Source organism: Anser cygnoides, chromosome 3 (assembly GCF_040182565.1).
Source record: "Anser cygnoides isolate HZ-2024a breed goose chromosome 3, Taihu_goose_T2T_genome, whole genome shotgun sequence".
In the NCBI taxonomy this organism is placed as follows: domain Eukaryota; kingdom Metazoa; phylum Chordata; class Aves; order Anseriformes; family Anatidae; genus Anser; species Anser cygnoides.
In genome coordinates this window covers 44038105-44107950 of record NC_089875.1, presented here as the reverse complement: position 1 = coordinate 44107950, position 69846 = coordinate 44038105, and the positions used below count along the sequence as shown (strand labels likewise).

Here is a 69846-nt window from a genome sequence, read left to right as displayed (position 1 = left end):
CCTCATTTTGTGGGTGGGTCCGGTGGATTCGCTCACTCTGTCTCGGTTTGCGATGAGCACAAACTTTCATCTTTGCCCTCTCCTATAAACTCACTGTCATTTACTTAGCTATGTAAAGCATGAATTACAGGAAAATGAAACACGTACACACACTATCATTCTTTTTTTTTTTTTTTTTTTCAGTGTCCCTCTCACGTGAATGAGAGTTAAAGCAGATGCACACACAGAATTCCCTGCTCTAATTCCTCCATTTTTAGGTCTGGTTGTGTCATCCACGGCCCACCATGAAGAGCAACCTTGCTCTGGGAGATATGCTGGATTTGCTTTACCTTCTGGGGCAAGACCATCAGGACTGGTGGCTTATTCACACATACGCACCTCATCCATTTCCCAACATGTCCTGCAACAAAGAAGAAGCAAGAGCTGCCGAGACGGGCAGCTGGCTACAGGAGGGCTCCATCCCCTCACAGTGCTGGTGACCCCATCCCAACAAGGCTCCTGCATGAGCTTCTCACATCACCACCCCGGTGTAGGTCCTCCTCCTAATGATCTTACCCTGTTGGCTCCTTTCCCTGGAGCTGTGTCCTTAATCATGGGAGCGTTTTGGTACTGAGGTCTAGGGCTGTAAGCAGGCAGATGTCCACCTCCAACAACCCAGCCCCTAGCAGAGCTGCCCTTGACTTAACGTGGAGAGTAGAGGGCTCTTTCCCCTTGTGCAATCCCTGTTAGCTCATTCCACCTGCATTATTAATCACAACCAAATAACCAGCACACCAGAAGTGGCTAGAGGGGATCAGACCCCCTAATTTTTTGGGGCTTGGGTTCGCTCATCCATGAAGCAGGGACTGTCTGTCCTAGGAGCATCCTCCTGGCCCCTTCCCCTGGGCGAGCTTGTGCTGTGCTGAGGGCCAGCACAAGGCTTAGGGGTGGTGGAAGCCCATCTCTGGGGACTTAAGTGGCACCAGCTAAATGCCTCCATAATAACCTCAGCGAAAAACCTTGAGACGGTTTAACCACATCTTAAGTGGCTCACAACCTGCTGGGCAGAGAAATGGGAAAACATAACCTACACTGCAACATGGGCAGTGCTAGAACTGTAATTCAAGGGTAGGTCAATAAAGCTACATCAGTTATGGGAACTTGAGAAAAATATTATGGGAACTCGAGAAAAATACATCGCCTCGCTGAAAAGCTTTGTTCACAGTGTCAGTATAGCTATGCAGGCAACTACATCCTGCTGTTGATACAGCTTATTCCAATCAAGAAACAGGTTTATATTATACCAGCAGGACAATTTGGATTTGTTTTGCCAGGGTGGGACTGCATTTTCAGTGGGGTAGCCCCGCAAACCCTTTTCACCACAGACAAGCAGAGAGCTGCTGGCTCTCACCTTGCGATGGTGAATAGACTTCACATATGCACTCACCCTTTGCTGTGAAGCCATACTGTGGGGAGAGGGACGGGAAAGAAGGGGGCTGTGAACCATTTCCAGCACCGAGCGCCCAGTCTGAGGTTAAAGACTCGCTCTTCTACAGCTGGCCGGATCTCGCTGCTCCCGGCTTCATGGGATGCTCTTTGGGGATGCTTGGAATCTGCTCCGCCTCGGCAGGAAGCCTGACCTGCTGCAGCCTCTATTTCTCACCCACAGGAGAACCTCAGGGGGAAGCTGGTGCCGTGGAGGTTCCCCTGCTCTTCACCCTCGCCCAAAAGCTTGTAGCCCCTGCAGCACCCTGCTTGGACAAAGAAGCAGGGTCTAGACACAGCTTAGGCACACCGTTAAAGCACTAGACCAGACACTGAAAAGAAAGAAAAAAAGAAAGAAAAAAAAAAAAAGAGCTCTGCTCTAGTCCCATCTTTGTCTGCCTCTGATTCCTATGAGATTTTGGGTTAATTCTCTACATCTTTGTCTTCCTCACCTGTGTAGTATGGGATAATATTTCCCTTTCTGGCAAGGCCATGGCCAGAGTTAATTAGCATTTGAAAAGTGCTTTGAAATGGAAGATGCAGTTGGAAAACTGAAGTATTATTACTGGAATTGAGTGAATGGCTCATGAGGCAGGGGAGCATTTCGCTTCTTTTTCCCTGTGGGTGGAATAGCCTGGAGAATACTGTGAATTCTTCAGATTTATTCATTATTCAAGCATCTAGTACATATCAGGTATCTAAAACAGACCTCACTTTGGATATTTATCCCATGAAATATTGGATTGCAAATACAAGGCACATTGTATAGGCAAATAAATCACCTGACATTGGGTCTCTTCTGCTACTGGCACCAACTCTCTTGGCATGATTGCCCAAGGACGGGCATTTAAAATCTATTTTCCATGATTCCTTGCACAGGATTTTGAAATGGACTCCAGCTTTGACAGTAAAACAAGCTCTTGCAAGAGTCTCCAGCAAGCAAAGTAAGGGCCCTGAGCAGGGCTGAAACAAGTACATAAAAAAATAAAAATAAAAATAAAAATAAAAATAAAAATAAAAATAAAAAAAAAAAAATAAAAATAAAAATAAAAATAAAAATAAAAATAAAAATAAAAAAAAATAAAAATAAAAATAAAAATAAAAATAAAAATAAAAATAAAAATAAAAATAAAAATAAAAATAAAAATAAAAATAAAAATAAAAATAAATCAGATGAGTGTGCTTTGTTTGCTTAGGCCACAGTTCTGCAGGATGTTTTAAAGTATTCACTTGCAGTCTTGTGATTAATGCTACTAAAGTGAGTGGAACTGTTCCTGGCCAGGGTCAGGCAGGCACTTAAATGCCCCGCTGAATACAGCTCCCAATTATTATTTCATCAGCCCAAGTGCTCTTGTGTTGTATTTCGGAGACTTCCTGAGCGTTATTGCACTGTCTTCTCCTGTACGCTCCAATGCCAACTGCTGCTGAGCTCCGGTTGGAAGCACACCACCCCTGTTACCTGTGAAACACACATTAGTCCACAAAAAATGTGTTTCACATTCCAAGAAACCTCCAGTAAATTAAAATTAAAAAAAAAAAAAGTTTTGGGTCACATTTTTAGAACAGTGCCAGGTTGTGGGGGGTGGTGGCACTTAGCTCCGTGTCTCCCATTAACTTTAGCTGGAATTGGCCATCTTCCCTGGGCACCACCTTTGAAAATCACCTCTGAAAGAGGTGCATTTTGGAAACAGCACTGCCAAATTCCTGTGTAGATATGCAGGTTGGGGTTGATTCAGAGCTGATGTATCCTGAGCTTGGCTCATTTTGACTCCATTGAGTTGGGTGGTGCTACCCCAATTGACTCCTGCATGTACACAGGCAAACCATGTATATATTGAATGAATAAGGATGTGATGCAAGTATTTAGCAGATCACACTAGGATGGGAGAATTCAGGTTAAAGAGATCTATTAATACAAACTCAGGGGTCACTTCCCTCTGGCTGAGTCTCTGATAAACAGTCACTGGTCAGTCTTCACTGGACAACTGGGCTCCACCTCAGATAAGAGAGATGTTGAACATGGGATAATCAGAAGACATATAGACGATCTGCAGCTCTATCCTCCTCTGAGGCCTGCGGCACGGTCCCCACTGTAACCAGATGTGGATGAAATCCCCCGGCCGCAGCCTGCACCCTGCGCTTGTGCAGTGCCACGTGGGGAAGGTCGCAGGAGAGCCACTGCTGGTCCTGGGTGAGTATGGGCAAATGGCATCACCCCTCTGTGCCACAGCAACGGGGGTCTACAGAGCAAAGGGATAAAACCCTCACTTGCCTCAGGACAGATGCTTCTGAGCCATGTTATCATCCTCATATTTTGTGCTACAAAATATTCCTGCAGTACTCTCAAGGGAGTAGAGTGCTCTTAAATGCAGCACTAAAAACACACAATTTTTGGTCTAAGCAAGGGCTGGAGTTTCTTTAAACAGGCAAGACAATGTTAGTTGCTGTGAGTGGTGGTCTGCCTTCGTGAACGGCAGCCCTGGGAGGTGCTGGCCACAATAAGTCATCTGCACCAGCTCGCACCTGCTTGGAGCAGCTGGCAGAGCACAGGGACACCATGTGGCTCCCATCACAAGTGTCATCAGTGAAACCCCTCTTTTATTGCGCTTCCTGCTGCCTGATGTCAGCCCTGGGCCCCTCTCTGCTTCAGCTAACGATGCTGCAGTGCTGAGCCAAATGGAAAATACCGTGAACACCTAAGTAAAACTGTGTGAATGGCTGTGTCGAGGCAGCTCCATCCTTGTTCATGACAACATCTCATCTTCAGGACAACTTCCTCCTATTTCAGCCTCAGAGGCAAAGACAGATCATCTCAGTTTAAACCCATTGTACCTCTGTTCCTCTAACTCAGCTTGGGATGTACATGCCAGGGTGTATTTTCTCCCTTTTCCTTATGAAGCTCACTCACATGAGCAGTGACAGGAGCGCAGGCCTGTGTTATCCATAGGAGACCCAGCTGCTCGCTGTTAATGTTTAATGACAGCTCTGCAAGCTGGAGATATTCTCAGACTCTATTTCAGCTGGTCAGGTTTCATACAAACTGTTTTCACTAAACACTGTAAATCTACAGAGCATTAAGCTATTCAGTAACACCGGGCCAGATTCAGAGGAGACTAGAGAAAACTTGGTGCGACTTACCTCCTCCAAAAGCTTTCCTACATCCAGACTTAATATTTTTCACATATGCCAAGCTCACTGTCTGATGCCGTGGCGCTTGTGTGGTAACAAACGTGTATCCAACAACCTGCATCAGAGGGTCAGTGCTGAGCAGGACAAAGACACCCTCCCCGCTGCTCCCAGACAGGCTGCTATTCTGTCAGCATCGTCCGGTATGAGAAGCGGTGTCAGATGGTTTCCTAGAATAAATTAATGCGGCTCCATTATGTTAGGCCAACTGATATCAGCAGAGAATTCAGACAGCTAATTTTTAACCTTCTCCAATTTCTCTTTGGCTCATGAAACCATTTCCTGCCCTGGTCCCTCTGACAGTCCCCTGGTTCTCCTCCAAGCATCTATCCAGAAGGGAGGCAAAGCTAGATGTGATGTGGAAGAAGCTCGGAGTTTAAGATCATACAAGTATGATCTAAGGGACACTACATTGGTATTTCTTAAATGTTCAGCCATCCAGGAGAAATGGGAGGTCAGATCACCTGGGCTAGGAATTTGAACCTTTAGACCAAACTCTGCCTTCATTTAAATCTTGTTATAGCTATGAAAAGGTTGTTGCTTTGACTTCGGGACCAAGGCAGGCTTGTACAAAGATTTAGGGAACTCTGTGCACACAGCAGTGGATTTGCTACAAAGGAAATGCCAGCAGTGAACTTGGGCACCATGAGGGACTGGGCCAGTGCCTCTTTGGTTTAAACACTTTAAACACTTTCCTCCCTTTTACTTTCCCTCCTCAAAAAAGAACAATAACAAAAAAAACAAGCTAAACCAAACCAACAAACAAAAAACCAAACATATTTAAAGGCTGTTAAATGCCTGCTGAGGCGTACTCCATCCATAACTGGGGTGGGCTGAAAGCTGTCAATCTGAATATCACAGGAGGGAGGTCAGTGACAACCCCTGCCCTGACAGGCTCTCTGCAATCACAAGCACTCCCAGCCCCATGTTGCTCATAAAGCCAGGATCCTTGCTGTGCTACAGTGTAAACACCCCATCACTCCTCACCGTGACTCCCAGGCCCAGGGTTGTCCTCCTCACGTCCCCCTGCGGAGCTGTTTTTGGGGTGGGAAGAGGTCCTCCGCGTGTATAGGGCTGCACGTGTTTGGCTGAGTCCCCTGCTGCCAGATGTTTGCTTGTGCAAAACCACACACTGCAAGATTATGGGAATAAACTTCTCCTGCTGACTCGCCTGCAGACCGCTCATCCTGCTTACGCTGGAAATGCACAAGACAGCCTCATCCCTGCTTGTTTTAGAGAGCAGGAAGCAAACCGCGAAGGCTGATTTCCACCTACCCGGAGCCCCACTGTTCAAAAGCCTGGGGCTGTTTGGACACAGAGTTCATAGGTTCAAACCTGTGTTTAGTGCCAATTTTAGGTCACGGAAAGGGAGAGCGAGCCGGCACGGTGGAGAAGGCAGGGGCTGGCTGGGGTGGGCACTCAGAAGCTGGTGCTGTGCTCCTGCTTCTCTGCACGATGGTTTTATGGCCCAAAGTAGTGCCACTGCCAGCCTTCTTTTTCCTTCCCCTGATCCTGTTGAAAAGCACCCGAGGAAGTAGATGCTCTCAGTTAAAGCAAGGGGTGTTGTCAGTGACCACCGTAAGTAACCATAATGATCTGTAAGGCGGTGTGCAGCTCTGATGTGCAAATGGGATTCGGAGGAGCTTCGCTAACGGGATAACGCAGACAGCATTTACGTGGAGTTTCAAACTGATCGTAATGCTTCACTTGACAAATGTCTGGGTTTGAACTTTTCTAAGCCTGCAGGGCTTTAAGTAGAGAATGTCAGTCTCCTGCAGAATAAATCCTTAATATTTGGGCTTTTGCTTAGGAAGAGGAAAGAAAAAAAAGAAATCCAAGCAGAGAAGATGCCAAGAAGGATATCTGATTTCATTGCTTTCATCATACACCACCACGTACCATTTATTTTCTCTCAGAAGCCAGGGGCATATCTTCTCTAAATATTTACCTACTTTCTTTCTTTCTAAGGGCATGTCTGCACTGCAGTCACCACACTGATTTGTGTTGTAGGCATACTTGCCTTACTTTTGATCTAATACATCTAACATATCCAGGGTCTAATATCAGGCTAATAAAACCAAGGTCCAATGGTTATGGCCATGAGGTCAGGGCAGCCTGTAACAACCACTGGGAATACCTTGCAGCCCTTGCTCTGTGCTGCACTGCAGGCCTTGCAGTGAAAATGGGGACCAGCAGGCTTCACTAGGCATGGAAGTTGGTCTAGGGAAAATCTTTCAGCCACAGAGATCATTAATGCCTTTCTGAAATGGAGCCACGTCTGCTGTCTCTCTCTCTGCCTCCACATTCACCTGTCAACCCAGACAAGCAGTGGTTGTGCCGTCTCCATTCCAAGAGGCTTTCAAGCCCGGACTGAATCAAGCCCTGAGCAAGCTGGCCTGACCTCAAAGCTGTCCCTGCTTTGAGCAGGGGTTGGTCTAAAGCCTCCTGAGTTCCCTCCCAGACTGAATTGTCCTGTGAACCCACAGTCCCAGCCCAGAGATGCTCCTCTTCTTGAAGGGCTCGGTCCCAGCTCTGTCCCAGCAACAACTACAAGGCTTCATACTCTGAGCATTTTCTACCTCAGTATCACAAACTAAAGGTGTGAATATATCAAAGAGAAGTTGTTGTTTTTTTTCCCCCACCTCATTTTGTCAAAGGCAGGCAGTATTGATCTCTCTGTCTTACAACCAAAACTAAGGCACATTCAGGACTGTTGAGCAAGTAGCAAAAATTAAAGTCGATGGATTTTTGCAAGGAAAATAAGGATGGGTGGCCACAGGCTCAGAATGACTGTCTAGTTTAATCAGTACTGAGGGAGACCTTTGCCATGTTTCAATCATGTCAAAAAGAGATTTCTGATCAAAAGAATGCTTACAGAGTGTGACCACAAAAACTGGTGCACATGTGTCCTCGAAACTGCTGATCACCTTGGGAATCTTCTTGCTGCCCTGGACAAGAAATGATTTAAGATGCTTCTTTTTTTGACCCATATGTCTGTCTTCAGTTATATTTATCTTGCTGTGCATGATGCTATGCAGGGAGTCTGAACGCCTCATTCTTCCAGTGTATGTGGCACAACCTGCAAGCCACATAGAGGAACAAGGGCTGGGAAGACATAGGCTCAGTTCCCAATATTGGTACTGTCTTGCTTTGTGTGTGCTCACCTACATCAGTCTCTCTCAGCTCAGTAGAAAGTGGAAATAAGCAACAGCCTACAGGGATGTGAGGATCTGAACGTTTGCATCGCCTCCACTGGAAGGTGCAAGAGAAGCGCGAAGTATTCTGTGTGTTATAGCGGCCCCATCTCTTCACCTCCTCTTCCCCTGGGAGGACAGATCTAGCATTACCAAACTTCCTGCATAGTTATGTTTCCTCCATCCCCTGTAGCACTTTGGCTGTGCTCCCCTGCATTTTTTTCCATTTCAGCTGCCTCCTTTCTTTCTATAACATCTATCTCCATGCACAGACTCCAAATGCATCCTGAGCCAGCAGGCAGTGCAGCGTCCCTCTTCCCTGCCCTACATGCAGCACTCTTGCTGTTAGGCTCACCTTCAGAAATTTTGGGGAATACTTAGCACTTCACTGTCTAAACACCTCTTGGAGCTGCATGGCAGATGCCCAGCAGACAGGCTCAGCTCTCGGCAGTTCTGGTGCTGCTGGCAGTGCCACCCTCATAGCTCATTACCAACACCTCGCTCCCCAAAAGCAAGAGGGAGATGAAGATGAAGATCTCCGTGAGCCTCTAATTAACGTAAGGGAAGTATTTCCCATTTGCAGTGGTTCACCTGAAATTTAAGAACCTATTCACTAAGCTCTTTGTAAAATGGGACTTGGGTGCTCTTGGGAAATGTGCCTGCAGTCTCTTCCCAGACTTTGCAGTGGATTCATCTGAAATGTCTTTACATGTGAGTGACATCTACATGTGAGCCAGACACCCTGGGCTCAGTTTACAGAGATAAACAGGCATTTACAGGAAACAATTCGTCTTATCCTGTGGTAGATAGGATAGCCCAATAGCCCAGAGCAATCACAAATTGACTGCTTTCCTCCATAAATTTAATCTAGAAAAGCAGTTCAACCTCTGACATGTATTGAAGGATTCAGTTGCCTGCTGCTTTTTGAACTGCCCTACCTTATTTTAGACATTCACACAGGCAGGTAGGTATATACATGTATGTACAAGAGATAAATGCCCTTCTGACATGTCACCTGGACACCAAGCAAAGACTCCCAAAGTGCTCAAAAAGCACCATTTTTAGACAACTGCTTTCCCTCTCACACATACTCTGTATTTTCTCAGGGGATTCCAACCCTACAGAAGCACATGGAAAAGCCCTAGTTTGGCATCTTCATGCTCCTGGATAATTTTCCTTTCATTCTTCATCATGACTTTCTTGAGCAGGTTTGGAAAAAAGAAAAAAAAAAAAAAAAAAAACCACACACTCCAGTCTTTATTTTGCAATCTTCCCAGGTCTCTGGCAGTCTATTCCCTAAAGCTGCACACCCCCTCCCACTCACATACCTCTCTTTGCTCTTCCTTGTTCAGACACACAACTGGTTCCTGCCATTTTTTCAGTAGGTCCCGTTGCATCTGTGCACTGGTTGTTCAGTGAACATTGTATGAACACTTGAGCCTCAGCTGCAGCAGACATACTCCTCTTCTGGTCCCATCTAGGGGCTGCGAGATGCCATCCCACGACCACTGCTGTTAAAATTCCCACTAACTCACTTAGCCAGGGAAGTCCTGAGTTCCCTGTCCTGTTACCAACAAGAAGGCAGTTGCTGCTTTTGGGGTAGCTGGAATAATTCCCTTCCATCACACCTGAGTGTACATCCTGTATCATAATGGTCTGCGCTGCTATAGCTGAAAACAAATGATCTGGGCCACAGTGCTGCACAACAAATAGCTGAGTTTATTAAAAAGAAAATAAATCAAGGGAGTTCCATGGAAACTGCCAGAGTAAAGCATGGGGATATCATTCAGGTTCTGCAGATAACTACCCCAACCAGGAAATGTATGCAAGATGTCACGTTACAAGTGTTACATCATCAGGAAAAAATCTCAGTGGTGATCATAGCCCGAGGGGGATGTCAGTGTTCCCAGCTTCTGTGCAGAGAGTAGTCTTAGAGGAATTAACTCTTTCCTAGGTGACATGCACCACTAGATTTTACCAGTGTTTCATCCACTTTGTTTGCCTAAAATGAATCATCATTCTCCCACTTTCCATTTTTGTCTGTCATTCAAGTCACAAGTGATACGGCTTTGCAGGGACTGCTGTCTGCCACACCTGCTGTGTGGCTGAGGACTTTTTCTCCTCCACCTCACTAGTGGGTTTCTGTTGGAAGCTGGATGTTCATCTCACGCCACTCCCACAGAAGGCAATAAATGTTATCCACGAAACACACTGTTAAGGGATACTGTTAAGGGACCAGAGCCACAGGGATCGATGCGCTCTGCAGTCCCATGCCTGGGCAGAGCAGACCCCACGGCTCTTCCTGGAGAAGAAATCCCCCCTTGCCCTGGGGAAACAGAAGTGGATGTGCCTTTCCCCAAGTTTCCAGAGACTCCAGGCAATCTCCAGCCCCATTAAAATGTCCTTTCTAAGTCAGGGGAACAATGGATAGAATAAACTTCCTTCTCCTCATTGACATTTTGTACATAAAGAGTGCCAGGTGCCAGGACATCATCCGAGCTCTTATTTATACTAGACTGCTGTTCACCTGTGCCCTAGGCCAGGCTCACACAGGGCACAAGGAGTTTTCTGGTGCGACAGAAGTTCCTGTAACCTCCTCCCTCCCATTTGCATTTTTTTCTCATTTGTTTTGCATCCCCCTTGCTCTCTTGGCCAGGTAGGGCACGAATTGCTAAGCACCTTGTTTCATTTTATTCCTTTTTTCCCTAATGCGGAACTATGTGGCTGCATCTCTCTGCCTCTCCAGGCTCTCCAAGCTGTCTATCGCATGGGCAGCATGGTGCACCTCCCCACTTAGACACGCTACTGAGTCTCTTTTCTAGTTACCTTAAACCCATGGTCTAGGTACAGTAAGGCACCGTTTCCTGCTTCCCAGCTTGCCACTGGCATGACTTTTGCCCTTGTATTCACACTGAGAAGCCCAGTGAACTTGTGCATACTTGTTCTAGAGATCTTCACTTTTGTCTTGTCCCTCCCCTCTCTCTCTCTCTCCTCTTTCCCCTTTCTCTCTTTCTTTTTCATTTTCTTCTTTTTCTTTTTCTTTTTCTTTTTCTTTTTTTCTTTTTCTTTTTCTTTTTCTTTTTCTTTTTCTTTTTCTTTTTCTTTTTCTTTTTCTTTTTCTTTTTCTTTTTCTTTTTCTTTTTCTTTTTCTTTTCTTTTTCTTTTTCTTTTTCTTTTTCTTTTTCTTTTTCTTTTTCTTTTTCTTTTTCTTTTTCTTTTTCTTTTTCTTTTTCTTTTTCTTTTTCTTTTTCTTTTTCTTTTTCTTTTTCTTTTTCTTTTTCTTTTTCTTTTTCTTTTTCTTTTTCTTTTTCTTTTTCTTTTTCTTTTTCTTTTCTTTTTCTTTTTCTTTTTCTTTTTCTTTTTCTTTTTCTTTTCTTTTTCTTTTTCTTTTTCTTTTTCTTTTTCTTTTTCTTTTTCTTTTTCTTTTTTCTTTTTTCTTTTTCTTTCTTTCTTTTTCTTTCTTTTTCTTTTTCTTTCTTTCTTTTTCTTTCTTTCTTTCTTTCTTTCTTTCTTTCTTTCTTTCTTTCTTTCCTTCCTTCCTTCCTTCCTTCCTTCCTTCCTTCCTTCTTTCTTTCTTTCTTTCTTTCTTTCTTTCTTTCTTTCTTTCTTTCTTTCTCTTTCTTTCTTTCTTTCCTTCCTTCCTTCTTCCTTCTTTCTTTTTTTCTTTCTTTCTTTCTCTTTCTTTCTTTCTTTCTTTCTTTCTTTCTTTCTTTCTTTCTTTCTTTCTTTCTTTTTCTTTCTCTCTCTCTCTCTTTCTCTCTCTCTCTCTATTTCTTTCTTCCTCTCTTTCTCCTTTCCTTTCAAATTCAAGTGCTTTGTTCTCTTTAGTTCTGCACAACCTCTAAGTCTCCAAACAAGTGACTTTCCTCCAGAGGAACTAACGCCCCCCAGCACAAAGTACATACTGTGCTGCCCCTGAATGTCTCGATTCAGGAAGCTTTGAGCTCCCATTGTTTGCAGTTCACAGAGTTCACCTGCATTTTAGTCTCCTCATCTATTAAAGAAAACAAAGTGGAGAGGGGAGAGAAGGAGAAATACGGCTGTAAAAGCAGCAGTTGGTCAGAGAGCCCTCATGTTCCTGGTACCAGTTGTGGTCCAATCAATCAGCCTCAAACAGCCCACTGGAGAATAACTGCCCAGCTTACCCAAATTTATTTTCTTTAATAACTGAATCCTCCTGTGACCCTGTGGTTATTGCTGACACAAAGCAAGGCCTGCTCGAGCCTGATATCTGCTCCCTTGCTCCCTGCTGTGTGCCGAGCAATGGAGCCATCGTCCCCTTGTTTTTTGTGGACAGTAGCTTTAAATCAGTGCTGGCCACTTCTGTCTCAAGGTCCAGGACAGATTTTCCTACACAGGCCACTCTCTTTTGCGCATTTGCCCATGCTTGCCCATGGAGACTTCAGCTTTTTCTGTTTTCTCTTTTCTCAGTAAAATAGAGGCCAAAGTGCCTGGGGATGTCTGTTTATTGTTTGAGTACTTGGCTCTGCAAAGGCTATGAACACTGTTCAGGTGATGCAGGGACTGAACCACCACACAGGTACACAGCTACAGGGAGAAAAGTGTTGTAAAATCTCCATACTCATGGTGCCATTGCTCTCCAGGAGATTGGTGTGCCCCTAGCAGTAAGACATTGGGAGCACTGTCTATCCTCAGCTACATGCCTCGAAGCTGGACCAAGCTGGGGAACACCAGTGTCCCACAGCCCTGCCTCTATACAAAGCCACTGTGGGGGCACAATGGGGCCCCATTGCTTCTTTCCTCACCTCATCCAGATGCAGCTTGCCTTCCTGAGCCCAAACCCAAAGTGGTGCCTTGAAGGACAAAGAGGCATGGGGTGCTGCATCCCTGAGGCAGGACTGTGGCAGCCTCCTGACCACCCTGACACCCCTGGAAAAGTCCGGGCTTCCCTGCCACACTGCATGAACAAGTAACACTCTTGTGGTGGCCAGGGCAGTGTCCACCTTCACCTGATTGCAGCAAGAAGAAGAGATGCAGGAGATGCAGTGATAAGAGGAGCACCACCAGTGCGTGGGGTGCCAGAAACATCCAGGAGATCTTTTTGGAGGAGCATTCAGGACATAAGTGGACAGGAGGGTTGCACGCATCTCACTCACCTGGCAGGGCTGCCACTGCTGAAACCTCTGGGTCTGTCCATGGGATGTTCTACCCATGGGGACATCCTATCTTCCCATGGAACAATTAATGTACTTCCAGCTTAAAACCTGGCGCAGGCTGCAGATGAATGTGATTTTTAAGTCATTATCATGTATGCACTTGGATGTAATCCAAAATGTATAAACCTTCCTGGGGACATTAATTGGCTTTTTATTGCCTGTCCCTCAATATGGTGTGGGGCTTGGGGCTGTTGCTATTTGGCGTTTCATAGATTTGCTCAGTCCCCTAATCTCATGTGAAATTTTTCTGGCATGAGTTCTGCAAGTCAGAATGGCAAAAGTATAATTAATTCCCTGTGTGAAATGAAAACAGCCAATTTTCCACAGTGTCAGCTTGAACATCAGCAAGCCATAGAAGCAATATGCAAAAAGCAGATGAAATTTGCACACAGACAGCAAATCTACTGAATTTTTATGGGGCAGTGCTTCTTATGCCGCTGGATAAAAATGTCAATAGATATCTGAAGTGCTCTTCATTCCCTTTATATATTCAGCTGAAAGTATGAAACAGCCTATAATGACAGTCTCTGATCAGTATCTTAATACAAGGAATTTGTTGAGAATGTATGCCTGTGTGATGTTCTTTTCTAGACACTAACATTTTGCAGATAGGTCCTTCACAGATAGCATATAATGGAAACGATTTTCCTCTAACCAGGGGTAGAGAGTTAAAATAAGACATTTCTGAAACCCAGGACTATCTGTTCTACTCCCTAAGGCTTTCTTTCCCTGTAGTAGATTTGGTGTGCTTATGTCTTCCCTCCCACTTTGTGTTCATTTCCACCTTGCTCTTCAAGGGTTGGGGCCCCGAAGCATTAGAAATTAATTTGCACAATCTGCACCTGACTTAACAAATGCCAATAGCTGTAGCAGAGGCCTTCATTCCTCTTTGACTCCCCCCAAAACACACATGGCACTCAGCACAGTTTGGCTGGCTTCGAGACCTGCTTTTATGCCTGTAAACCAACAAAAATGTCCCTGTGGGCTAGTCTTGACCTTGAGCTGCAAGGCTGATGACTTGATTTGGAGCGGATGGGTCTCCAAATGAAAACCCAAGCTGTTTGCACACTATGGAAGCCACGGTGCATTGCTGCTCGTAATAGGCGGCGTTGAAAAGCATCTCTCAAGTCTCCATCCGGTTGTTTTGCTACAGGTGAGTTGCAACATAAAGAAGAGTTATGCTCAGATAGCGTCAAACAACTTGTTCCCATTAACTGGGCTCCGGCAAGTATCCAGAACAGATGTTGCAGATAAGTGTCTCACCTCTCTGAAACTCTCTTGACACTTCCTGTTACATTCTGGAACAGCGATGAAATTAAATATTAGCACTGCTGTTAAAAACTCCAGCATGTGCGAACAGTGAACTGAAATGCCCATCTTTTTTTTCTTTTTTTCCTTTTTAACTTCAATATTTAGGATAAATAATAGGTAGCACAGGTGTATGGTCTACATGGAAAAATGTGAATTCTTGGGAGCAACAACCACACTATATATTACAAGGACGATGTTGGTGTTTGTAATGCCATTCTCTGCAACAAAGTAATTTCAAAAGGAAACTTTCTAAAGAGGGCATGTGGTGATTAATTATTTTGCTTCCCTCTACACAAGCGTAGCCTTGTTATTGGGAATAACAGAGATAGAAATCCATCTTTATTCTTAAGTCATCTCTACTTAGCAATTCATACATCCCAGAAGCTTCCTTTCCATCATGAAGAATGCTTCTTGTGCCTCTCCAGACTGAACAATTCTCAGTGAAAGGCCACGATAGCTCTTTGTGTATGTAAAATGTAGCAGAAATATTAAAGCAGAGATCAAAGACAGCTCTATTCCTCAGATATTTTCCCTGACCCTTTAAACTGGTTAGGTGCAGAATGAATAATAAGGAGCAGACTCTGCCATCAATTACGTGGAGTTAAATCCAGAGCGGGCTGTTGTAAATCAAGTTACTTTAGAGTTACACAGCATAACTGGGAGCAGATTTGGGACCCGAGTCCGCAGGCCAAAGAACCAGACTGCAAGGAGAAAATCCCACCTCTCTCCTCCTCCATTTCACTCAAACTCCCAGGCTCTTCAAATAAGCAGGCCCATCTGCCTGCTTAGAAAAGCACACACAACTAAGGCCTTCCTAATCTGCCCAGCCAGTGCAATCCCCTCTTCAAGCACTGTTAAATGGATCACAAATAAATGAGATTTTTATTTAACGAATGTGGCAACACACAGCCCGAAAGGACCAAACAGCATCTAATTTTTATCAACAGCTATAAAAGGTGGAGGGAAAAGACTTGAATTGCCCGGGTGCAAATCTTACTGGAAGAGAAATAAAAGAAATGGAGCAAGTGCTGAGTCAAAGTTGTCTGGAAGCACATTTAGATAATAAATTCTGTCTCTTCTCTTTCTCTTCCCATTACATGATGCTTCTCCCCCTCACACCAGCCTAATGCCTTAATCTAGCTAAATATTTGTAAACTGGCACCACATGTGATCGAGACAATAGAGGGGGAATGAGCAAGGTGATTCAAACCATGATATACTTCTTATTACAGCAATAGCATTTCACAAGATTAAGGGGAATTTTCTAGGCAATGGAGACAAATCCAGCACCAGCTTTATTGAGAAAATGTCACAGATGCTTCACTCGTTAACATGTGGTAGCGCAAACAAAGGAGATTATCTGCTTTTCCAAATGAGCACCATCAATGCTGCTATTTCATTTATTACACATTTTCCCACTCACCCCTTCAAGTGTTCGCTTTTGAAAGGCAACGCGTGTTGGTTGCTGAGACCTGGGCAAGTCAATGGAATATTCTTTGAAGCAAAAATTCCAGCCTGGTGGCAGCACTTGGAGAAATTATCAATCCGTGACGCCGCTCTTGGGAGTAACACTGCCAACCAAGATGAGAAAAGGAGAAGGGAAAAAAAAAAAAAAGCAATCCCAAGTCCCTCCACTATGGGGATTTTATGGGTCAAGTGTCCTGAGAACCTCCACTCTGGTCCACCCACCGAGACAAAGCTATTTGTAAACACTAGATTGTGCTATCTTTTTGCCACCCTGATTGCTAATTAATCAGAAACAGAAGCGCCTGGGTGAGAAATACAAAGTGTCAGGGGAAAATGAATGGGAACCTGCCCAACAACTGCTGTCCCCAGTTCAGAAACACCCCTCTGAAGTCCTGAGGTTGCACTGCGAAGCACATGGGGGCTTGTGTTCAACCAGGACTCTAGAATCTAGCATTCCTGAATCCCAAGCACCTTTTTGTCCTGTTCATTTCAGAAATGACAACTCTCAACACTGCAAAGAGCCACAGGACAGTGCTGGGTTGCAGCCCTGCCCCTGCCCACCACCACTTCTATTCCTTTTGCTGCATCCCTCTCTGCTTCATGGCCTTCTGGGTCCAAAGCGTAGGTCAGCTTTCAAGCCCCATAAATGTTAAGACTCTCGACTGTACACTAAAGGGATGCAAGGGACCATGATATGTTGATTTGCTTTGAACTGTCACAGATCAATGAGGATCCGTGGCTGCTTCCTGGTCTGACAGGCCTGGTTCACACCAAAAAGTTTTACCAGCAAAAGCGGCCTCCAGTCAGAACAACCTGGTCCTAATTAGGGCTGATCTGTTGCACTTTAAAGGGCTTTAGTGACTGTTTTAACTAACCCTTCAGATGAAGAGCTCCAAAAATCTGGACTGGATCCCAAAAAATAACAGTGCTTATCAAGGCATCCTTCTGTCATCAGGCTTGCCAAATGCCTCCCATCCATCTCTCATCATTATTTTGCTGCTGCTGCTCCCAAAAGCACTGAATGTAAAAGTTGCTTCTTTGGATTCAGGAGCATAAAATGCCTGATAATCTCTACAGGTTGCGCCTCACATCCTTATGGTAAGCCCCTGATGTGACAAGAGGGAGTTTTGCCTATGTAAAAATGAGGTCAGAGTCCAACTGCTTTCTTCTTTTGCACTTTTCCTGCTAAAGGTAGCAGTTACAGTAATATATACTCCATTGCTTCCTAGCCTGGAGTAACAGTATATTAAGTGTCCCCTCTGCCTAAACCAAGCAGTTAACAGACATGTGTTGTTGAAAGCCTGGGATAACAACCTTCCAGAACAATAGGAATATTTTAAAATTACTTGGCCAAATCTGCTCTCTGCAACCCTATTACAAATGCCAGATTTTCACATATCCACTTTTTTTTTTCACATCCACATTTATTTTGGGAACATACTCAACATCATTTTGACAAAGTTCACTATGTTTCCATTCTAACTGGACAAACAATATATTCCGCACAAAATCTCGGTCTAGCGAGTCAAAATCAGAGGCTATACTTTAAAGCAGGACATGGAGGTCCATTTCTCAAAGCGCTTTGGCAGTAGAATAGCATTTCTCACTGCTGCTCTATCTCCCACTTCAGGCAGCTCACGTATTTTTTCCCTTCTAAGGTCAAATGTTGCAAATGTGACTGAAGATTTGTGCAATCAGGCTTAGAATAGTTATGAAAAGACCTGCTTTCTGCTGGGTAGGTGATGAGCAAATCCGTTGAAGAATCCCTGGTTAGCTATCCACCAAAGCGGCCAAAAACTTGTGTCACATCTGGACATCTTGACCTGGCATACTGGAGCCTTTATAGTACCCTGGTGTGATAGGAAAATTTCACTGTCCTTGTCCTCTAAATGGAGGGGGTGATGCAGAAAGCACTCACTTCACTTTCATCCGTGCTAAGATCACAGATTCATCATAGACAAGTTTCAATCAGGGGGATCCCTGGGCAGTTTCTCCTTCCCAGAGCTGTACCACTCACAACACAGACAATTCCTCCTATGTTCATTTGGAAGGTAAATATTACAATACAGAGTGAGATTATTGACCACACAAACAATATTGTCTGCTGGGAAACTACCAGCCTGGCTTCTCTGAAGGGAAATCCTACTGGAAATGTGCTGCAGTTGGAAAGGGTAAAGGTAAGCTCATGGGTATTGGGGGTCCCAGGGAGATAATACAGCTGGATTTCCAGAAAGCTTTTGACAAGGTTCCACACCAAAGCCTGTTGAAACAACACCCACAAATTGCTGGGCATGACCAGGAAGACTGCTGAAGAACAAAACACAGGGCTGAATTTTTGGCCATGGTTCTGCTCTGCATCCCTTACGAAGGGGATGATGGGGTTAGGAGGGACCCTGGGGGATGGCAGCTGAAATGGAGGAGGGGATGGAGGGACTGTCTATCAAGAGAGAGTGGAAAAGGCTGGGGCTTTTCAGCCGGGGAGGGAAAATGCAAACACAGCTGTGGTTTACAAAACAGAGAAGGTAGTTGATCAAGTCTCACTGTCACTTCCCTGGTCACCTAGCCACCTATTTATCTGTAAACTGCTATTCACCATAACCTACAGTGCCAGGACCAGGGGTCATACTGAAATGAATAGGAGCACAATTTAAAACAAGGAAAAGAAAGCATTTCTTTATGCAGTGGATTTTGAACTTCTGGGACTGGCTGTTCTGGTTGGCTGCAGTATCAGCAAAGAATTAGACAAAAACATAGTAACAGATTCAAAATAGGATACCGAAAGGACTAGGTAGGGATGTACCCACTAACATCCCTCCCACAGCTGCAGGATCGAGTCAGGTATTTGAAAGATAATCAATTTAAAAGGAAAAGGGAAAAAGGAAAAAGGAAAAAGGGAATGGGAAAGGGAAAGGGAAAGGGAAAGGGAAAAAAGGGAAAAAAAGGAAAAGGAAAAGGAAAAGGAAAAGAAAAAGAAAAAGAAAAAGAAAAAGAAAAAGAAAAAGAAAAAGAAAAAGAAAAAGAAAAAGAAAAAGAAAAAGAAAAAGAAAAAGAAAAAAAAAAGGAAAAAGGAATAAAGAAAAAGGTTTTTCCCATTACTTTGCATTTTCTGCTTGAATCCCTGTGTATCTTCTCGGGTGTCATCAACCCAGGTTTTGGCCTCCTTCTGCATTACCCAGACTAGATAAACATACGTGCTGCTGAAGCTGTTTTCAGGAACTCCTTCCTCCCTCTGTAATCTCTTATCTTCCAGAGGAGATTGTCAGGGGATACTTCAAAGCCCTTTGAAGATGGCCAGGGCCCTGCCTGCAGCAGAGCAGATGCAGCGCCCTCGCCCCGAGATGTCAGCAGCCGCTGTGCGTGCAGGCACGCGGTGCCGTCTTATCGCCCCTTTGGGCAACTGCAGCGAGCACCGGCACAGACTTTACCCCCTTGCTATCACCGTCCAATCTTCAGACTTTGCTCTGCAATATTATGCCCATTTTCCCATTTTTTCCCCCAAATTCACACACTTTGATTGTTGTAGATTATGAAAATGAGGAGAAAGAAAAAAGTTTTTTTTTTTTTCTTAGCTCAGAGGAATAGCGAAGCCTGAAGCCTGCTGAGCTTATAATTAAAACGTGGAAAGGCCATGACATAGCTCAAAAGATGCAAGAATGTGATACAGGGAGCACAAAAATGCTGAGTACCAGGCTTTGGGCAAAGCGTCGTTTTGAATTCAAAATAAACGAGAAGATTGCCTATAGAGAGGGGAATGCAGGGGGAGAGGCAGCCGTGGAAGGGGAGGACGAGTGGGGAGCTATTGTTCAAGTACTGCCTTCAGAGAAATCCTGATCAGAGCAAAGGAAAGCAGTGCAGCTGGCTCATGGTGCTGGTCCCTCTGCTGAATCGTCAAAGACCAGGTAACACAGATCTCCAAGTACATAGCTCTCACTCCATCAGCAACTTGAACAGGGAAACACAACCCATAAAAATCCCATTTCTACCTGAAACTGTTTTTTTTTTCCTGCCATTGCTAACAAGTAGCACTATTGCAGGGGCTGGCATCAGAGACACAGGTGAGGAGGCCCCCGGGGACCTACAAGACACTGGGGACATCCCACAGCGATAGGAAAACTAGCAGCTATCTGGACATGCTGCTTTACTCCGCACCACCATCTGTACCAACCCCATTAGGCCACTGGTACTAAAATTACCATCCCAAATAGAAGGATTTTAAAAAGGCATTTGGCCTTTTTGAAGGCCAAAGCATAGCGGCCAAGCTGGAACTTTACGCCTTTTTTTTTTTTTATATACCTCACTGATTTATTCTTCCTGTTAAAACAGAGTGGGGAAATAAATCAGCAGCACTGAAGAATACTCTGCCTCAGATGGTAAAATTCATTGAATTACACAAGTGTTTGCTCCCCGGTTTATACCATAGAGGGCTGCACTACATGGGTAATGAACAACCCTAACCGCATTACATCTTCCCTCTGGCTGCCAGCAATGGTGGGAGCTTAATCTTCAGAAGGTCCTGTTGGGTCCCGGGGCCCTGCTGTTGGCTTGAAACCCATCCTGCAAGAGCAAATGCAAAAACATTAAATACATTAGGACGGCAGTGCTGGATGATGCCAAAAGTCCACCTCATCCCATATCCTGTCCCTAACCCGCACAGATGCTTGGGGAAAGACTGTAAGAACTGAGCAAACACGGAGTGATTTTTCCCTGTAGTGTGCAGTGATATTTCCTCCCAGCTTCCAGCTATCCCCAGCTTTGGGACTTCCTAAAAAAAGGCTGTATTTTTGTACCTAACAGCCCTCACTGGGGCTGTTCATTTCCTCGTGCATTTCTCTAATTGGTTTTTTAATCTCCTTATGCCTGAAGTAGGTAAAAGCAGTTTCTATCACTCCGCATTGCCCAGGAGTCCCTTTGCCAGTTCTTCTGAGCTTTATAATGTCTTACTCTTTCCTAAATAGATGTTTTCCCTGCTCTCCCCACCCTGCTGTATAAAAGGGCAACCAACACTAAAGGCAGGAGCTGATGGAAGTCTCTTCTGTACAAACACGAGCACGTGGGTTGCCTCCCAGGGCTCAGTTGCAGGGGCACTTGCATGCTTAAGGTCCAACGTTTAGGCATAATGCATATGACAATATTAGGTCAGCTGCATGTGGTCATACAAGGCCACCTCCTGCAGCAGCCCCCCCTTCTCTGTGGTCAGTAACTGATGTCTAGGAAGAAAATAGAAAGCAAAGAGCATGGCCAGATTTCTTTGGAGATCCTCTCTCCCAGCTGAGTCTGAAGGCCCATTCTTCACTGTCCCAGCTAGGCAACCCCCAATCATACCTCAGAAATGTCCAATCCACAAAACACATGGGGAGAAAATGGTAAAGGTGGCATTTTTTTCCAAACAAGAACAAATAATTTTGTTCTAGAGCACTTTGACTTGGTATGAAAGAGCACAAAATCCTCTCCTGGGAACTTCCATCCATCAGAAAGCGGCAGCGATTTCAGTGTTTCTGGAAAAGCTCTCGTACAGCGGGCTTACTTCAGTGCGCTCTTATCAGCCACAGCTGCCACCTCATCCAGTAGCTCAAGCCGGGCAGCCGAAGCAGCCTTTTGATCACAGCAGCGTGCACATGTACAACGTTACCCTGGCGGCAAGGATGAGCTGAGCTGGCTTAGCCTCGTCCAAACGCAGGGATAGGTAAGACAGCAGCACTCGTAGCAGAAGAGCAACGTGGCACAGGTAGAAAAGGTGTTTTTGCACCGGGATGTGGCAGCGGTGGGCTCTGGGTGCTCAGTGGGTAGGGGCAGAGAGGATACTTAGTGCCAAGAGGAGGGAATGGGCTCTGCTCTTCCAAAATGCCCTCTCCAGCTCCCCAGGGTGTGCAGGGAGCAACACGAGTGGGAAATATTACACCAGTCTCAGTGTACCCAGCTCTCCCTGTCTCTGTGTTCCTCCTGCTCCACACCCCAGGTTTCGGGGTCCAGGAGCAAGGAGCCCGCCCGCGCCCTCCCGGCCTCCTCAGAGTGGGCAGCAGAGGCAGACGCATACACAGATGAGCATTTATTTCCAAATATCTCATTTATATCACTCTCACATGAAATATTTCTTTCAGAATATAGCCTACACGTAGAAAACAGAAGACAGTTTTTTTTTTTTCATAAGGCACATCAGATTATAGACTACATAGAGACATCTCCCCCTCAATCGCGCTTGTAAAACACAGGCAATTTTAAAAGTAATATTTCTAAAACCTAGACCCTGTGTAGCCCCGTGTAGAGCAGTATTCGTAAAGTTATTAGACCTCAGTTTACATACACCTAGTAAAGGGCTATAACAAGTTGTATATACATCACATTTTCAGAAACAGTCACAGCTGGCTACATTTAAAAGTAATGCTACTCCAGACTATGAAACAGGCTGCTTATAAAATATAACCTACTGCTTCCAGTACGGCATGATACAAAGCAGTATGACCTTGCAGAAAAAATTGTGTTATTTTTGCAAATGGGAGTTGTTCAGATTTTAGCCTGTCTCCTTCTAAACCCCACATTTTTGATCAACTGAGACCATTTTACAGAGAAGTAAAGCACCCAAGAGAAGTCTGGCTTTGCATTTTTCTCCAAGATGACGGTATGACTGTGTATCTGAAATCCTGTCAATGCATTAGAATAAGAAATATAAAGGCTCAGATGTTAACTTCATGACCAGTAAACATTAAACCATTACGAACCAGATGCAACAAAGCTAAATGCATCCAGCTTCTGTGCTATGGAAACTGCTTTTGCAGGCTGTTCCAGTGCAGAAGCCAACACGTTTTTATTGAATCAGGCCCTATGTAAAGATTTCCATTCCATTTTCAAGTTCTCAGCCATGGAACGTTATCCATTCTGCGCTCATTTTGCTGTAGTGGAAGGAAAAAAACACCGTCTGTGGAGCTTATGCCAATACACCCCAGAATCCATTTACATAGTGTCATTTTATTTAATGGGCCAGTAGGTAAACTGTGGTCAGCTTTATCAATTTAGATGGCTTCCACAGTTCCTCTTGATATCATGCATTGATTCATTTACAATGAAAAAAGGTTCCGGCTTTCTGCAACTGCTGTTCAGTTTAAGACTATGAAAAGGTCACTTTAAGGCTACGGCCAAAGGAAAAAAAATAGAATATAATCTGATCTTGAGATACCTAGGAAAGAAAAAAAAAAAAAAGTAGTCAGGGCCATAAAAAGACAGACAGACAGCACAGACTAAATGTCCTCTGCAGAATAAGTTAAAATACCAATTCTTGCAGAGAGTCACGTTACCCCTCCAGTCTCTCAAACCCACAGGAGCTGGAATTAGGCTTAGTCTAGTAGGAATCGGATTTAGTCAGATGGAAGATCATACTCAGTTCTCCATTATGTTGATCACCCAGCTACATTTTAGGCAAGTTTCAGTTTAACTTGTTGGACTGATGTGGGAAAATGTTATCAGCTAAATTTCCAGGGTGGCCTTAGCCAATTTCCCCAGCATGAGCTTGGACAAGATTCAACGACAAACAACTGTTGCCTTTAGAAGGGAAACATTAACTTGGTTGAAAGCAGCATGGTGAAGAGGACACAGCAGCCTCAGTTTCCAGATTCCAGTTTGTTATCATCTTGATTTGCCTGATCTGTTATTTGTTTATCAGCCTTAAAGGTAAGGAGGGGCATTAGGAAATAATTGGCTGTAGACTTGAAAACAAATGCAGTTGGTGGTGGTGCTGCACAGATATTTGATACTTCTCTTTAAAATAATAATAATAAAAAAAAAACACAACAGCATTTACATTCCTTTCAGCTGAAACGGATGAACTGCCACCACGTCTGCATAAATAGAGGAGCCCGCTACTACCCAGAGCGGTGGCTGAGGCTCGGTAACGCTTCCGCCTGACTTCCTGGGAAGGAGAGGGGGACAAGGACAGAAACGACTTTCAAGTCAGGAGGTGACAAATGAGATGTCAGTGCCGTAATGTATCGGGTTCCCTCGCAGCACGCTGAAGGTGTATTTGTGACCTTTCCAGCCGTGGCATTTGCGTATAGATGACACCTCTTGCATACCCTTTTTAAAGCAATCCCTAAGAGTGTTGGTTTGGGAAGACACGGAGAAGAGAGGAGTGGGTTTTTAAAGCTAAAAACATCCATTAGGAGGCACAGTGTTATCTTTCCCTTTGACCGTCTGGGCTCCACACTTCCACAGTCACTCACACGTCTCTGCTGCACAGCCCTCGCAGCGAAGGGCTCCGGTTTGCTCCTCCCCGTAGCGTACAGATGGTGACACAAGTCAGATCCTTCGGGCAAATCCTTCTAACCTCACAGACACACGGTGTGCGCTTCTTCCTTAATGAAAGATTATTTAGTCACGGAACTCCTGATTCATAGCAATCATTTAACTACAAATCCTTCTGCTGCCCTCGCAAGGGCAACCGTGATATCCAGTAGCAACATATACACATACATACAGATCTACACTATACACCCGGGACGACACAGAATGAGAGTTGAGCTAATATAGCCTCTATTTGATGTCCTCAGAGCAGCGCTCGGGTCCTCGCGATTCCTATACAAAACAGCAGTATTTTTTCCACCAGGATTTGGAGAGGTTTTTCATTTTGTCTGGAGTCCTACACTTGGATTTCTTTGGTTGCTGCTGGGTATCCGAGTACTGAATCCCAGCCACGATGGCCGCATCAAAGACCTCCTTGAGGTTTTTCTGAGTCAAAGCCGAGCACTCGATGTAGGACGCGGCTTTTATTTCCTCGGCACAGAGCTTCGCAGCCTCCTCCGAGACGGGCTTCTCTTTGCACTTGTCCAGCTCGATGAGAACTTTGACGTCCTCCCGGAGGTCCGACTGCGTCCCCACCAGGATGATGGGCGCCTTGGGGCAGTGGCACCGGATTTCGGGAACCCACTTCTCACTCACGTTCTGGAAGGACGAGGGGCTGACGACGCTGAAGCACAGCAGGAAGATGTCCGTGTTGGTATAGCACAGAGGCCTGAGCTTGTCAAATTCATCCTGCACAGAACAACATCGTGTTAGCACCCGGCAGAAACAGCGCTGGAGGATTCCCCGAGACGCTCCCAGCTCAAGCCCACTGCTGATGCTTGGAGAAGCTGAGGCTCACCTCCTGCCATCCTGAGAGACCTTAGCACCCAGGCCAGAGGACAAGGTGCATCAGTAGCAGCAGCCACGTGTGCTAAGCCTGAGGTCTGGCCCTGCGCAGCTGCCAGCCTGTGGACACCCTGCCACTATCAGGCACATGGAAGGAAGGTGCTGGTTTCCCCACCTGGCTGAGATTTCCCTGCCGGAAACATTTTTTAAACCGGCGCCTACTTAACAACATCCTCCAGGAGATGGGAATAATTTCCCTGCCATTGTGCCCAGGGATTTAGATCTGATGGCAGCAATAAGGAATCACAATGCGCAGGCTTAACATGCCAATGGCATGGAATAAGAGCTTTACCTTTCCCTCCCACCCATGCCACATCAAACAAACTGCAAACAGGCCTCCCAGTGCTACCTGTTCTTTTTTTTTCCTCCTTCCCTCCTCCTTTAAGAGCAAACTCCAGCAAAGCAAAGCCCTTTTTCAGCTTCAGGAGGTTGCCACAAGGAAGCCAGGCACCTAAAGGTAACAAAGGACTCTGCCACAGGCAGCAGCTAGCAAAGAATGCAGCAACAAGCAAGAATGCAGCAACAAGCAAGGGTTAACTCCATGCAGCCTGCCTTTATGCTGACAGCAGGATAAAAGCAGGGTAACACTAGCAGCCTGAACAGGTAGGATTTGCCTCAGCGGCGGTGACATTTTAATTAAAATGGACCGTGTTCTCAAAAGCTCTGAATTTAAAGTGCAAAGAACAAACACAGCTGAAAACATCTCTCTGGTGCCAGCGTTTTACTGCTGAATTGCAAGTCACATGTTAATTTTCAAGATGCGAAATTTTGCTCTAAAGCCTCTGAAGGCCCAGGATATGCAGTTTAAAGCCCACTGGAAGCCTCAGAAGTCTTGTTCCACTCGAATGCATTTCTTCCAGCAGTAACTCTCAGAGAGACAGCAATTTATAAAACACGAGTCAAGAAAGCAAGCTTCATTAGCTCTCTTGATTCCCAGATTAAGCCTCACAGGAAACCAGGCTGTCACCATTTGGCTTGAGAGAAACTCGGCGTTTAGTGAGCTGCAGCACTGAAGGACAGGACCATTTGCGGAAAGGCACCTCGCCACGTAATTGCCTCTCCTTGCAACGTGAGAAACCTCAACGAGGCTCGATTCAATAGGCTTGAAAGCCAAACCCAGATCTTAAGGGTTTCTACCCAGATGAAATAATGCCCTTTATATTCCAAGTGCACTCCTACGGTTTCGATGGTAGTGCACAAACTGCAGGGACTCTACACCTTTTTAGGCTGCTGACACCGAAATATCTACAATTTTTCAGCTGCGGATTTCAGCACCAATCTCACTGCAGCACGGTTTTGACAAAGTGCCCAGCCAGGTACCTTTTATTCAAGACAATTTCTATTACTGCAGGTAGCCCCTCAGTTTCTAAGGAAGCAAATCCCCCGTTCCGGCTGCTCTGGGACAGACAGAGCGAACACCTCGACCACTCAGAGCAGCAAAGGCAAGAGGCCACCGGATCCGCCGCTCCCTCCTGCCACGGGTGGCTGCCTTGCCCTGGGCACTGCCCTCCCACCGGCTGTCACCCTGCCACCGCCGTGCGTTCAGCCGCCACACTCTGGTTGTGGGCACACCCAGCCACCACGTCACTCCGGCAGGGCTTAACACCAGTGCTCACTTCTGCTATCTCACTTCGTACCATCACCTGCAGAAGGCTGCTTGCAGGCTTTTAACTGTGGTTTGCAGGGCAGATGAAACAGTCCTACGCTGCTGCTAGGGCTGTGCAGCCCTTCGAGCTCCTTTACTAAGGGGAGCGCCCAGCTACAACCCATCTAAATAGGTTTGTATGTTAAGGCCACTGAGATTTTTCCATGTGGTTTCGGTGAAGGCACAGACCCAGATCCACAAAGCTGTTCACGAACCCAGCTCCTATCGCCTTCAAAGGCGAATTCGGTAGCAAAACACTTTTAGCAGTCCCGGCTCAACCCCTGCCAAGCAGCGCTGCACACTGCTCAGGGTGTTACCAGCAAGGGGCGTGCAGAAAATACAAGAAACAGGTTCTCTTAGCAGGCAAACTAGGAGCTGAGAGGCACTAGCCACCCTCAGCCCTGCGGGAGTTAGTCAGGTTAGGGGCAGCAGCATGACTTAGGGGTGGGAATGGCAAACGTGAAGACTCCACAGATAACACCAAATAGGATTTTTTTCTCCCTTCAGCTCCTGCCCCTTTAAAAGTGCAGTGTCCATCTGTGCACACCTACAGCTGTGAATGCTTTGTCCCAAACACCCTCATTCTTAAATCCGGAGCTATTTAGCTAAAAAACGAAGCCAGCGACAACCTCTCAAGGAGAAAAACCGAGAGCCCTGAATCCCCAGACCTTTCAGCTTTCCGGCCAGGCACAGCAGAGCGGCAGCCGTGCCCGGTCCCCGTGCGGAGCCGCAACCTGTGCATCCCCCCACCCCGTAGCAGACCCCAGGCAAAGCAGCGGGCGGAGAACGAGGGAGAAGGGCGGCGGTTTAACAGGATGCTCAAAGCCACGAAGTCGCTATCAGGACTCCCCGGCCACCCACTCGCCCCCTCCCGCTGTCACTTGAACCGAGTACGCGGCTCCACCGACCTGCCCGGCCGTGTCGCAGAGCTGCAGTCTCACCGGCTTGCCGTCCACAGACACAACAGCTTGGGGGAGAGAGGAGGGGGAAAGCGTGGTGAGTCCAACTTCGCACATTTTCCATTAATAAAGAAAAAAAAAAAAGGAGAGGGGAAGGCTCCCGCTGCCCGGGGTTGAGCTCCTTATCCCCTTCCATGCTCTCGGGACGCCCCCAGCACAAAAACCGGAGCGGCTGGAGGGCAGAGGAAGGAGCGAAGCCTCACCGCAGCCGGGCTGGCAGGGACACAACCTCGGGGCAGGCTCAAACTTTTCGCCCAGCGCCCGAGCCCCCCCCGGCGCCCCCCGTCCTTACCGGAGAAGTTGTCGAAGGCGGTGGGGATGTACTCGGTGGGGTACCCGTTGGTGGTGTAGCTCACCACCAGGCTGGTCTTGCCCACGGCGCCGTCCCCCACCAGCACGCACTTGATGCTGCGCCGCGGCTCGCTCCCGGCCCCGGCTCCGGCTCCGCTCCCGGCCCCGGCCCCGCTCCCGGCCCCGCTCCCCGCCGCCCCCCGGCAGCGGCCGCCCAGCGCCGCCCCGAGCGCCGCCGCCGCCCGGCCGCTGCGCACCCTGCGCGGGGGCACCGGCGGCACCTCGCAGCCGCCGGCCACCGGCTTGCCGATGTAGCCCGCATCGCCCTCCTGCTGCGGCGGCATCCGGGGGGCGGCCGGCCCGGCACCGCCGCCGGGGGAGCGGCGGGACGAGGACGACGAGGAGAAGGAGGTGGCGAGCAGGCGGTGCGGGGCCCCGGCGGGCCGGCAGGAGCGGCGCGGCCGCCGCGAAGCCAGCCCCGGAGCAGGGAGGGAGGGAGGGAGGGAGGGAGGCAGCGAGCCCGGCTGCGCTGCGCCCGCCTCGCCCCGCGCTACCGAGTCGCGGCCGGCGGCCCCGCGGCGCCGCGTGACATGGCTGGGGCGGGGAGGGGCCGCCGGCACCGCCCGGCGCGGCGCGGCGCGGCGCTACCGATAGGGGGCGCTGCAGCGCAACCAGGCCGGCTCGCGGCCGCCGCGCGCTCATTGGTCAGCCCGCCCCGCCGCGCGCTGCTATTGGTTGGGGAGGAGGGGGCGCGGCGGGGAGGCCCCGCCCATCGCCGCCTGCCTTGGGGGGTCCGCGGGCCGCCGGGGAGGGCGCCCGGTGGCGGAGCGGGGCCGGCAGCGGGAGCGGGGGCGGGGGGTGAGCGGCGGCTGCGCTGGGCACGTGCTGAAGGAGCGGCCGTGGGGTGCCGCGGGCCTCGTGTCGCGGTAACGGCCCGAGTGCGGGGCAGCACGAAGCGGGGAGGTGCCGTTCTTGTGCGGCAGAGCCTGTGGGGTCCCGTGGTGCTGGTCGCGGGGCTGGGCTGAGCCCGTGTTGCAGCCCAGGGTCTCAGCTCGGTCCGTGTTGTTCCTTACGGTTCTGAGCGTAGACATAGCCACGTTTCTGCAGAAGACGAGACCAGGTTAAGAAAGGCACGTGCAGTGGAAGAACCGTGTTAGTGCACGCGTTCCTTGTTAGTGCACGCGATGCTGGAAGTCAGCATGCAGTAAACATCTCAGCTTTGGCCATCGGTGTGTCAGGGCATGCTGAAGGCACGACAGCAGACGAGTTTCTGTCCATTCTGGCTGATGTGCCATCCGAGGGTGAGCAGACGTGCTGCCATCTCCGACACTGGGATGGAATACACGCCAGCTTGGGCACGAGGCTGGCTGAGCGTTGCCACCCCTTACCTGCCGCAGCAAACAGCAAGTCCCCATCCCGTATCAGTGCTGCAACGAGGCCTCGTTCAGAGCAAAGATGCACAAAGACGAGGAGGACTCCCGTAGGTGGGAGATGACTATAACTGTCCGCATTGTTTCGGGGACGGGGGGCGGGAGCGGGCTCGGAGCTGCATGGTTGTGCCATACCGTAATGTGCCCTACCGAACACAGAAGCCTTTTGTGCAGAGGATGATCTAACCCATTGTTTTGCAGGGGGGTGCCCGCCCGCACCGCAGCAGCAAGTCCGAGCAGCCCCCGGTGCTGGCGGTGGGCTGAGGGCTGGTCCCGAAGGGATGCTGCCGCTGATAGCCGCTGTCACCGAAGCTTTGGGCCACGGGCCTATCGCACGCACACATCTCGCAGGTTTTAACGCGGTTGTTTTCCGAGCTCTGAGCCGCGGGATAAACAGGCTTAGCTCCACGTAGGTCAACAGGGGGGCCGCTGTCTGTCTCGGGGCTGAATCTGGTCCATTATCAGTTCACAGAAAAGCTCCTGCCCTATCTTCCATGCTCGTGTTAGTCAAATATTATTCTTCGAGAAAAATGACAGACAGAGGAAATTATTTTATCAAGACGTGAAGTAGGTCATTGTTATATCCTGGCTTATCATTTTCCCTGTGATATAAAAAATACAAACTGGGTGCTGGCCTTGTAGAATGAAAGCTTTCTTTTCCTTTTTTTTTTTTTTTTTTTTTTACTGTAGAAACTTGAAAAGCCTGACACGGAGAGAGGCACGGGAGTGAGGCGGCGCGCTCCGAGCATGACGTGATGCACTGCTGCTAGTGCAAGGGGAAGGGTACAGCCTGCTCTGCGGGGCCGTCACCGAGATCCTGTTCTTTGTGAGAGGAGCAAACTCTCGGCCTGGAAAAAAGCCATCTACGATGCACCCCTTCTTTTTCCAAAGAGCGGGATCGTGGCGACGTTGCTGAGCTGGCCGGTGGCTAGGGAGGTGGGAAGGAGAGAAAGGGGAAGCAGGAGGGAGCAAAGAGAGGGCAACCAGCTGGGAAAGAAAAAGGAGCTTGTTTAAAGGGCAGATCTGACCTGCTCTGACTCCAGAGAAGTACTTTTGAGGCTGCCTTTTGAGAACCAGGAGGGAAAAAGGCTAGGGAAGTACAAGATGTTACTGTTTTTATTATATATTTCGTTTGTAATTAAAAACCGTAAATATATATATATATTTATTTTTGCCAGGGCTTTTTTAAAGAACGTTTTCATCACCCAAGATATCGATCTCAGGCAAGTTTTCACTACCTGGGGAAAGGGATCAGTAAGCAGCACACATTATTAACACAATAATCTCTCCTCACCCCTCAAGCTAAACTCTGATTGAGAAGACGCTAACACAAGCTCAAAGGCAAAAAGGCTTGTTGAGATAAACCTGAAAACAAAATAATACAAAACAAAACAAAGCACAATTGCTTCGAGCCTCCCAAATTCCTAATTAATTCAGAAAACAAATTAACCCTAGCCTCCTATCTGCAGTGCCTCTGCAGGGGAATCGCCGTGGGAGGTGATCCCTTTATCTCACTTTTGACGTCCTTTCCAGCCCATCTCGGGCCACTGCTGCGGGAAGGTGCTCCATGTCCTGTATGGTCACCCCTTAGTTTGCTTGTCCTGAAGCCCCTTGTCACCCCAGGGCTGTCCCACACCCCTCTGGGCACGCTGGCCATGCTCTGAGCAGGGACAGAGCAGTGGCCCCCGCAGGCCACCTGGGCACTGATGGGGACAGGCTGGGTAAGATCTTGGTGGTGACAGAGAAATGTCCCAGTAAGAAAAATAACAAAAGCTTTCACTTTTGCCACATATCTGAATGAAGGAACTGAGCCTGCCTTGCTTCTGACTGCCCTGTGACATTTTGCATTTCACTGTGCTCCTGCTCACAAGGACTTATAACACGCCATGCTATTTCTGCCCCAGGAGCCCCAGGTTGCAGACACGATCTGGAGAGAGGGAGGTAAATCCCAGCACCAAGCCAGACAGCTCGGAGGAGAGAGGAGAGGAGAAGAAAGTGTGCTTTGGCAGTGTCCTGCACGTCGGTGGGTGATGGCGAGAGTGGCAGAGGAGAGAACTGAGGGGGAAATGACACCTAGGTTGGACACATATCCCTGAGGAGCTGAGGCAGAGCAGCTAGCACTGAAAACAGGCACTGTATCTGCAGCATGGATGCTTTTTGCCCCACTGCCCATGAGCCTGTATGTGAAGCCCTTTAGTAGCTTTTTTTTAGCTGCCACAACCTTACCAGTTCCCCATGTGGACCCTCAAAACAGCTCCTAGCCCACCATGCTCCCGATCCCTAGTAATAATAATATGATTCTGACTGCCATCTTAGGGTGCTTATAAAATATGCCCAGGTGAGCCTGAAATAGTCACCAGCCAGTGTGAACAGAGATCAATGCTTTTCCCCTCCTCACCACCATGGATACCTCCGAGGGCACCTCGCGGTGGGCCATACACATCCTTGCAGGTGCCCACATCTCACAGGGGGTGACTCCAGCTTCCTAGCAGGGGGCTTGACCTCTGCCACCAGTGCTGGGAGGTGAGGGGGCACAGAGACCCCTCTGCTCTGAGGGATGCTCCTGCTCTCACCTCTGCGCCCACCCTCCCACATGAAGCTTGCCCCAGCCAGCAGGGCCATGTGGCCATGCCTGCACGGGCAATTTGGCCCAGACATTTTTAGTTGGTTACTTTTAAAGTCTGAAAAACGATGGTTGCTCCTCGTGCTATCTCCTTTGGAGCTGGCCGTTTCCTCTCAGTGTCAGACTTGGACGAAGCCCATGCCAACTGCTGAGAAACCTCTCCCTTTCCACTTTTAAAGACCTTTCCTGAAAGCAGTTGCTAGGATCTTGTTGGTGGGGATTAAAAGACTCGGAACAATCCAGCACAAGTGTCGGTTTTATTGAAAGTGAGCAGGCTGTGCTTCCCCGATCACTGCCCTACTTACAGCCCAGAGGTGCACTGCGGGACGGCTTCCACAGCCGAGCAGAGGAGAAGAGCCACGGCTTCTCTGTGCTGCATGGCAAAACTAAGACAGGAAAGTAAAGGCCAGGATTCACCCAGTGCAGAGCAAACAGACCTCCCCGTGCCTCAGCGTTCAGCTGGGCTTCCAAAGGGTTGCCAGGACGGTGCTACCAGTAGGCCTCTACAATGCAAAGCTACTTCTCCCACTGCTTTAAGGCTCTCCATGCCTTCAAAAGAGTATCAGAGCAAGAGGGACGAAAAGGTTGCAGCTCCTCTGCTCTAAGAGTGAAGGAGAGGGGCTTTGAGTGCCTGATTCTGTTAGCTATAAATGCAAACCACTAATATGCAGAGCTTTCCCACTGAAGTAAAGGCACTGGGAGTGGGAGATTAATAGGTTGCCAGCTGTGTTGGTATGATAAGCCGAGCAAGGACCCTGATGCTTTTGGTCGAAAGTGGATTGAAACCTCAGCAGAGACACAGGGCAAATCAGCACAGAAGCCACACGTGGAAAACTGAACGAGGCACCACAGGCAAACGTTTCTTATCTTCAGCTTACGTCAATAGGAATGGCAATGCAAAAGAGGCAGCAAAGTATTTAGTAGAGAGGAGGAGGAAGAAGTCCAAAAGCTTTTTTATCTATACACATGCTTTATAAAGTGCTACTGTTGTCCTCAGAAATTTTTCAATGAAAATGAACAGGCAGAAGCACTGAGCGAGTTCTTCCAGAGGGCTGTTTGCTTGCTTGGGTGAGTTTAACCGCGCCATGCCTGCAGGAACACTCCCTGCTAGTGCTGCTGTGTCCCAAAAGCAGCTGAGGAAGAACAACCTATTAAACAGCACAAAATACAGCTGCAATAATTACCCCACCTGGTCTGATCTGGTGTGAAATAGGACTCAGGGAGGCACAGAACCCAGGAATCTGGGGCTCTCTGCGAGGTGATGCAGCAGCCATCTCCCCATTTCCCAGAGCTCCTGCTTTTCCAGCAGCCCGTCCCAATTACCTCCATTGACTTTTGCTTTGCTTTCTGGCTTTATTGTTTTCATTAAGGCTAATTAACAGAAGAGTGGATGAGGCCCAGATTTCTTGGGAGGATTTTTTGTTGTTGTTCTTGGTAGTTTTCATTTTGCCAAGTTTCCTTTTTGCTTTTAAATTGTTTTGATAATGGTTGAAAAACAACTTTGCTACCAGAGGCGGTGCCGAGCAAGGAGAAGACTCAGCAAGGATAACAGCAATTAGGGAAAGGCCACAAGCAGGTTCCACCTCCTCGGCAGGATCCAATTTTGCCTCCCCACCCTGTGTGCGCAGTGGGCCCTGGCTGCAAGGCGCGGATATTGCCTCCACGTAGGAGGCACGCAGGTGTCAGCCAGAGGTGAGACGGGAAGAACAAAAGGCTGGTGTAAACGCAGCTGAAGGCTCACAGCCTGCATCCATATGGCCCAGCCCTTATCCCTGGGTTACAGCCCAGGGTGGGCTCAGCCCTAATCCAGCCACCAGCTCTCTGCAGCTGCACTGCTTGGGGCAAGGCTGCGGCGAACCCACACCCGAGGTGTGCAGGGGGCTCCTCCAAACGTGCCTAGGAGCTTGCCCTGGGCAATGCTAAGGAGCTTTGGAAAAGGGTCCCATTGTGACTTTTCAGTTATCAAAAAAAATGGTACTGCTTATAAAAATCTCAAAATAACGTTATAGCTAAAAGAGTGCATTTTCAGATGAAACTCTTGGCTAAAGCCTCAATGTGTGAACGCGGATGTTCTGTACTCACTGTCCCTGACCCCATAGTGATGAGCATGATACAAGAGCAGAGGCGGATGATGAACCAGTAGCTAAAAGACTGATCATCATGCCAGACAGCCCAGGGAAGGTTTTCAGCCCCCGAACTGTTCCTTCCAAGTGACCAGCCACCCTCAGAGGGATAAGCTCTTGTCCCCACAGAGCAGGAGCTGCACCCAAACCACTGTGAACCATCCTGGGCCACCCCAGCTCCTAAATGTGACCAGGTGCTGGCTGCAGGAGCACTGCTTTGCTCTGGGACAAACTCCCCCAGGGACCACGCCAGCCATTTAGCAGCACGGGCAGGGCCGCGCTGCCTTCTTTGTTAATTAGCACATCACTGCCACCAAGGCCTCACAGCCACGCAGGCCTCCCTTGCCTCCCCCTGTGAAATTGCTCCACGCAGAGCTGCTGAGCTCTGGCTGCCGCCTCCTTTTCCTGACCAGGGTTGTCTCCTTGTTCCCCCCAGGCTGCCCAGACTGTCCTTGGCATCTGCCTGCTGTTTTTTGGGGGCTGAATTTGCAGAGCATGGCTGTTTTCTGTGCAGGGCCTCACATGGAAAGCCCAGGATGCGTGCCGTGCTGCCAGCCTGGCTGCTGCTGCTGCTGCCCCAAATAATGGTGTGACCAGGTCTAAGGCAGGCTGCCTTGCAAGAATATAATGATCCTAGTAGCCAGCTTGCCAGAGGGAAAAAAGAAATGATTATAGGTTTGGGAAAAAAAAAAAATAAGGAAAAGAAAACTAAAAGAAAACAAAGAGCCATTGACAAGAAGGACAAATTAGTTAGGTCTTAAGTGTCATTCTCCATCTGATAAAACAAAAATGTCCAGAGCAACAATTAACAAAGAAAGAAAGAAAGAAAGAAAGAAAGAAAGAAAGAAAGAAAGAAAGAAAAAGAAAGAAAGAAAACAACCCCACAAAACAAATCCCCACAAAAACGTGAAGGATAAAATATCTCTGTTTAGCTCCAGGTTCTGACTATTCACAGAGTTCTTTTTCCTTTCGTGCTTTGGGTTATCTTATTTCCCAGTTAATGTGGAGCTGGTGCATGTTTACATGTGCATGGTGCAGGCCCGCAGCTCTGGGAGCTGGCTTTTGTGAAGCCCGCACCTCCAGCAGTCTGAAGGGAAGCAAAAGAGCGAAGTGGGTGCAGAGCAAAGAGGAATGTGCTTTGGCTGATCCCGTGAGATACTTGTAAGGGATAGGGCTGAGAGCTTGAGAAGGACTCAAAGCTAGAAACAACTCCAGCAAGTGGTTAAGGATGGAAAGACAGCATTGCATAAAAGCAATGCAGCAGAAAAGGACAGATGTAGAGGGTACTGTTCTGGGCTGCTTCGGGGCAGACTGGCCGTCAGTGACTCACTGTCAGGCAGCACAGGGAAGGAAGGAAGAATGGGTTGCTCCTCATGGGGGCTGTGTGAGCAACAGGGGGCTGAATAAAATTTGGCTTTGCCAGGCTGAAGAGAAGGGGGATAATCCATTCTCCACGGCATATGGAGGCAAATAAGGCAAGAAATAATGAGTTTAAATTGCAGCAAGGGAGGCTCAATACAGATGTCAGGTGAAACTGCCTAGTGGTAAGGACAGCTGCATATTGCAGTTGCCTGCTGGGGCCGTGGCATCTCCACCAAGGTGAGATGCATGGGGCTGTCAGGAATGGTTAGGTACAACTGCCTATATTTCTAGGCAGTGGGGATGTGCTGGTGTTTCCTGACAGTTTCTCTTCCAGCTATACTTTTGGAAAACAAACCAAGGATCATCAAGAACAATGGCACCATGGCGATTTTCACGGACAACAGAAAGGAAGCTGGACAAGCCTACAACGCATTTCAGTACTCCTGCTCCCTCACTGTACTATTTGTTTGCATGGAAGTAGGTATGCCTGCCTGACCTGCGTTTTCTCCAGCCACTTCCCTGACCACTTCTCTCCATGCAAATCACCAGCATGCCCCTGAAGCACAGCTTGAAAACAACAGGATGAGGTGTCCTCCTGGGAACCCACCTGGGGAAACAGGAATTGAACAAATAAAAATATGTTTTGTTTTGTTTTAATAAAATAAGGGCTGGATTCTGCAAACCCTCATGTGGCTTGCTTCACTGTTAACCCAAGGGTAAATGGCCTCGTGCTCAAGGCCTATTTCCCCTGACTGGACCTCCACATTAAAAGAGGTATGCTTCTTCACAGCTTGTCCTTCAAAAACTAAAGGACAGTAATAAGTTGTCCGATTTGAACAAGGGACCTATTTCACCTCTTCACCGCACTCATAAAAAAATGGCAGTGCTAAATACACTTAAAGATCAAAGCTGTGTTATGCAAAACAGATTTTGTGCACCAAATTGACAGGCTTCTTGAGGATTTGTTGCTATGGTGCTATTGCCTTGACAAGTTAAAATATCCCTCTTCAGCCTCCATGGGAGGCTATCCAAAAAACCATCAAAAATTAACAGAATATTGTCTTGACTGCAGTCGCCCAACAGTTAATTTGTTTTAAGCTTTAATCATCCTTAACTTCATGTTTGGCTATTAACCCACAAACTGATCATTAACTGCATGTAATGAATGACTGATTTCCAAAGAATTGTTCCAAAGCTGGGTTGTGGGTTTTTTTTCATTTTTTGCTGAATGACTTTAATATCTCCCACCAGCACACGCATGACCTATTGAATCCCCTGTATGAGTCTGAGGCTAAGCAGGGAGGTACTTGCAGGTTATCTGCCTACAAACATACTGCTCACAGCTGATAAACTCGCTGAGGCTGTATCCCACTTTCCAATTTAACTCAAGCCTTCCTAAGTGGCAGGAGTAACCTGGCTGAATTGTTGTGGGTCACAGCTTGAGGTTTTTAATCAACATTCCCAGTTAAATCAGCGGGAGTTGGGTTGGCCTGAAACCCAAATCAGGATTTTGCTGGTATTTACCTTGGTGCTTTATTTTTTTATATCAGTACAATTGGTTATAAATGTAATGTTGCTGCAGAAATGATCAAATGTCAGTTGGACTTCTTTTTGTTTGATTGTGTTTTTCTTTTTTTCCCTCTGCAGCTTTAAAATGCTGACAACTGTAATTTTCTAGTGGCAACTTGTTTAGGATGGTTAGAGAGATCTGCTAATAAATGAAAGGAGCATTTTTTTTTTCCCTATAAATAAACTCCTCTGACTCACAGTCCTCATACTAAGCCACAAGACCATCCTTCCATTCTGACTTAAGATCTGTAAGACCTAAGAAGCTGACTCTGACTCACTGAAGGAGGGCAGGGACTGGGCTGTATCCACAACAAGCATCTTTCTTCCTCACACAACACAGGCAGAAGTGAGATGGGAGAAAGCCTCCAGTATACTGGCTCTGATTTCTCTTTGGGAATCACTGGGGTTTTGATTGCTCCCTTTGTTATGAGAAGGAATTAAGCTTGTATTTGGAAATAGCAGTCTAAACACCCCTGTGCTGATAGGCACAGGCATCAGGAAATACGCATTTAGTTCCACCATTGCTGCATCTTTGAACTTAATTTGTAAGCATCTCTGTCATGCCAGTGGAAATATAACACAATCTAGAGCTAAAAGCTTCCTGATAGACTTTTAATGCTACGTGCTTCCAGCTTTTTCTGGATAAGCGTTCTCAGCAAACTACTTTTTTAATTGAGGAATACTGATTCCTTAAAACTATTGTTTTTCTTGTGAAAGTAGCAGAAGAAAACATGCCTGATAAATTTCTCAAATAAAAGCAATGAAGAAAGAATTGTTAATGTTAAGTCATTGTGGTTTTTTGTTGTTGGTATTTATAATAGTGTTTCCTTTTATTCAAATGCCTTCTATCATTTAAATAATTTTACTTTCAAGTGAACAACAAAAGCTTGAAATTATTGAAATGAAATATTTCAATTGACTCAAACTGCATTTTTGTTATTTGCCTGCAAATATTTTCCATGGTTTGATTTTCTGTTCCATTTTGTGACTTGATTTTTATTTTTTTTCAAGTACCTTCTCTCCACAGAAAATAATAAGCAGATAGTTGTGCCTGAGTAGAAAACAGGACGAAGTTCCAGCTAAGGCAGTCCACATGCGCACTGGGAATATATTTGCAGTGGAGCAGCACACCTGTGCCGTGGCTTCAGGTGTGAGCAGGGCTCTGCTGTGAGCCAGGCAGGAGGGGATCCGTCAGACCAAGCACCCCACTGGCCTCCTGAGAGCAGTTGCCAGCACGAGGCTCAGCAGGACAAGAAAATGGATAGCAACAGGCCAAAAACTGGAGGGACAAACATTTTTTTTCTGCCTGCGTTTATTGAATTTTCCAGTTGCGGAAATGCAATCAAGTCAATTCACAGTCGGCAAGAAGAATGTCCCGGTGTTACAAAAGCACCAGCTTTCCCGCGGTCATTTCTAGTGCTAAAATCCTGCAGAAAAATCTGTTACCATGCGTAGGGAGGGACTGTTCCTGATGGGGACAAAGCTTACAGTGAAGTACCAGGCTGTAGCACCAAAAAGATGCAGAGGCAGCTGCTGTTGATTTTACCCACACTGTGTGCCTGTCTCAGCCCTGTGCAGCGATGGGACCGGGAGCACACCAGTATCTCCTGCTGCATCATGCACGTTTGTAGAGCTGTCTCCTCAGGCTGCACCAAACCCACACCCGAAAGAGTTTTCCAGCTCCCAGCAAGGAAATAACACCTCTGCCAGTACGGTTTATAACAGGGCCTCAGGCAAGAAGCCCCAGTATAACTCCAATCACCTCGGTAGTCACAGAGTTGTCCTTGCCTCCGAGGACAGAAACCACAATAAAACCCGGACCCCTGAGCAGCAACAGCACTGTGCCAGCAGCGCCTGCCCCATGCCCTGGGCTGGGACATGGATAAAATTGGGCTGCAAGCTGCTGGGATGGCGAGCCATAGGGATGCACACAGCTCTGCAGGGCTGCTGCAGGGCTGGGGGGCTGCAGGGTGCAGGATGCGGGGATGTCAGGATGCGGGGATGTCAGCAGGATGCAGGGATGTCGGGATGCGGGGATGTCGGGATGCATGGGGATGCAGGATGCAGGGATGCAGCAGATGCATGGGGATGCATGGGGATGTGCAGGGATGCATGTCGATGCTGGGGGCTGCAGGATGCGGGTTGCGGCGGCGGCGGCCGCCCCCTGCTGTCGGTGCCGCCGCGGTGCTTCGGGGCCGGGGTCCCGCAGCTGTGGGGACGCCCCCTGTTCTACCCTGCGACAGCCGCTGCCCCTGCTCTAGCCGTAGCAGAGTGCCCACCCCCGATTTTGCAGGATCCTGACGGATCGTTGCCGGTCTTCTTTATTTTTTTTTTCCCTTTGTGCCTGGTGTTGGCGACAAAGGGCCCTGCATTTTCCATGCGAGATGTCCTGCGGTGCCATCAGGTTACTGATTTATCCCATTAGTCACAGCTTAGAGGTCACAGTAGCACATTCAGGGGCTATTTGTCCACTAGCCGGAGTCACTCACAGGATAGAAAACCCTGGCATCATCCCTCATTTTTAGCTCATTGTGGCTGTGAGCAGGAATTTTCAAAACTGCAGAGCATCCAGGTAGAGCAGCACAACAAACCTGTGCCTACAGGTAGTTCGATGGCTCGAGCTTTCCTTTCCCCAGGAGCTGACTGGTGGGACAGTTGCATAGGCACTGCACACTCCCTAGCTACCCATGGTGGGGCTACTTTTTTAGTCTCTTATTTTCTACTTTTGCATTCTCTTTATATGTAGTAATAATAATAAAATGGAACACCACACTTCCACTATTATCAGAAATGTCCTAGTGTAAGAACGAACAGGCTGTGCTGCACGCATTTCTTTATCTCCTCTCAGATGAACTAAAAAATTACTCACATAGTTAACTAGTTTTCATCAAATATAGACAGCACCAAGCTCTAGGACACTGCATGCAGTACAGTTTGTTTCTCAGGACTGTTCTGTGCCATTTATGCAGTGCTAGCAGCACAGCTGGCGCTCAGGGGACGAGATCCAGGACAGCATGTCTCTCAGCCTTCACATCACTCTGTGAACCACTTCTGGGGGCTCTTCAAGTACCCAAAAACCGGTGCTTGAGCTGCTAACAAAGAGCAGGAGGAAAGCACCGCAGTGCACATCCCAGGGCAGGGCAGAGGTGGGGAAACTGCCCCTGCAGTCCTGCCTGCACTGGCAGACTGTTCAGGCATCAAATTGAGAAAGAAAAAAATATATATATACATATATTGTTCCACGGATCTTTAGTTTTTATCCAGTTTTAATTTGCCTGATATTTTCCACTGGACGTGCAGACCATCTGTCATGGATTTAAGGCAACTGACAACAGGGTTGATTTTCTTAGCTCCCTTTCCCCTACAGATAACCCGGAGGTCCCCTCAGGGCCTGCAGACAATAGGTTGCAAACTGTTGGCATTGATAGATGGGCTTCCTCCCCCTCTGCTCAGCCTGGAAAAGTGCTTTCTCGTCTGTTGCTTAAACAAATCAAATGTTCCAACCCCAAACAATGCTAGAGCTAATAATGGAAACAGGGGCTGGTTTAGGGTTTGAGTCTCCTGACTCCTGGTCCTTTCCATCCCCACCCTCTGCTCTGGCACCAGCTTTTTAGATTACATTTCTTTCAATAATAAAGTGTCCGTGCATGTGTGGTGAGGAATAAAAATATCATTCCAAAGGTACCTGTGTTTCAATCTGCGGTCTTGATGCAGGATTTGAGCTGGCAAGGTGGGGAATTACAGTCTTTTCTACAACAGTAACAACAATAAAATCACTGCATGCCTTCCCTACAACTAGCAGGCTCTTTTACTTCAGCTGATCAATACTCTCCTCTCCGTATCAGCTCTCAGGGATGGGATCTGGTCTCGGGCAGAACCAGACACATATAAGTGCAGCACCAGCATGAACAGAGAAGTACAGAAACAGGGACACATTTAGTGCTGTAGCCTCCTGTAGGCAAACTTGGCTTATAGCTTCCACACCTATGTGCCAAAGTACTTGAAGTATAGACATGTTCAAACCCTTGCACCACAAAATACTGGACCTATTTTAAGGATGGGAAAGTGTCTGGCTAGCAAACAAGCTTTGTGTGCTTGGGCCTGGCTCTATTATAAACCTTGTTTCTTCCAGAATATTGGAAGTAATGAAACTGCCTGCAGTAAAATACCCGATAAACCTCTCTTCCTCTACAGAGAGGGTAAATGCATGTCATTTTCCAATTAGCTCTTGCTCTGAGCAATTATGTTGATCAAATAATTGAATAAGTGACAGGAATGTGAATTCTGGAGACAGTTAATTTCACTCATCTGCCAGTTTATAGCTTGACTTGCATGAACACATAAACCAGGATAATGTGTTATTTATAACATTGGAAATACAATTATAATGGTCAGGCATGAAGAGCTGTGTGTTTGGTGTACAGAGAGGAAGGTTTCTGCTAGTAAATTATAATAATAGCATAACGAGTGAGTTTGCTGTTTATAGCCAGCATGCAGGACAGGAAGGATGTGGGGCTTGCGTTTGAAACAGTGAGCAAGGTTGGCGTCAGTGCTAGCAGGGCTGGAAGTGTCCCTGACCCAAGTGCAGGGCAGAAGGGCAACCAAAGCCCAACTGTCACGTTTGGTGAGACATGCCATATCTGCTGCTCCAGGGACTGTCAGCGGAGGGCTCCACCTTCCCCAGCCATCCCTGCTCTGGTGCATAAGCACCCTTCTCGAATCAAAGCTGAGCATCTTTTTTGAGGGAGACCAGGACTGGGATCACTCTGCATGGAAGATCCTTTGCAAAAGAGACAAACAAGTTGTTTCCTACTTGGGGTCGGTTTTGGACAAGCACCAGGGTGCTCTGGAAAAAAAGTTGAGCATTGACACACAGGAACAACCTTCACAAACCTGGTCCTGGCTTCCAGCAAAAGTAGGAGCTGTGCTGGGAGCTTTCTTCAGAAATAATAGTAATAAAAAAAAAAAAGTTAAGTAGGAAAACAAAGCATTTGTTTTTCTTCTTAAAGCTATCTTTAGATTGTCTTAACTAGTTGTACTTTTTATCTGAACCCCCTGTAGCAATCTGGCCTCCCATCCGACAGGAACTAATTAGCAGAGATATACAGTAATAAAAGTAGTGCGCAGGCATGAGCCATTGCCTCCCAGGGAGTATTACCTGGATGAGCGCTACACGGGCTGCAAGGAGGAAATTTGTGCAATTAATTGCTTCCTGATTAAAGGCGTTTGCAGTCTGGCCCTTGCATCTTCAAGGCCTAAAAACACACACTGAGGTAAATCTGGAATTTGCCCACAGTAGTCAGAAAACATTGCCCCAGACAGCAGAGTTTGGTGCTGTAATTTTGATTGTGAATAAACACTTCCCTGTCTAAGCATATTATACCCCAAGCCAAGTCTGCTAAAAGTCAAAACTAAAGGCCGACAAAAGGTTTTGCGTGTGTTTAACTAAAGCATTTCCTAAGCCGGTTCGGTTAAACCAGCACGGTTTTCCTGCAGGGCCAAGATCCTACTGGAATTAATTTCCCGGGCTGTGAAGCAGAAGAGGCAGAAACCCCCCAGGACGTTTCAGGCTGGGAGGCTATTTAAATGGTAATAAACTTCAGGGCAAAACAAAAAATGGCCACTGATTGCAGGCACAGCGGGAGAGGGGCTATTTTGTGTGAGGGCGCAGGCAGCGGGGAGGCCTGCTGCCCGCTGCACACCCTGCGAGGGTCCACGCAAACAAGATGGGGCCTGGCCCCACGGGGAGAACAGAGACCTGCTTCGGGCAGGGGGACAGCGCTTGGGATCCGAGCTCTTGGGCTTGTAGGCCTGCTGCTCTGCGGGGAAGCCAGCAGGGGAAAAACGAAGGGCAAAACAAGGGTATTTTAGCACGTAAAGCTCTGGTCTTGCTGCCTCCTGGGAAGCCGCAGCGCTGGTGATTTATGGGCAGTACTGCTCCTGCTGGAGAAGGGCTTTGTTTGGCACCACAAATTGTCACGCTGCAGGAGGGGTGTCACAGAAATGCACACTTTGTTCGCCAGTGTGTGCTGCTGTTGCCCCAGTATTGCCCCACTATCACTTCTTCGCCAGTTGGTTTTGTGAAATTCAACAGAAATACACTGATATTCCAGGCAAGAAAAGCGTTTTAACATCTAATACTCTGAGTATAGGAGTGGGCCTGTCAGACTCAGGGGCACATGATATAGGTCCTTAAGGATGATCTTAAGCACCTTGCTGGGTGGAAGTTTGGGGGGACAAAGGTGACAGACCTTCTTTGTAAGCCCCTAGTCCCCCTCCTCCCCACATACACGGACATCAGTGAGTGCAGGCAGGGAGGTGTATGGCCTGAATTATGGAAGGCTAATGCACGGATCACGATTTAACATGCCATTAGGCCTGCCTCCTCCACGAAACCAATCTCGCACCTCTACAGAAGTTAGGTGGTGGGGAAGGAAAACAAACAATCCTGCCAGTTGTTAGTGGAAAAAGAAAAAAGAGCAGAATAGGACGTGCTTATCGGAGACCCACATTTTGAGAGGAAAATGCCCTGAATCCCGAGGAAGGAAGGATGCCCTGCAGAGCTTCAAGTACCCGTCTGACAGCCCTATCCTGCAGGAGCTGTGGCAGGGAGCTGGGCCCCTTCCTCTTGTGAAAACTGGGCCTGGAGAATTGCAAGTGAATGCAACAGGAGTCCCCGGACTGCAGCAGGGCTCTGAAGCTGTAATTAGACAGACTTAGTCTTAACAAACCTGACTGGCACAGAGAGCTGTGTATGAACTGCGATTTTTGAAAGGGAAAGGATGACTCTGAGACCAGAGAACTGAAGTTTGGAAGAGTCTGAGACGAGGTTTTCTTTCAGCCCCCAGTCAGACTGGGGGCCATCTGAACTTCAGTTCTCACTTTTGCACAAATGTACAGGTGTTTAGATCTGCATGCCTTATATTCCAAAAGGTTTGGCTAACTTGTTTTCTCCTTCAGGAGAACTTTGATTTTGACTCATTCGGGGAACAGCTGTGTGATTTATTTAATTTTTTAATGACTTGAAATCATCATTAATTGAAGCACCCCCAAGGACTTCCCCAACAGCAGTGAAATTAATTTGCCCTCTTGCCTCCCTGATCCACTTTCCTAACTCAGTAGGTTCAATAGTCACATGCAACATATTAGCACGTTGGAACAAGATTCCAAAGAGATGCAGGGCCAAATTATCTTTTGGGCAATCTAAGCCCATATCTCAGAATCCAGTTCCTGCCATTACATGAAGAGATTCATATCTCAGCTTTCATATGCACTTTTAGCTCTTGTCCTGGTCTGTGAGAGCAAGCTGAACGCAATCATATCTGCTTGCATTTACGGTGAGATGCATGTTTTCCCTTCAGAGGTACAGCTCACCAGTGCAGAGCTCTTGTGGGACACCCACTGGTAACTGTGTGCCATCACAGCTCCTTCAAGTAATTTGGGGAGCAGACCCTCTCTCCATCCTCCCATATAATCTGCTTGGGTGAGAAGTGGGATGCTCAGCCCATCAAAAGAGATGCAACCATGATCCAGCTACAGCATGGGGAGGGAGAGAGCATAAACAACACGGGGTCACAGAAGGGTGATCTAAAATTGCCATAAAGCTGTCCTGTCAGTCATGTAAACTTCTGGGAAGGGGAGTTACTAGTACTTGCTCTCTGCTGTCTCAGACCAAGGACATCTGCAGCAGAGAAGAGCCTGTAACTCTGAAGTCCAGGTCCGTATTATGGGACACATTAAGGTCAGCAAAATTGCATTAGCAAAGTTTCCTAAATACTCAGGAAGTAATTATTCTCTCTGTGACTGTGGTGGCTCAGGCAAAAACTGATCTATTACACTAGTTAGTGTCCTTTGTAGTTATAAAGGGCGTAAATCTATTTTCATAAAAACAGTATACTACAAGTGATTGGGAAACAATCTTTCCACAGTTTGTGGTGTTTCTCTCTCCACTGGCTTTTGGAGTTTGTAAGCACTGAACATACACCACCACGATTGAACCTCCAAGGAAAAGGATTTGTCTGCACGCTATGCTCACAAAACTCTGACAGATAGGCTACATGCTGGATTTGACTTTCTTCATAGAACGAGCTTGCAGAACTACTAATATTTTTAAGTAAAAGGTAGCCCAATTAAAATATGCGTTGTGCAAGAGGAGTTTAAGGAGTGTGTAAGTTATGAAGATTGGTGTTAGGGTCCTGCATGACTGTGCTAAGAGTACAAAGCTGCATTATGAATGAGATTGGTTGAGCTCTCATTTGGAATTTCAGTCCAGTCTTGAAGTAAAATGACAACAGGCCACGCAGGCTTGGCTATGAGAACTCACTAAAATGAATACCATTCACTTAGCTGTAAAGAGTTAGCAGCAACCATGAGATAGCTGAAGCTGGGACAAGCAACTTTCCATACCCCTGCAGGGGGTTGCAGTCTAGCAGAAAGTCTCTGAGGCAGATCAGTAGTCACATATTGGTACATACTTCTAAAAAAAGTAGACATGAGAAACCAAGATCCTCCACAAGATGCCTGCTAATGGTGGAGAAACACTGCAGGAAACGAAAACATGAAGAATTATGAGACTGGTGGTACAAAAATCAGGAAGCACATGAGAAAAGCAGTACCAAGCAAGGAGTTGTGACATGTTAACGCTAAAATTCAAATCATTTGTTGCAGCATCTTCATTCCCAATGGTACTATAAAAACGTCCCCAAGCAAGCTGCAAGGCAGTACATATTTAACATCCATACCTGCCCCTGGCTCGCGGAGGATTCAACTGACAAAACTCCACCTAGTGAGAGGATGGGGCATACTGCATATTCAGCGTTAAGTATGAATGTATCTAATGGCAAAATCAGCTCTGGAAGATAGTAAACTTTATGATATTACAGTGTCCTGATGTTGGTAAGGCCTCGTATATCTAGCCCAGATCATAGTAGACTACAGCAGAGCCTCTTAATTTTAATCAGATATTATTTTGAGAAACATTATTTTTAAATTTCACCTTATTACGCTATGTGCTGACTTTGTAAGAACATAACTGACAGTGTAACTAGCATCTCTTGGCTTTTATCACCTTGCTGCCTCATACATCCACCTCACAAATGTTGACTGACCTGAAGCTCTTCGACATCACTGGAGATTTATTAATGGACTTGGACTTTGAAACAGGCCCTCAACATTCTCCTTCTGATGATGATGTAATAATAACGGAAATACACCACTGGTGTTGTATGTCCAAAAGGTTTTAATATATGGTCCTCACTGTTCAGAAAAGTTATTGCATTAAATTCTAATACATAAATTCATCTGAATTTAAAAAGAAAAATCATTTTACACATCACAATTTTGTCACAGCAGCTAAAGGAAACCAGATTTTATATGCAATTCTCTCAAGAGAAATAATAACTAGCAAAATTACAGCTAGCTCTTCCCCAAATCAACAAAACTGCTATTGTATTGTTCAGTAGTTACTGCAAATCCCAATTTGAGCCACACTACCTCCACAAGTGAGCAGCTCAGGAAAAGAAAAGTGACATTCAAAACTGTTGTCTGCAAATCTGAAACGTATTTATTAAACAATGACTTTCAGCATGTGTCGGCTTTGTCTGTAACTGAATTAACACACAAAGTGGGGCTAATGTAATTTAAACACCATTTTCCTTAAGCCATTGTTTTTCTTTCCATATGACTTTAATAGATTTGCAAGTTAAAAATTATCAGTGCTCCTTACACCAGCTTATACAATTCAAATGTGTGGATTTGTAACAGGCACATGAAAATGACATTTGATCACCAAAGTGAAAGGTCAGATTCCCTGATCCATTAAAGCCAACATCCACGTAAGCCGACTGCCCCACAGATAACAGCAGATACAAGATCAGGAGGACCTGCATGCCTTAAATAGATTAATGCCCTCCCTTCTCCTTGTCTTCCAAAATGCCCACCATCATGCAGAGTTCTCACTTAAAATCCACTTGAAAATATTTCTCAAATTAAGTAAATCCGGATTGCTACCTTTGCCTATTTGAAACAGTTGACAGAAAATATATTACTTTAATACAATTCACCAGGTTCTGGTATCCGAGAGAGTCCACTAGTGGAAAAAAAAAAATACGCCTGTTCGGTGCTCTCTTGAAGCTAACATTCACATGAGTGCTAACTCTCCTCAGCCCTGTACTTTATATTAAAACTATAGTTATTACAGTGGTTTTCAAACAGTTTTAGCTCAGAGCACTGAGTTACACTTTAAAAAACATTGTTTTTTGATTTTCTAGCAAAATACTCAAACGTTGGAGAGCAAGCAAGCAGACACTTCGCAAAACCTGACAGCTCAAAATGCATCCAAAGATCAAGAGAATGAAAACTAGTCACCAAAGCAAAGGCTGCATTAAACCAGAAGTGTGAAAACATGGAGAAATGATACACCTCCAGTATAAGCAATAATGGAGACAGAATGTTTTACTAGTGGTTTCTTTTGTTTGCTCACGCAGTCATGAGGCATTCATTATCATGACACAAATTGCAAAAGCTTTCATTTGAAAACACAAGAGGAATAGGATACTCAATTATTCCAGTTAAGATCACTTATTGAGGGTCTAATCCAATGTTAAACTGCAGCAATTTTCTCACAATTAAGGTCTGCACTAAAAGGGAAGTTTGTGCAGTTTAGAAGGTGATGCTGACAGCTTCCTAAAGGCAGGCTTTATGTAAGACTTGGCTTATTTTATCTCATATTTTGCCACTTACTGAACAAGATAGGCATCACCATTCAATCCAAACAAGAAAGCATTCGCATAAACTTCCCCCACCTACACCTGAGTTCTCAACCAGATACAGTCCTTGTGTTTTCTGTAAAAAGGATTGTTCTTGGTTATTGCTGTATTACAGGAAACAGTAATATTTTCAGGAGAGTTAGGGTGTGTATTTTGAAGATGACGTGATTTACAAAAAGCCCTAAACCCTGTCTTCTTATTCTCTGCTGCTTCTGTACAGCAAAACTAGAATCCAGTTTCTTCCAAGCGGAGCAGTATCTTATGATTCTCTCCCTGTTTGAGCATATCAAGAGCATTTATGCCTCTTCGCTGTGGTTTCTATCAGCAGGTAATGGCCCATAAATCATTTACGACAGCACCTTGAGCAAGAGCGCATACCTCACCACGTGGAGCTGAGCCCAGTGAAGTCCATGAAAAAACAAGGGGAACGCAAAGGGGAAGGGAAGAAAACTATCCTCATTTGTTCTCTGCAGGGATCGCGCGTTTCTGACAACAGTGGGTTTGTCTTCTAAGAGCAGTATTTTAAGCTGACAGGCAAGCTTATTAGAGGAAAAAGCCCCTTCACCTAAACACAAAAAATCTATCCAAATGAGATTTTTAATTTAGATCTGTCTCTGGAATGAATGAAGAGATTTTGCACGTAGGAGAAACTGAAGAGTCTGCATTGCTACCAAAGGAATCACAATGTGCAAATCCACATTATCTGCGGTGCTGAGTCACATCTAGATGGTGGATGTGCCTCACCAAATACCACACCCTGGGAGTGTTTTAGCATTTCCCCTTCCACCAGAACACTGCCTTAAAAAAAGAACTCGGACAATGTGACGAGAAGTGATCTTTTCCTGCTGCACAGTTTACATATATTTAAGACTTTCACAAACATTTGGCCAAAAATTGTACATCATAGTATTTCCCAAGTCACAAACACTACACCAACCACTCTTACAGGATATGCTGTCCAAGCAACCTCAGTCCTACCTCTCACTCCCATACACCCTCCCAAAAGAAGTGTTGAACTCTTGAAGGCTATGACTGTAATTTTTCAGCCTCTGTAATGCTGCAGCTAGCCTTCCACATTTTTCAGGGACTCAAAAAACCATTTAGTTCATATATTCACTGTACAACATTTTCAGTAAGTGCCTTCACGCCCTGTTAATAAGAAGAGTTAGTTCACTTCACACCACAGAGGTGGTACTTTCTGGGTTCACACGCATCAACCTCGAAGCATTTCTCAGATCCTGCAGCTGCTTGGCTGGCTTTCCAACTCCTTCCTCAAATCTTTTTTCCACAACAGGAAGGACAGTTTCATAAAGGAAGGATGCATTCTGCCTAATGAATGCTTTCTTCTCAGGGTCCTGTTCACACCGTAAACTGTAATCAACGTGCTGCACAGCCACTAGGATGATTTCCACAAGACTCTCCAAAAGAACCATGTGTAGCTCTGGAAAGTAAAGCTTTAACGCTTCCTCCAAGAAGGCCATAGTCTGCTTAGTGAAAGCTACTACGGTATAGCTAAGGTTGACCCAGCAGTCATCACCAGTGTACTGGTCGAAATTCCCCACCCCGCAGCTCCTCATCTCCTCTCTGAGCTTCCCCAGAGCCTCTGGGGTCATGAGGTTCATCCTTCTCCACATCTCCTCAGAGTTGCGGTGCTTAGTGGCCTCGATGATGATATCCTTGTAGCTCTGTAAAGCACCTTTGATATCCTTTACCAGGAGGGCATGAATGATGAAGGTGAGATCCAGTCCAATCTCGCTGAGCTGCTTGCAGTGCTCTTTGGCTACCTTGGGTATTAATGAGAAGCAAAGTGTTAGTAGCTTGCGTGCCCCCTTTACACTTCAAACATTAACTTTTTTTCAATCATTCTCAGAAAGCAGGGAAGCATTTGTCATGTTTCATTTACTTCTTCTGCCTTAAGAAAATCCTTATTAATAAAGAAATCAATAACTGAAAGACAAGCCATGCATGTCAAAAATACTCTGCACAATCACTTTACAACTCCTTCCTCCCCCCCATCAGTAGCTACTATAAGTAAAGATACCATAACCTGAGAGAGCTAGTCCCACAAAAAGATCAAGGCAGCATAGTCCAGAGTAGGCTTGGAAAACAAACAAAAAGCCTTCAAAATACTCATCATTCAGATGGGTTTTTACAAGTTTTAGGATCTCCTACTGGTCAACGGCAAATTAAGAACGAACACATTCTGTGTTTCTGATAAGGGCAGGGTTTTTCTTACTGTGCATTCTCATCTTAACACTTTCTTCTGATAAACTGAAAAAAACACAAACCAACCCCACGTGACTATGAACTGTTCAATGCAGGAAACCTCTCCAGCAACACTCTGTCAACAATTTCTAGGGTTAGAAATGAAGATTTGCAAACCTTATAGCTTGCGTTCAGGCCACCTCGTCACACCACCCTCTGTGGTCACACTTACCTTCACGCACTCCGCTGCGGTCGACAAGCTCTCTTTGCTGTCAAACACCTGCTTACTGAAGGCATCTACAAACATCCTCATGGACGAGCGGGCCCACACAACGAAGGCAGAGTAGCAGCCGTTGTTGCCAGCGAAGTCCGTCTCAAACTCCCTCGCCGTCTCTAGAAGGCTGGTGAAGAAGACATGGCAGAGTTTGTGGATGTAGAGCAGCGTGGCGCCTTCGATGCGCAGCTGCCGGATGGCCGTGTGCACCGCAGCCGCCCGGTTCTTCAGGAAGAGCTCGCACGCCTTGGTGGACTGACCCAAGCGAATGAGTTGGGACACGGCTCGGCGCGTGGCCCGCGGCCCTCCTCGCAGCGAGCGGTCTGGAGACAGCTCGAACACCAGCACGTCCGTGAGCTGCCGGACCCGCTCATCCACCTTGGCCCGCAGCTCCTTCACGGGCTGGCTCACGGGCTTGTCCCCCAGGTACTCGTTGAGCTTATCTAGGAGGTCCACCGCTCCCTCGAAGTCCCGCTGAGCGATGCAGACGTCCAGGTCCTCCGGCAGCTCCTGGATCCACTCAAGCGAGAGGTCGACCACCTCTTCCTCTGCAGAGGGCTCTTCCTCCTCTTCCTCATCCTCCTCCTCGAAGGGGTTGGTGGACTCGGGGGGCGTCGGGGCGGGCCGGGGCAAGGCCTCCTGCTCCAGGCGTCGCTTCTCGCTGAGGGCCCGGTTGCGCTTGGTCTCCTCCAGCACCTCCAGCCACTCCTTCTTGATCTTGGCGTTCTCGGCCTGGAAGATGCGGCTCTCGGGGAACATGAGCAGCTTGAACATGTCCTTCATGGGCGGGTTGTCCTTGACGTTGACCACCGCCAGCCCGTCGAGGGGGTAGAGGGCGTCGTAGCGGTAGGCGCCGCGGCGGTTGGGCAGGGCGGTGGCCACGAGCAGGCAGTCGTTCATGAGGAAGGCGTGCACCCGCTGGATCTGCGCCATGTGGTCGGCGTCGTACTCCACCAGGTCGCCGTTGTACACCAGGTACTTGCCGGGGCTCTCGGGCAGCAGGTCGCGGCAGCCCTCCACCTTCTCCAGGAGGGTGGTGAGCGTCCGCTGCCGCCCCTCCTCGCCGCCGCCCGCCGCCTCCTTGGCCGACAGCGGCAGGAACGGGTCGGCGGCGGCGGCGGCGCGGCGGGGGCCCAGGGCGGGGTCGTCGCGGTCTGCCTGGAGGAGCAGGGCCTGCGTGACGGCCTCCATGATGCCCTTCTGCTCGGTGAGGATGTGGCTGAGCTGGTACATCTCGCTCTCCAGGTAGCTGATCTCCCGCGCCGTCTCGATGAACTGCCGGTAGTTCTGGTAGACGTTGCGCTTCAGGCTCTGCGCCGTCTCCTCGCTCAGCGCCTGGATGCGCTGCCGGTGCTCCTGCAGGTCCCGGTCGCCGTCCGACTGCTGCGACAGCTGCTTCACGTACTCGCCCGCCACGAAGCCGCCCGACTCCAGCTGCCGCCGCAGCCGGCTGCCGCCGCCGCCGCCTTCCCCCAGCGCCATGGCCCCGCCGCCGCCCCGCCGCCGCGCCCGCGCAAACAGCGCCGCGTACGCCACCTGCGCACTAGAGCGCCGCGGACGCCCCCGGCGCTACGTAACGCCGCCTGCGCACGCAGCGCTGCGTACGCCACCGGCGGGCGACGGCGCCGGGGGAACGGCGGAGGGAGGGCGACGAGGCGGGCGCATGCGTAGTTGCGAGGCTGCGCCGTTTGTGGCGCAGTGCGCGTGCGCGGAGGCCGTGGGGCCCCCAAGATGGCGGCGGCGGGGGCGGCGGAGGGGGAGGACGGCGACCTGGCGCTGGCGCTGCAGCTGCAGGAGCTGTGGGAAGCCGAGGACGGGGAGGCGGCGGCGGCCCGTGCCGAACCCCCGGCCGTCCCCGAGCCGCTCCGGCCGCTGTCGGTGGTGGACGAGGCGTGGGAGCTGCTGGACCCCAGCCCCGACGTGCGCGGCCTGTTCGTGCAGCTCAACGAGGCGCTCTTCTGGGGGCGCCTGGCCGCCGTGGAGGTGGCGTGGAGCCCCCGCATGACGCTGTACGGCTCCGGGACGGGGACGGGCTGGGAGCCGCGGGCAGCCCCGTGTCTTGCCGGTCTGTCGCAGGGTTTGGGGAGCTCCGGGGTGCGGGCAGCAGGTGTGCAGCTCAGGCTGCTGGAGTCTTACCCCCTCTGTTCCTTAGACTGGGGTATTGAGCTGCTAGAAGCAGAGTTCGGTACCGACACCAAAATTTGAAATGCTTTCTGATAGGTCAACCCACTGCGTAAAGGTTCAGTGAGAGTCAAAAGAAGTAGAGGGAGGATGAAATTGCAGCAGCCCCCAGTGTGGACCCACAGCCCCTGCTTTAGATGTTTCTCTCCATCTGGAGTTTTAATGAAAGCAGTGCTTTCCTTCATGGACACGTTAGCTTGGAATATTCTTTGTATTTTATTTTATTTTCAGGATTGCCAGCTATTAATAAAACGTTCATAAGAGTTCTAATAAATTATACTTTATCTTTTGGTAGTTCCATCACTGTTTATTAAGAACAACTTGGGAGCTTTTATTCCTTGCTTAGTGATGTCGAGTTCTTGGAGTAACTACCAAAAGCGTGTTTCATATTCAAAGCTAATTAGTGTGTGTTGGAAGGGGCCAGCATTTTAACTCCCAGTTCTCAATTTACTTTGTGTATTGCAAAAACACATAGCTTTCAATATCTTGTTTCTGTGTCTCTTTCAGCTGTGCTGGAGTGTGTAGATATGAAGGAAAAGGTGGAATGTGTTCTATTCGTTTAAGTGAGCCGCTCCTTAAGTTAAGACCGAGGAAGGATCTTGTTGAGGTATTTGAAAATTGCTTATGAACCTGCACATAAAACATAGTGCACCTCACCCCCCATGTTTTACATTTCGTAACGCAATTTTTATGTATGGTGACTTAGAGATCATAGAACAGTGGTGACTATTGCTGTGTTTGTATTGCTTGTGTGGGCAGTGTCATTTTAGTTGCATGCTCCTAAAGGAGCAGCTCCAAGTAGGAGTCTAAAGACACTTTTTTTACTCACTTGAAAGCCAAAAAAACACATTTCTTTGCTTCTAAATTATTCTTTAATATTGAAAACAGAATAGTCTGAAAGTGCAAGTGGGAAAATGGCTGTAGCTTCATCTTTAGGCCAGTAGCAGAAAACAAGGATATAGGGTATGACTGTAAATATATTTTTGTCCTGCTTGTTATGCATGTGTCAGACTACTCATTTGAGTTGGCTCGACATTCAGTTTTGCTCAATGAAGTAGAGTCTCAACCTTTTTACAAGTATCTCTTTCTTTCGTTGTGGAGGGGATGACCCCTTTAAAGATCTGACTGGGCTTGAGGATTATTTTTTTCCTTTTTGGAATGTCTCTTTGTAAGTATTTTATGGAAATTGAGTTATTCTACCCGTCATATTGTGTTTTTATGACCCAGGTTCAACATGCGAGCGCATGAAAATTAGATCAGTACCAATATAAATGTAAAGGAGTAAAATACTTCCAGCTTAATTCTGAAATTATATGTAATGCTTTTCAGTTAATAACTAATAATTTTCGTCGTTTCAGACACTGTTACATGAAATGATTCATGCGCTGCTCTTTGTCACTAATAATGACAGAGATCGTGAATCTCATGGGCCAGAGTTCTGCAAACACATGCGTCGCATTAATCGCTTGACTGGAGCCAATGTCACGGTAAGCATAACCCACCTGATGTAATATATTTTTTTTTCTTGATTTAGTAACAAGTTTTTCGATATTCCGGATGTGGTATAAGTAATCTAGTTGCTTTTCCTTGGTACCTCCGCAGTTGACACCATTATAAATTTGCATCTAATTCTGACAATTACATAGCTATTTTGTTGGGGGGTGATGGAGGGAACAAGTTGAGGAAGATGTAGTGAGTTTTTAGTCATATAATTACCATACATACCCTCTGTACAAATTTTCCTGTAAAGTTTGTTTTAACCTCGAAACAACTTACGAGTTCAGAGACAGAATAGTATTTGTGGAAGAGCAGTCTGGTTTAGTTCAGATTTGTATCAGTAGAGGCTGATGAGTGGATGATACTTAAAATTCGTGTCCCTGGTAAGATCAATTCAGATAATAGCTGGAGGGAGAATGCAACACTAGTATTGTGTACAATCCATTCTAAACAATGTATTTTTTAGGGTGTAATAATAGATATACTTTTAAAGTGGTTTTATTGCAGTTCAAGCAAGATAGCCAGGACATATTGCTATATATCTTTTCATTTTTAAAACTCTGTTTATTATCTAAAGATCCAGCCAGGTTCAGCTGTTTTAACCAGTAATGTGAAAATCGTGGCAGTAATATATCTTGGGGATTAAAATGTAAAACCAAGGTGTGGGGAACAGGGAAAAGTTGTTTCTCACAGTAGTGGTAGAATAAAATTTTTTCAAAGCGGGACAGTAAAATTCAGTGGAACAATGCAAGGGCTTTTCAAATCACAGAGCACTTGTCAGTGTTCAGGTCCCCTAGGAGAACAAATCATGTTTATTTTGCGAAGAAGGCACTTGGAGAAGGACTTTCTTTCTACTGTGTCTATTCCATTAGCAGATAAACTCTCTTTTTGCTTCTGGTCACATTATTGATGTGCAGAAGTACTTTGTCTTTGACCTGTATTATGAAAGAATGGAGTGATGGTGTGTGTGTATATATGAAGTTTGTAGAGATAATGACTAATAAAATTAGAAGTTTTTGTATGACTGGTGCTCCTTTTTGTTTTTTAAACCTAGATCTATCACAATTTTCACGATGAGGTAGATTTGTACCGCCAGCACTGGTGGCGATGCAATGGCCCCTGTCAAAATAGAAAACCTTATTTTGGGTATGTGAAACGTTCGATGAATAGAGCACCCTCTGCACGAGACTTCTGGTGGGCTGATCATCAAGAGAAGTGTGGAGGTACATTCATAAAAGTGAAGGAGCCAGAGAACTTCTCTAAGAAATCCAAGGAAAAAAACGAGCCAGCAGAACTTCCAAATTCCAAGTCAACTAACAAAGGTATTTAAAATATTCTTTTCTTTTCCAAACTGTTTCTGTCCTAACAGTTCCTTGAACACATACAGGTCCACCCTTATGTGAACTTTATGTTACTATTACGTAGCAAAGAACAGAGCCTATTTTATAAGTGCATTTCTAGGCTCTTTCTCAAGTGTTTGCAGAAGACTTATTTTGCTGCACTGTTTTCAAGCAGCAGACTTTTCATGTGAAGCATAAAATTCTAAGCCAGTGGTTTGTGTATGAAAAAGTTACTAGCTTTTGTCTTTTGCAGACAAGAAACACGTGGGTGCTAAGAAAGATCTGATTCCTTTTAGTGGAAATGGCTATCGGCTTGGAGGAAGAGATGGACTCTCAGAAAAAAACATAAATTTCATCAGCAGCATTAAAAACAGTGAAAAATCTGATTGGCAGCATCGATCAGCAGGAAGCACAATACCAATCCCTAAAAACGAGATAAAATTTGAAAAATCACCCCGTAATGGTATCTCTTTTCCGTTCTATACTGATGATACCAGTAAGAAGGTGAACTTGGCTTCGAAGCGTGATTTCCCTAAACTCTCTGTTGCTGATACAAAAGCGTACAAGAATGTTGGCGGATCACCTGTTAAAATTTCTCGTGCCACGGAAGAGCAATCAAAGCAAGGCTCTGCAAAAGGCAAGAGGGCTTTACCATGCTATAATAACAGGCCACCAAAACTAACTTGTTTTGAGCAGGCAACAACGGGTCAGGTAGCATCTGAGAAGAAAGGTTTGGAAAGTAGAGTGCAGCAATGGCCAAAAAAGGAAGACAAAACTGCCTTTGAAAACTATTTCATAAAAAAAGAGAATACTGATACTACTTTAAGTATAAATACACCCGTGAAAACCAAAGCTGAATCTACAGTGTCCTCTTCTGCAAGTTCCAGTGCTACTGAATGGAAGGAAAAAAAAGTCAGTTGTCCTGTTTGCCAGGCTGAGGTTTCGGAGCCTAAAATAAATGAACACCTTGATTCTTGTCTTGTATAAAGCCTCTCGGAGGGCTGCCTTGAAAAAAATAAACCAAGGCTGAAAACACTGCTTGAAAACTAGTTTGCTCAGGGTTTGCTTAGCTGTAGTTGTTTCTGTGTGCCTGTCCGGAACTGCAATTTAAACTACTGTCAGCATGCTGAAGAGTAAGTTCTGTGGAGCTACACATCAGCACTGACTGGAAAACTAGCTGCTAGTTGTGTTACAAAAACTCTAATGCTCATGTTTTAGTAGGTGGATGCTTGTGCTAACGTTCTTATTGCACAGCCTGGGTGTTGCAAGAGAAGGTGGATACTTGCTGAACTGCAAGTTTTCAAGGCAGTTTTAAAAATGAAGACATTTTAAGTCCTGCTAATTTATCTTTGTTCCTAGGACCATTTTTTACATATTTTTGGCTGTTCTTAAAGTTAACCACTTGTAATAGATAAACATTGTCTACTGTAACGTAGTTAAACACCAGATAGTTTTAGAACAGCAAGTATTTTGCTTAAGCCACCCTTACACTCTCAAGTGGTCCTTCTAACCTCTGACCTTTTAGAGAAGATAGATGTGAATGAGAAACTCACGGGAAATCCAGGGGGGCAATAAAGATGCTAAGAAATCAAACACAGAATACTTGGTAGATTAGGAGGAGGCTCTAGGCTATGAGGGCTCAATTAAAAATAAATAAATAACGGGGCTTTGTTTCCAAGAGGATTTGAAAGCTAGCTATTCTGTTAAAAGTTGCAGTGGTCAAATGCAAGCTAATAAACTTCGGTCTTCTGTGCGTCTTTTGGTCGAGGATCCCAGCTAGGTTCTCCATCCACTTTTTTTTCCTGATGTTTTGCGCAAACTTATTGATAGCTTACTACTTCTCAGCATACAGGTATTATGTACATGAACTGCCCCACGTGGGCTGGCTCTGGTAAGTGAAAGTGAGGAATATTGGGAGCAAGACTGGTAAAGACTGTTTCTGGCCATGTCATAACAGGCTTCACAGTTTTTCAGTTTTCAGTTAAGCTTCCAGTGCTTTACAGACCAAAATGGCATTGAATTGACTTTAGCTGACAGTCTTTGTTCTGCTACTTCAGTAAGTCAGCCAGTTTGGTGTTTAGTATTCATCAGGCCAGGCAGTTGAATACTAAAGCCATTGTGCTGTAAATTGTGGCTGCTGAGCAGATGTGTATTCAATATAAACCTTCTGAAATGTTTACCGTTCTTTTTGCTGCTGAAAGTACTTAACTGGTTAAACGATTAACAGTTTGATCCCTTACTTGTAAAACTGGTTATGATTATTTTTGTTAGAAAAGGGAAAAAAAAAATGCTGTTTCATATAATACCAATGCTACAACTTTAAATGGCTATATTAGCCTTAGATACACGTATTTTATCTTTATATACAATACTTGTAGTTCTTTTTTGAGACAAATAAACTGATGTGCAATAGAATTTGGTAAGTTATCTTTACTCTTTTGTAATGGTGTATTTTAAAGTTTTGACGCTACAGATGTTTAATATGAATCAGTTTGTTCTTGCATTTCCTGAATAAATTGTTAATTTTACATTTTCATTAATCCTGGTTTTCACATGACAGTCATGGCCATCTTACATTACTCATCAGTGCTTTCAATTGCTTATCCAGTAGCTGTCTGGTTTAATAGATCCTTTCTATATCAACATTTTCCCTCTTTATATTTCCCTTTATATTCACCAATACCCATTTTTAAATTGTATTGACCTCTGCCATGTCTGCTGTATGTATAGACCAGTTTAACTTGTGTTGCATTTCATTGAAAAACGCTGATTTTTACACAAACTGCTTCTAAAACTTAATTTGGCATGTTCATTTTCCATACATCGTTCTTAAAGCCACAGTGTCTATTAGTATTTCCAGTGAAACGTGACATTTACAAGGACAGCATTACTCGGAAGTATTTGGACGACAAGGTGTGGTTTTTTTTTGGTGGTGGTGGTGTTCTTTTCTTTTTATGACAAGGACTACAAGTCTCTCACATGAATTGTTTTTTGAGAGATGTTTCTCTTATCAGGAAACTGATGAGAACAATAGTTTGTCTTCCCAACTGCAACTGGTGAGAGTAAAGGAGAGGAGCAGATTATGGGTACTGTCAAATGTATTGTCATACTGGAATGGAATTTTTTTTAATGTTGTCTTTTACATCAACAACGTTTATTTGAACAGCAAATAGAAAACAAATGTGGGAATTGATCTGTAGTATTCAGTGAATAATATAGCCTATGAAGGGGAAAAATAGTATTAACTATTAACATTGGAAAGTCCCATTTCAAATATAAAATGTCCTAAAGATGCAGTAAAATATCTTTTTTTTTAAAAAAAAAAAAAAGATCAATTTTGAGTCAGAAAACATCCTTCATATCCACCCAGCTTTTTCAGCTGTTTTTAACAGTTCATGGCCTCATTTTTGGGTATGTTACTGTGAATGCTATTTCAGTAAGATGTAGTTCTTGAATAGTTTCCATTACAGCATTATGATAATGAGCACCATGCATGCTTTTTAGAATTTGCTAGTAAATTTGGGTCAAAGGGAAAAAATTTTGCTTTCTGTGTCAGTTGTCTTTGTCCTGAGCGAGCTTGGAAACTGCCTATAACAACACAGGCTGGTAGAGTAATGAATATTGAACAAACTGTGCTCTTAAGTTGCCTTGAAAATGGTTATTGAGCAAGAAATCCTGAAGGTCAAATATTTTCAAGTATTTTTTTTTTTTACTTTTAATGGAAACATTATCTAGGAAGTTGGAGCTCCTGTTTCCACCAAAGCAGAATTTTTCTCCAGATTAATAAATGAGCATCTTGCCAGAAGATGTGTAATAGGAATAGTCTGCTCTATAACATGTTTAAAAAGTGATAATGTGCCATTCTGTACTATCTCCCGTAGTACAGCCACTGTGTATTCACTTGGGATATCTAGGTGCTATAGGAAGTATAATCTTACAGCAAGTTCAACCCTAATTCCTCTGAGTAAGCTGATGAGCAGGCTATTTATGTCTAGGTGGAAGTATGATTCTCAGGGGAGGTACTGTTGCTTGCCCTGCATAGGAATTAGGTACGTGAGCCTCCTTTCTAGGAGCCTCCTTTCTAGGAATGCTTTCAAGAGAGCTCAATGTTCATGTAGAACAGCCTTCAGCAGGGCTTATCCTATCATGTGCCACCTGCTGCTGTACTGTGTAATGATGTGTTCCAGAAAAAAAAATAAAATACAAGGGGTAGGGAGGGCTTAGTTGTAACTGGGCAATTCGTGAATAATCCCAGAAATGTAAAGTGGCTTTTCAAACTTCAAGCTTCTCTTCTCGCAGCAGCAAGATGTACTGTGGAGTAAATTTACTGTAAGGATTTTCTTCCTTGTGTGTTCTTCTGAAGCCCCTTGGTTCTGTTGTGCTTTTCCATCCACACAGAACATGCGAGCCAGCACTCATTCATTTTTTGCTCTAAAATATTCAAGTTCTGACTTGCGTCTGATTTATTACTGCTGAAGTCTGAAGATTGATTAAACAATTTGTATATGAACTCGAAGACTCTGCATTAAATTGCCCTTAAAATGTAAATTACAGGTAGACAGCCATGAAAGTGTCTTGCATTTCAGTATGTTCTGTACTCCTATATATTAAAAAACACCAAGACGGCAGGCTGTGTGGGACACCTTGGGATTCTCCAGCGGGCCACTAGATGGCACTCCTTACACTTAAGGAATCCTTATTTTTTCCTTTCCAGCCTTTACAGAGAGAGAGCAGGAAGTGTGGAATTAGCACCTTCTTGTTCCACCTATACCGGCACTCCAGGCTGAAGATGGGTCAGGGCCCCAGACTGGACCATAGCTGAGGTAGAGGAGGAGGAAAGGCAGGGTGAGGAAAGGAAGGTAGGTCTGCTGCCATCTGGGAGCTAAGAAGCAAAGTGTACAGCTAAGTGGCTTTTCTATGAGAGTTTAACTTCTCTACGAGAGGGACTGGGAAGATGAAACAGGAGCTCCTTTTCAGGAACTCAGTAAATAATGCAAAGGGCATCCTTTTGTGGTGCATGTATACCATGCCTCTTGCTGTGAATTTTTTTTTTGTCAGAATTTGGCATCAATCCAGCTCTACAAGAGAGGCGGGACTGAGCTGTTAAGGAGCCAGAGAGGGTCACAAAATAAAAAGCTTGTCTCCTGCTCCTTGGCCAAGCTTGGGAGCCAAAGGGGTGTGACAGGGTAGTGTGCTGTATGTGTGTAAAAACTTTAAAAAAAAAAAAAAAAAAAAAAAAAAGGAAGAAGGCAGTGTCCTTAATCCCTCACTTCCCTTTTAGCTTCTGCCAGGCCATTTAAGACTAGATTAAGTTTCTATCTAAGAAGGTGCAGCAGCTTGGCCTGACTATCTCGCCTTGTCTGTCCCAGCCATCCCCTACTATTGGCGTCATTTCATCAACATCCTTTTTCGCCTTAGACCTGTCATTTCATAAACTGTGAGGCAACGAGTGTTTGTGCAGAATAGCTGCGAAGAGAAAAAAGATCTGGGGCTGTTCATCAGAAAGGAAGGTTTGGGGAGCTGGGGGTTGGCCTCTTCTCACAGATAACTAGTGCATAGGACTAGAGGGAATGGCCTCAAGTTGCGCCAGGGGAGGTTCAGGTTGGAAATGAGGAGACATTTCTTCTCAGAAAGCGCAGTCAGGCATTGGGACGGGTTGCCTAGGGAGGTGGTGGCGTCACCGTCCCTCTGGGGGCTTTTAAGGAAAGGCTGGACATGGTGCTTAGGGACGTGATTTAGTGGGTGATATTGGTCATGTGGGGGTGGTTGGAGCAGATCATCTTGGAGGTGTTCTCCAACCTTAATGATTCCATGATTTTATCCAACCAACAGCCATTTTGGGGCTTTCCTCTTGATGGGGGCTTCCACTTTGCCCCCAAGAGGGGTTTTGAGGAGAACCGTGCCACGGCTGCCTAGCTTGGATGTGGCTCTGGCCACGGCTCCTTCTCACTGAGAAATCCAGGGCACAGTCCCAAACAAACATGGGGGGCTCAGGCCCACCGCCCTGCTGGTCAGGCATTCTCCCCGTGTGGACTGCAGCGGCAGCAGCAGGCTTCGAAGACCGCCTGCCCGCGTCCTCCCCAGCCTCGCCGCAGCCTTTGTCGCCTGCCGGTCTCCCGGCGACAGGCCCTGTGAGCTCACACAGGGCCGGGCATAAGAGCAGGCTGCGGCTGGGCACCGCTGCTAGTGCTGGTGGTCACTGCTGCGAGAGCTGTTGGTCACTGCTGCTAGTGCTGGTGGTCACTGCCGGAGCTCTGCTCAGCGTGACAGCCATCTCCAGTGTTCTTTTGTGTTCATCAGGAGAGAGCAGGATGAAGTTCGACCTGGCTCTCCTCCTGGCCATGGCTCTGGCCGTGGCTGTGTTCCGCGCCTGTGGCCTTGGCCTCTGCGGCCACCGCCGCTGGGAAAGGGTCAGGGTCAGCAGGAGCCTTGGCATCAAGCACCAGGTCTCCAACTGGCCCTGCAGCCTCGGCCTTTCCAGCTGCCCCAGCCGGATCCGGCTCAGGCTGAACACCATGGTCCCTTCAGAGGGCCCACAGCAACGTCCCGTCGGCACCGAGCGCCAGCCCTCCGAGCTGCCCTACCCCCTGGGCCACTACTGGGAATACCTTGCCCAGGGCAGGAGCGTCTGGCTGCTGTGCAATAACCGGGACGCCATCTGCCTCCTCGGCGTGGGGCTGCTTGCCCTCAGCCTCTGGAGAAGTGCGAAGAGATACAGCAGACAGGTGAGTGGTGGAGACGCAGTGTGCAGGAAAGGGCCAACCTGTGGCGAGCGGACCACAAGGACCTTGGCCACAAGGCTTCCCAGGAAAGAACAAAACCCAGCAGGCATAAAGAAGCCTTAGCAGGCCCCGAGAGGCCCTCTGCCTCTTCCCCAGCCGCACGGCTGACAGCCGCTGGGAGCCCCAAGCATGGGCCAGGGCCTGCCGGTGCTGTTGTGAGGCCCCGTGACTGCCCGGAGCAGTGCTATGAGGCTGGACGCTCCAGAGGAAGCCGAGCCCAGCAGGACGATTCTCCACCCCGCGAGCCCTCAGCCATGCCCTTCACTGTGCTGCTTCTCTTTTTGCTTCCAGGGAACGGTCCGGTGGGCCTCAGCTTCCGTGGGGACAGACCACCGGGGAAAGGACGCTCTGGGTGATTGTGCCTCGCTCTGCCGGATGGAGGCCAATGCTGCTGTCGTGGTGAGGTGCCTGAAGCGCCTCTACCAGCTCCGCCTGCAAGAGCTTGGGCTCCCACTGCCCAGGAAGAAGGCACAAAACAAGCACAAGAAAAGAACAGTCCTCTTGCATACCCTCCGCAAATTCATCTAGAGCGTGCATGCCGTGTATCGGTGACAGGAAAGGCAGTGCGGCGAGTGAGTGCTGCTGTCCATGGGTTTGGGGAGGCTGATGCTCCAGGAGAAGGGGGGAGAGGAGCTAGGAACCCACGGCTGCGGGTTGCGCCGCAGGAGCCCATGACCCAGGAGAAGGGGCCCATGTCCCTGGGAGGTGGCAGTGGCCAGGGAATGCCCATGACCTGTTGGGTTAGCCCTTGGACTTAGGGCCTCCAAGGCCCGTGGGAGGGTAGGCATCGCACCAGGAAAAGGGGCAGGTGGAAGGAAGTGCCTGGCTAATAATTCTGGCACAGCATTTTTCACCCATCTGACAGTCAATTCTCTTCAGATTGACAGCGAGCCAGTGAGGCAGGACACACCTCAGCCCTCCAAAGGCTCCTGCGGTGAAGGCACCTCCCCTGACAACCGGATGCCAACATCGCCCTGAACACCGCCTCCCTGCACGGGCACCACCGACAATGCCAGCTGTCCCCTGGTGGGCTGCCCGTGCTCTGCCAGCACAACAGCCAGCGGGGACTCGGCATTCATCTCATGAGGACCTCCGAGGAGAAGTTCCCTTTTCCATCCTCCCAGAGGCACCGCTGGGACTGCTGGCATCCCAAAGGACATGGCTCTGCTTTGTTGCTCCACAGAGGACAGCAGGAGCATGCGTGTGCAGCAGAGCTGGCTGGGGGACTCCTGAACATTTCTGTTGGTAGCAGACCACATCTCCCAGCTGAATAAAGATCATCCGTACAGGAACTTGTGTCCTTTTGGTACCAAGGGGCTTGGGGCAGCAGCCACACGGGAGGCAGTGGGGCAGGTGAGGGCTGCTGCGTGTGGGTTTTAGAGAACACACCTGCAGAGGAATGAGGGAGCTGGGCTGGGAGAGGAGAGCTGTGAGGTGCCGCCCAGGCGCCTATGCCCCAGGAGGAGAGACCACATCCTGGCAGGGTGCCCGTGTCCCACTGAGGTTTCCTTGGGGGTGCCCATGGCCCTGGGAGGTGGCAGTGGCTGGTGAGTGCCCAGGACCCTGTGAGTCATGTGCCTGGGGGACTAATTCCAGACTAACTCCGCTCCTACTTCACAACACTTTGCATTTGAAGGCTCTGCATAGGGACCTGCAAAGTTTGGATCAATGGCAGAGGCCAAGGGGATGAGGTTCAACATGGCCAAGGGCCGGGTCCTGCGCTTTGGCCACAACAACCCCATGCAGCGCTACAGGCTTGGGACAGAGCGACTCGAAAGCTGTGCAGAGGAAAAGGATCGGGGGGGTCGATGCTCACCTGAATGTGAGCTGGCAGTGTGCCTAGGTGGCCAGAAAGACCACCGGCGTGCCTGGCTTGTATCAGGAATAGCGTAGCCAGCAGGACCAGGGAGGTGGTTGTTCCTTGTATTCATCTGTGGTGAGGCCACACCTCGAGTGCTGTGTTCAGCTGTGGGCCCCTCACTACAAGAAGGACATGGAGGCCCTGGAGCGTGTCCAGAGAATGGCTAAGAAGCTGGTGAAGGGCCTGGGACACAAGTCCTGTGAGGAGCGGCTGAGGGAACTGGGGTTGTTTGGTCTGGAGAAGAGGAGGCTCAGGGGAGACCTTATTGCTCTCTACGACTACCTGAAAGGAAGGTTTGGGGAGCTGGGGGTCGGCCTCTTCTCACAGATAACTAGTGATAGGACTAGAGGGAATGGCCTCAAGTTGCGCCAGGGGAGGTTCAGGCTGGAAATGAGGAGACATTTCTTCTCAGAAAGAGCAGTCAGGCATTGGAACGGGTTGCCTAGGGAGGTGGTGGCGTCACCGTCCCTGTGGGGGTTTTTAAGGAAAGGTTGGACCTGGTGCTTAGGGACGTGATTTAGTGGGTGATATTGGTGGTAGGTAGGTGGTTGGGCCAGGTGATTTTGGAGGGCTTTTCCAACCTTAATGATTCTGATTGTGATTTTGCCCAGAGAGGTGTTGGAGTCTCCCTCTATTCAAACCCTGACTGAGCAGCTGGGTCAGGGTGACTGCTCAAGGGTAGGGACCTGCACCAGACCTTCTCCAGGAGCCACTTCCTACCTCCACAGCCCTGAAATTCTGCCTTACTACCCCACAAGCACTTCAGGATGGACCGAAATTACAGCTGAAGGCAGTTAAGATCCATCTTGCCCTCGCAGTGGAATAGCCTAGCAGTGCGCACACCATCTCCAGCCATCGGTCTGTTTCCAGCTGCTGCTTTTGTTTTGCTGCTTTTTGTTTTGTTCTCTCCCTGCAAGGTTGAGCACAGGCAGCTCTCCTCACTGCCCCCACCCAGGCCACAACCAGGAGGGACAAAGCCCCAGCCCGAGCATCAGAGACGCCAGGCGGAGCCGGGCACGTGGCATGAGAGGCAGGAAAAAAAGGTGAAAGGAAGCTCTGCCCTGCCAAGCCTGGCAGAGGAGTGGGCAGCTGTGTCACCACTCCTCACTGCCTGGCTGGAAAGGCGATTTTTTAATTGTTGCTTCTTCAATAAGCCGTGAAGGGGGAGCCAGGATTATCAGTGCTTCAGATGATGCGAATTAAAGCTTAGATGTAACCAACTTGGAATGTACCTGTAAGAGACTTAGGAGGCAGGAAAAGCATCTGATGGCAGGAAGTGGGAGGGATTTCAGGCACTGCAAAACCCCAAAAGACTATTCAAGCTATCTGGCAACATTTCCCTGGCAATTTCACAGAGTTAAGGGGACACCACCCAAGAGGTTTTACTGCTAACATTTGTGCAGGCACTTGCTTCTTGAAATGCAGTTTTGTCAAAGCAGACACATGTCCTTAGTGGTAAGTAATGGCTTTGGAGCTTTTTGCAAGGCATTTTGGATGCCAGCATTCTCCAGAAAAAACGAGGACACCTGAGGTTGGAGCAGGATGCATAAAATTGCCTTAATCCAGGCTTCCTCCCAATTCCTTTACATGCTCTAGAAATGTTGAATTCCCTCAGGACTCTCCTGTAGCTGAGCTCTCCCAGACTAAATGTAAGGCTTTGTACCGCTAGCAGTGCATGTGCTGAACCACTTGTAGGGTTGTGGGCAGTCTGTGCCCACCCTGGAGCAGATACCTAGAGAAATGGGCCTTAACTTCTTCAGAAAGGGCAGGGGCAGCAGAAATCTCTGCTGTTGAGCAAGCATCCCCAGCACTGGGTTGTATGATTTGTTGATCCCAGCCCATGCTGGGACATGTGCGCACAGGCACTTATTTTTGTGTTGAAGTGTTGTCATTTTCAGGAGATTTACAGCTAGATGCTCTGTTTGTGGATCCTGCACCAGTTTCCAGTCTCCTGGAGTCGGTCCCTACCCAAACTTCATGTGAAATGGCTCCTGGGTGTCCAACAGCAGGGACGTGGGGCTCGCAGCAGCAGCCGGGGGCAACACTCCTGGCTGGGACTTGGCACAGGCTCTTCTGTAGGCATTTTTTTTTTCTCTCCTCGTTCAAGGGCTTAGCTACCACTTGACCTCCTGGAATCGCCCAGCAACCCCAAATATTTCCCTCAGCCAAGTATTTTATGATTTAATCCACTGCCCACATGAAAGTAGAGTAGAAACTCCTGGAGATCAGCTGAAAGTGCTTGGGACAATGCTTCAGGACTCAGCGCCGCCTGGAAACCAGGGCTCTCGTTGGACAAAGGCGAGGATGCAAAAGCGTGCAGGGCCCCCCAGGCAGGTGCATTGGCAGGAATGGCACGGGGCACGCTGGGCAGAGCTGCTGTTCTCCATACACTCTTGCCCAAGGATGCTGGAACAAACTTTCAAGCTTCCTATTAGCACTGGAGGTGCCTCCTCTGCTCCCAGCTCCTTCATTCCCAGCCCCAGTGGATGTAAGGTTGCAGGTGACATCAAGGTGAAGCAGCCTCACAAGGACCTAAAGAAGAGTTTGCATCGACAAAAGCCTCCCAGCCCAAATGCCCCCCCTGTGGCTGCTGCAAGCTAAAGCAGCGCGGGCCCCCTCTTGCCGGTGGCAGCACTAGGGGGACCCAGCTGCTCGCTGTTGCTTCGCCCTGGCTCGCTCCGCTGTTCCCGACGTGTTTCTGCATTCCTGCTACGTGCCCTACAGATAACAGCTAATGCGGGCAGGTTTGCTGAGTCATAAGTGAAAATGATCACGCAAAAAAAAAAAAAAAAAAAAAAGGCAGAAAAAAAATGAACTCTATGTGCTCTCCTGGTTCTGTAGAAGCCTAATTTTTACTGTAAATACGTTCCCTTACAGATTATTTCATACAAAATTGTGGCTCTAGCTATGTAAAGTTGCTTTCTACTTGTGCTATTTTAAATTAAGCTTTAAAAAGAAAAAAATATATATTCTCATAGTGCACATGAGGAAAAAAAGCTAACCTAAGAAGTTTAGAAGTGTTACCTACTTCCCTTTAGAGTTCTACATAGAACAAAACTTTAGGTCCAAAGAGAGTTAAGCTACTACTACAGTTCTTGCTTGTTCTTTAAAATATGACTGTGCAGAACATGCACCCATTATTAGGTTGCGGCTGGGGAAGGGGAAGTGAAGGGAAAATAAATATGCCCACTCCAGCAGCTGGAACTTTTGCGTTTTTCTGTTGGCACACCATCTTTGCTGAAAGGAGCAGTGTCAGCTGGGTTCTCATCTCAGAAAACAAATCCAGTTATTACACGTGGCCTTGCGTCCCTTTACCAAATGTTAGTGGTTTCCAGAACCACATTTTCCTTGGAGAAATGGTTACTCCTTGATGTCCAAAGATGCTGCCAAGTGCTCAAATAAAAACAGTTCTGAAATATCTTTCAGCTCCAGGAACTCAAGGTACTGCAGTCACCAACAGTTGAGATCGTATTTGTCAGGTTTGGGGCTGGTCATGTTTAGTTTGTTCTAAAACTAGGTGGGTTTTTTTGTCCTTTTTTTTTTTTTTTTTAATGCATTCATTCCCATTCTCACTGTATGAAAAACCTTCTCTGGATTGCAACAGCAATTAAGCAAAGCCCCAAATTCTAGTTTTCTTACATTTTTAGCCTTATGTTTCAACATGTCATCTACTACAATGTAATCCTTATTACTTTTAAAACTTTATTATTTTTAAAGCTTGCTTACATGTCCTAATGCAAGCAAGATATATTTATAACACACGATTTATGCTAGTTCTGATTTTTTTTCTCTTTTTTTTTTTTTCTCCTTGGACCTTTGTTTGACCCTTGCTTTCTTTAGGCAGTGAAATACCAACTCACAACCCAATTCAATATGCAGGTATTAGGCTTTCCATTTGTGAGTAAGAATCAAATTTCTGCATTTCAGTTAATGCTAAGTTTCTTTTTAAAAGCAAAAAGAAAGCTGAACCACGTCATCTCTTGAAAAGAGCATAGGCAAGGAAGTGGTTCCATCCTAACAAACCACCCCAACACCCAGACAGCCCCCCCAATTCACACGGAATATTCTGAGATGAAATTTTGTTTCCCATGTCCAACCAAATTTGAAGACAAAAATGGGGTTCCAGTTTGGGCACTGCCCCAGAGCAGCCCACCTGTGTATTTTACAACCCTCAGCTCCCAGGTGTGAGCCGTGCCCTGCAAACCTTCAGCCACATGAAGATGCTGGTATTGGGGCTTATAAGCTAAACTACCTGGTCACTTTTTCCAGCATTTATTGCCATGTTGTACACAAGATAGTTATAATAATCTCTCCCAAAGAATGCATGAACTATAACCAGTACAAATATAACATTTGTGCTTGGTTATATTCCATATTCCTCTCACCCACTCCACGTGCCTTTTATTTTGGGCTCAGGCATCATTCTCTTCCTGTCCTACTTTACTATTTCTATTAAACTCTTCCTTCCTCCCTGTCATGCTAAGGACTTCAGTTTATCCCCAGTGGGTTGGTGATTTACATCTCATGTGCTCCTTCCACTTTTTTACTTCCACTTCTATGCGGGGGGGGAGCTATGGCCTTTTTTTTTTCTTTCTTGTCTTTTTTTAGGAAATGGATAAATGTGCTTACACTCAGTCATCTTCAAAGCTATGTGGAAAAGCTCAATGGAACGGAGTAAGTGGTTGCAAAAGTCAACAGAGCAAATTCTCTGGAACTCGTTTTGTCTGGTAGGGCAGAGGACCTCGAACCCACTTCTCTCAGCTGCTGTCCGCTCCCACCTGGCAGGGTCAGGCAACTCTGATGCAGCAGGCACCTCGCAGAGCTCCTGCAGCAGTGTAATAGCTCAAACAAGCTTCAGTGCATTTGCAGCAATCGTTCACATTTACTTCACATTCCCCCCAAAAAGGCTAAATTGTTATTTTATATGAAAGCCGATTGTCAGAGCCCCAAGGTTTCTGCAGATCCATACCCACCTCCCAAAAATGCAGATGAGATCCAAATCCAAGCAAGTCCCATGAATGTCTTCAAAGTCTTTGCTGCTGAGTACTCATAAATTCCCACTACGCATTTGCAAGTCCATGCAGCTATCTGCAAGCCTACAGGCAAAGTACATGCGCTAGACTTCCGGATTTTTCAGATTGAGTTTGCTTTTGTCATTTAGCAATCTCCCCTCTTCTTCAAAGGATTCAGCAGGCACAAAAGCGGTACTTTCCAGGCTGATTATACTTATCAGCATGACTTAGAGATGTGGTCTTTCCACTCCTGACCTTAGAGTGGCCAGCACAGCCAGATGTTTTACATAAGATACTTGCCTCCCGTGCTCGGGCTGTCAGCTAGCTTCCTGTCAGATTTGCAAGTGGTTTTCTTTAGAGCAACAGCCAAAAGACTTACTTCATCGTTCCCTGGTGCGGCGTTCGACTTTGCAATGCAAACTGATCCCCCTGCATACTGTGCGCAACGATGTGATAATTAAAAATCGCGTCTGCACAAGATGGTTGTGAGTGCTATTAGACTTGTAACTTGTTCAACAGAAAAGGAAGACGGGGAAGAGAGTATTTCAAGAGAACCTAAGCTATATGTCACTGAAGCATGGAAAAGCCTCAATCCACACTGGACCAGCTGAGTGCTGCTGCACTTAGGTGTGAGCCTAGCACGCTGACAAAAGCCACCACCTTAGAGCATAGCTGAGCCCAGCAGGTATCGATAGGTGTGCCAGAAGGTGCACTACGGCTGGCAGACTCAGCCAGAGATCCAGGCAACTCTTCCTGGGCCTGCAAGGACAAACAAGGGCACGTAGGAGTGCTTCACAGGAGCTGGAGCAACGGCTCCACTCAGATGCTTCCTTGATTACTGGATAGCCCTTTAAGACTCAATTGAAAACTGTAGGAAAATGGTGTGGCATCTTGTATAGGCTGCCTTCTGTCGACCCTACTGCTCTCCGGCCATCTTCAGAGGGCTCACTATT

The 69846-nt window shown here is 47.0% G+C and overlaps 4 protein-coding genes across 4 annotated transcripts; 2 read left to right on the top strand and 2 right to left on the bottom strand.

The window, feature by feature from the left end:
- Positions 1-21830: 21830 nt before the first annotated feature.
- RHOU (ras homolog family member U) lies at positions 21831-28364 on the bottom strand. The gene is made up of 3 exons (XM_048047261.2): positions 27870-28364; positions 27527-27585; positions 21831-24817 (listed from the first exon to the last, which is right to left on the bottom strand). The coding sequence occupies exons 1-3, from the start codon at positions 28210-28212 to the stop codon at positions 24362-24364; spliced, it is 858 nt and encodes a 285-aa protein (XP_047903218.2). The 5' UTR covers positions 28213-28364; the 3' UTR covers positions 21831-24361.
- A 17831-nt stretch (positions 28365-46195) lies between these two features.
- Positions 46196-51826, bottom strand: EXOC8 (exocyst complex component 8). The gene is made up of 2 exons (XM_013199813.3): positions 50179-51826; positions 46196-49525 (listed from the first exon to the last, which is right to left on the bottom strand). Exons 1-2 carry the CDS (start codon positions 51700-51702, stop codon positions 48917-48919), a joined length of 2133 nt encoding a protein of 710 aa, XP_013055267.2. The 5' UTR covers positions 51703-51826; the 3' UTR covers positions 46196-48916.
- Positions 51827-51917: 91 nt separating this feature from the next.
- Positions 51918-57653, top strand: SPRTN (SprT-like N-terminal domain). The gene is made up of 5 exons (XM_013200412.3): positions 51918-52229; positions 52909-53008; positions 53760-53888; positions 54953-55220; positions 55492-57653. The coding sequence occupies exons 1-5, from the start codon at positions 51952-51954 to the stop codon at positions 56223-56225; spliced, it is 1509 nt and encodes a 502-aa protein (XP_013055866.2). The 5' UTR covers positions 51918-51951; the 3' UTR covers positions 56226-57653.
- A 273-nt stretch (positions 57654-57926) lies between these two features.
- LOC136790407 (uncharacterized) lies at positions 57927-63312 on the top strand. The gene is made up of 3 exons (XM_066994052.1): positions 57927-61963; positions 62312-62592; positions 62900-63312. Exons 1-2 carry the CDS (start codon positions 61160-61162, stop codon positions 62546-62548), a joined length of 1041 nt encoding a protein of 346 aa, XP_066850153.1. The 5' UTR covers positions 57927-61159; the 3' UTR covers positions 62549-62592; positions 62900-63312.
- Positions 63313-69846: the final 6534 nt, after the last annotated feature.

Coding starts and splice junctions, on each gene's coding strand:
- RHOU (XM_048047261.2), bottom strand. CDS start 28,212: ATGCCGCCGCAGCAGGAGGGCGATGCGGGCTACATCGGCAAGCCGGTG. Junction 27,586..27,869: donor CGCCTTCGACAACTTCTCCG/GTAAGGACGGGG, acceptor CTCTCCCCCAAG/CTGTTGTGTCTGTGGACGGC. Junction 24,818..27,526: donor TCTGCGACACGGCCGGGCAG/GTCGGTGGAGCC, acceptor TGTTCTGTGCAG/GATGAATTTGACAAGCTCAG.
- SPRTN (XM_013200412.3), top strand. CDS start 51,952: ATGGCGGCGGCGGGGGCGGCGGAGGGGGAGGACGGCGACCTGGCGCTG. Junction 52,230..52,908: donor TGGAGCCCCCGCATGACGCT/GTACGGCTCCGG, acceptor TGTCTCTTTCAG/CTGTGCTGGAGTGTGTAGAT. Junction 53,009..53,759: donor CGAGGAAGGATCTTGTTGAG/GTATTTGAAAAT, acceptor TCGTCGTTTCAG/ACACTGTTACATGAAATGAT.
- LOC136790407 (XM_066994052.1), top strand. CDS start 61,160: ATGTGGCTCTGGCCACGGCTCCTTCTCACTGAGAAATCCAGGGCACAG. Junction 61,964..62,311: donor CGAAGAGATACAGCAGACAG/GTGAGTGGTGGA, acceptor TTTTGCTTCCAG/GGAACGGTCCGGTGGGCCTC.
- EXOC8 (XM_013199813.3), bottom strand. CDS start 51,702: ATGGCGCTGGGGGAAGGCGGCGGCGGCGGCAGCCGGCTGCGGCGGCAG. Junction 49,526..50,178: donor CCGCAGCGGAGTGCGTGAAG/GTAAGTGTGACC, acceptor TTAATACCCAAG/GTAGCCAAAGAGCACTGCAA.